Raw genomic sequence first — 60948 nt, forward strand, 5'->3', positions numbered from 1 at the left:
AAACCATGCAGGGGAATGATTTGAATATAGACCTGATTGCTGTGATGTCAGGGTAACAACAACAATCACCTCTGGGGTAGTGAACTGGCAACTGATTCAGTTGTGCAGACAGGTGAAATCGGCAAACTTGCTTGTTTCTGTTGAAATTTTCAGCCGTAACTGTAATGTGTAAAGATATTAATCTAATTAAATATGTTGGTCTGTGTGACAACTCTCCCACTGTCTTGGAGGATGTCCTGGCCAGCCTCATCAGGCAGCACACCTGAAACACATGGCTTTCATTACTGACTTTGCTAAGTGACACTTCATTGGTCATTTAAGTATCTCTCTTAATTATGATTGGTTTTTACAACATCTCTTGTGTGGAGTCCCTCTTTGTCACATTCACTGAGCCAGTTTGTGACAGTCACATCTGACATTCCTGTTCTGCTTATTCTTAGACTGTGTTGCTTTGCCAGTTTTGATAAACTAAATCTGTCACAGAAACTATGTAAAGTACTGCTGCTGATGGGGGCTGCCGCAAAACATGTTTTAGCCACTTAAAAAAATATATCAGTATGAGTGTAGACTATATTTGAAATATTTATCTGCACTGACTTACACACCATCCAGTCAAGGCAGCATTAACTCCCATGTTCTTTGAAGTAAAATTATCTAACAGCAAGGTAAAGTGGTGAAAATATGGTGAATAAAGCGAACAATTAAACTGAATGAATGTTTCTTTTGGTGTTTTTCTTTTTAGGTGGCTAAAAATGAACCACTTGAGGCAGTGTTTGCTCCAATCATTTGATTTTCTGTACGTGATGCAAGGGAAGTTACTGTAAACAAACACTGTGATTTGGTCTATATGGGTACATTTTCTGTTTCATAAAGTGAGAACTCTACAATAGAATAAAGCCGATTTGAGTATAGAACAGAAAACAAACATATTGTAGGTCCACAAAATCATTCTCCCTGTAATTGTCTATGAAGCCGCACTAGACTGTTTATTTGGTGAAATCGCAAGTATGAGACTTCTCTGGTTGTTGGCTTTGAGAGAGAGAGTAGCATGTGTTCACAAACACTGACTGAACTCAGCCATGTAAAAAACTCATTGGATTTCTTAATTCAGGCAATTTTCCCTGAAAAAAAGACCAGTGCCTTTAAGGCACTGGTCTTTTTTTCAGCTGTTCAGCTATCAAGACATGAAGTCTCCCATTTTTATCATCTAAAGTTGATTGACCAACAAGACAAGTTTGGGAAGTGCAAAACCAAGCCATACATGGGTATCGACCAAGCCCGGGCTGTCAAATACCATACCAATCCTAGTTCATCCATCATATGACCTTAAGTGTTACTGGGTGTGGGAGGTATCTGTATGAGTGCACACCAAAGCATAAATATCCTTTTAGGCTGTTTGTTTGTGTGTTTCTTCATTATTCTGGTGGAGAAAAAGCAATTTATCCCATGCCCATCCAGCCTTGTGGCAGCTGCCTAGGCCTGGGTTGCTAAGCCTACTGGGATAGAGCCTCACCAGGGGGGATGAAGAGCCTAAAGCCCCTCCAGCCTGCTGCCACAGACAGACCAGCTCTCTGACGAAGCAACCAGGAAACCAGCTCCTGTATAAATAGATCTTCCTCTTTAAACACAGTGAAAGGGGAAGGGGGCGGGGGGTCCTACACACTGACAGACCTGAAAATCTGTCAATGCTGACAGACAGATGTGCAGACATAGAGGTGCAAACCAGAACTAGATCAAATAACATTTGCAAATAATAAGAAAATAGCTTTTGTCAGTTTGTTTTTGTAATTATATCACAAACTTTAATTAGTCTATGTGACTGACATAGTCAAACGATATGCAGCCCAATATGACAGGTGGAACAGGTTAACAAGAAGAGAAAGGGTGTGTAAATATCTGTGATCTCATCTTGGTGATTAAGCTAATTGGAATGTGGATAGACTGAAGTGGCTTGATGATTTGGAAAGGTCATCTAGTCTGTGAATATCCACTGATGACAGAAACGGGTTGATGGTACTGTAATGGTTCAGCTTTGTTTTACCAAACTATATTACAGTAAAGTCATGGCAACCAACCCACTGCCACAACCACAGTCTCGGGCATCATGTAACCACCATGGAAAACCACACCCACACGTCATGGCAGGACAATCCACTTCCTGTCTTTGTGGGCTTCTGATTTGGGGGAAATGGCTCAACGTACAAACTGACTCATTGTATCCCAGATCTTCCTTGGAAACTACAGCTCATGAGACTAAGACTAAGCTCAGAAGACAAGTCCCAACTCCACTGATAAACAAAATATAAGGGCACATTTAATATGTCTTCAGACCAGATTGGAATTATTCTGAATGAAAAGGCTGTTAAAAGTCTTGTTAAAAGATCCGACATTTCATGTATTTATGAATTTTAGGTTTCCAACAAGTTTGGGTATAATAGAACTTTGTTTTTGATGAGTCGTGTTATGCGATTGAAATTGTTAAAATCAGGAAGTTAATGCAGGGTTAAATGGACACTGACCTCTTGTCCTGACCTCTCTGCTCGCACACACATGCACAGCTTGAATATCCCCAGTAACGTCATTTCGAAGGCAGGCAAAGGGACTTAAGTGCATTAGATTAGAGTAAAATAAACATGATCAGACCCTGCCATCTGCACTGGGATGGCATGGTTGCCTAGCACTGGGCAGTGTTTGGATTGTCTGACGTTGATGTGCTGACGTTGGAGTGTGTGTTTGTGCACATCCTTATGTGTGTATGCGACAATATGTGCAGATGGCATCATTCAAACGATGATGGATTCATTTTCTAAACAGGCTTCCAAATAAAGTCAGCCTTGTCTCAGTTTTGAATCATTGTGTCTGTGTACAATTATGTATGTGTGTTTGTGCATGAGTATCTAGGTTTAGCTTGGGCGAATATTTATTCTAATAAAATGATCAGTGCTAATTCCTGTAAAAAAAGGATGACTTGTTTTCACACCCTTCTTTCAGTAGGAGATTTTATCTTAATAATAATATATTTAATTGTGAGAAAAAAAACTACCTGGCAGGCTTTGTGTTGTTTATTCCTCTCAGAAAAAATAACATAACAGTTCACTCTCATGGTCAATTTTTAGACATCTGCTTAGTGAAACTGAACAAGATTTGGTTGTTTTTAATTCCAACCACTCTTTTTCTCACACATAAATACCCCTCTCATTGCCTCTAGTGTTTGGGTGAGAGAGTTATTGAGTCTCAAAATAGAGTCACAGCAATAATAACTGCAATATCCTGGCAACCCATATCATCGTGCTCTATCAGTGAGACTGCTAATAGGGTTAATATGAAAGAGATGAATGGGCGTCTTCAGGGCACAACCTGAATTTGAAGTACATAAACATTTCCATCAAACATAGGGTTATGTGTGTTCTTTGTTTCTCTGCATGGGCACATTGTGAGAGTGTGTGTGTGTGTGTGTGTCAGACAGAGGAAGAGAGAGAGAGAGAGAGAGAGAGAGAGAGAGAAATGCAGGCTTTATGAGTGGACCAACTTGGCATTCACCTCAGTGCGCACAACCATTCCTAATTGGCATCCATAGATAAAGCCCAGGGACACAAACACTGCAGTAACATCATACAGGGAATTATCTGGTGCACCAGTGAAAAACAGATATAGAGAAATAGTCATTATAAGTGTAAGTGTCAAGATGCACCATGTTCAGCAGCAAAGAAACAAAAAAGTGCATCTATCAGTAGTAAAAAGTGTGGTGAGAGAAAAATGTGTAGGGTCACTTAATAACTGCACTCTTTGTCTTTTTTTTTTAATGTAGAAAGCGCAAAATGAAACTGATTCTTACGTTACCCTTTAGCAGCACCACAAAGAGGGCAGCTTCATACAGCACCTGCTGTGTTTCAACAGAGGGTCTTAAGTTCAGCTCTAGTGTGCATGTGTCACGTGCATGTGTGTGCATGTGTGTGTTAGTGGTTGAATTGGAGTTCATTAATCAAAGCAGCATTTGTTTGAACAAGTTAAGCAAAGCCCAGTCTATGAAAGTTAAAGTACAAAGACGAGGGATTTGAATTAAACAAAAAGTATCAACTTAAAATGTCAAAGTACTTCTTCAGAGACAGTATAATTTTTATTCTAATTATCATTGTGGAAGCTCTATTTTAAGTGCATGCTTTTCATCCGTCTATGTTTGAGTAGCCTTTTTCATGCCAGGGGTTTGGTAACTCAGCAGCTCATTTAAGGTGCTGCCACACATTGACAGTCTTGGCTGTATCCCTGTATAAGCATGGTGTGGTCTATTACTGTTGGACACTGTGTCTACAATCTGTAGTGATCATATTGTTTAAAATTTAGAATTTTTAACCATAAATTGGTAGTAATTTCTTTTGACTCAAACATTTTTCTTTAAATTTTAAACACAAGTTTTCATATCAGAAAAGATGAGCTGGAGTTGTGCCCTATTGACCCCCTTTTACGCAACCCATTCCCCAGCTGTTCTGTCACTCAAAATTACCACATGCACACATATTAACTGTGTGCCCACAAAAACAAACCCATACTCATAACTTTACATGGACGACGACTCACAGAAGTAGTGTTCGAGAGATTTAAACTTTAACTGACTGGCTCCAACTTAATTATTGCTAGATAATTTGTTTTCTTGCTCAACTCTCTCTACACAAACAAGCCTTCAATGACTGAGATATAAATGACTCCTTTGAAAAGAGTGTTGTAGTATCATGTAACAGTTCTCTCACATGGTGTATAGAAAGTGAGGCTAAGAAAGAGACAAGTTGTGTGTACATTTTGCCTTTCTGTCTGACTGTTATATATATTTTCCCATTACAGTAAGTAGTTTTAATAGATGAACTCAACTCTTCTGCAGTTAATGCAGTTAAGAACAGTACTTGTTATGCCAAATCTAACGGTATGACAGGAGGTTTTGCTCAAAATGTAAATATTAAATGATGAAATCATTGAAATCATGATGACAATGCTTAGCAAGAACATGAAAAGCTGAAGGAAGAGAAGGAGGATTATCAATTTATTGATATAAACCAGTCAACCTTTTAAAGCAGAGATCTGTGTCACACACTCACGCTCTCAGGAGATTAAAAAAACCCCTTCAAAACCACTGTACTGCAGCTGCAAAGTAACTCCTGTCTTTGTTTTTGTTTTATTAACTTAGTACCTGCCCCCTCCACCCATCTGACCATCTGCCTGCCAGCCAGGACACAGTAAATGATATGAAGGTAAATGGAGCAGAAGTACAAACATTGCAATCTGCTCATTTGTCCCGAGAAAGCTGTCGGACCTCTGTGAAAAATGCACTGACCCCAAACACCCTTCCATTAAGGCCAGTCACTCCCACACAGCATGCCTGTGTGGATGGAGGGAGGAAAAGAGAGAGAAGTTTGGCTATGAGAGACAGTCAGAGGAGACGAGAGACGTGACAGACCTCATGTACTTGGAAGACTTTAAGGAGCTCCTGCTTTTGCCATTGACTCACCGGTGGGGAAATTATTGCAAGACATACACACATTTACTCAGTATCCAAATGAGACATGAAGGCCCAGACCTTGCATCAATACAATATGATCACTTCATGGGTGTGTTCCTGTATTTTTAATTAGAACAATGAGAAAATGACAAAGAGCTCATAAATATAAAGCCCTCCGGATAGAATTGCAAACCTCCTGTTCCCTCCTAAATGTCAAAAGTCATGTAAACAAGAGGAGGAGAAATAAAAAAACAAGCAAGAGAGAGCAAGAAAGGAAGAAATATGAAAGAGAAGGGAAAAGATGGGGGAGAGAAAGACAGGAAGAAACAGAGAGAGACAAAGAGATCAGAGTTTGTCTGGAAAACACAACCAGTGGATGTCAGGGCAGAGGTAGCTGTGCTCATCCCTGTTTCCATGGCGACCCGAATGTGCTGTCAGTGCAGTGACGCCAGTCAGGAGCATTGCGTTGTGGCCGTGCTGACATGAGCCACACGTGCCAATGCCCAGCTGACAGCACTGAGCATACGCCAGTGTCTATTCATAGCACCTAAGTGACACCCGGGAGGGATGCTGACAGCCTGGAGTGTGGGCCAAGGAGGCCAGGTGCCCATAACTGGGTGGATGCTGGCCCAGGACTGGATTGCACCCCTTCATGGAGGTGGATAGATGTATAAAGAGAATGAGGGATGAACTCATGGTAGGGGTTATGTCATCCTTTCTCTGATCTCTGTCCATGCTGACAAAGTGACATCTGGCCCCTCAGTCACCACAAAGAATTACACAAATCCCGGCTTTTTCAAGGTAAACATATGCACATGCACAAGCCGTGCATGGTACAAACCTGGTGAGGTCATGAGAGGTCATGCAGCATTTCTTTGAATCAAACTGGTTCAGGGTTCAAGTGCAGCTTTATTTGGGCACAATGGCCAGGTCCAATAACTAAATGTAACATATAAATGCACATCATACTGTAAACTACAGACCAAATAAAAACAAGGTGCAGAAAATAAATGGTAAAAGCATGGGCAAATTATGAAACAATGGGTCCCTGGGCACCACTATGCAAAAGGACCCACTATCTCCAATTAGACAGACTTTGTGGTAGTTTCGTGTGTCTTTGTGGTTGTTATGTGTCATTTTTGGTTGTTTTATCACTTTATGGTCATTTTGTGTCTCCTTGTGGTATTTTTTTTGTTTCTGTTGGGGTTTTGTGTGGTTTTTTTTTTTTTTTGCTTGTTTTACATGTTTCCATAGTTATTTTGTGTGTCTTTACAGTTCCTTTGAATCTCTCTGTGGTCTTTTTGTGCCCCTCTGAGGTAAATTGTGAGTTTATTATTGGTAATTTTTTTTTTTAATGTGTTTTTTTGTGTCTTTTGCAATTGTTTGTTCCTTTGAGTTAGTTTTGTGTCTTATTGAAGTGATTTTATGTTGCTGAGGTAATTTTGTGTCTTTTTTATTGTTTTGTTTCACTTTGGTTGGTTTGAGTCTCTTTATGGTGTTTTTTGTTTCTGTGTGGTTGTGTTGTGTGTTTGTCAGCGTTTTGTGTCTTTCAGGTAATTTTGCATCTCCTTATGGATGTTTTTTTGTCCCTTTGTATTCATCATGTGTGACTTTTTGGTTGTTTTGCCATTTTTTTTTTTTTACATAATTATTTTATGTGCCTTTACAGTTCCTTTGCATCAATTTGTGGACTTCTGTGTCTCTTTGTGGTCATTTTGAGTCTCTTCCTGGTTGATGCGTATTAATTTGAGTTACATTTTAAAAACGAATACCAGGGGGGTCTGTGACACTTTAGTTTCACATTTCCTGGCACTTCAGGTCATCAGTCCATCGACAGGCATAAGAGGTTATAGCAGAAAAACACCCCCAAAATGCACAACACCAAGATAGGAAGTACTGCAGCAGATAGGATGGTGTTATGGTGTTTTGAGGGAGTGTTTTGCTCCACTATGCCAGTTCCTGGAAGAGCAGATTAGGGACCTGTAGTTGATTAATATGTAGGACTCTGGAGACCCATCACTTTCTGGCTCATCATGGGGTGAGAGAAGCTTGTGCTTTCTCTGTGTCTGACGCACAGTCATTACTTTTTAATTTCAGTCATGTTTCCTGTTTTCTTTCTGAGATGTTTATTTGGAAAAACAATGACAAATAATATGTCTTTCTGCATTTTCTTCTCTTCTGTTCTCTTCTGTTTTTTTATTGAATTAAATACATTTAATTTTGTGCAAGCATAAAAAATATGCAGCTCAACTTACATTTTAATGCCCCTTCATATATTAAAGCAGACTGTCACTGTACAAATAAAAACAGGGCATCTAAGAACTGATCAAGATGAAGATGGTAAAAAAAAATAATGCTATAATCACTTAAAATTGCATGCTTGCTGAGATCCCCTAAAATATATGTCTCCTTACTTGCACAAGCATTCTAAATGATATTGCATGTATTTTGAAGAAATAAGATTGAAATATATCTTGAGACAGTTCATATTTATGGTATTTGATATTATAAATATAATCTCAGTGTGGTTTATTAATTGGAAAATCTCATGAAAAAAATGTTTACAAATCAATAACTGTGCTACAAAGTCAAGTTGTAATCATCTTTCTGAGCATGGCTACGTACGATTGCCAATTTACCTTCACACTACACCGCTCGGCATGTGGTGCAGTTGGCAAAGAGGGCTGGAAACACCAAGTCAGTGCCTCCTTTGTGAGCGATTGTTCAAGCTCAATTGGTACTTCTGTAACACGGCTTTGTCCGTGAGATCAGGCAGAAGAATAGCAGAGGCTCTGAGGCGAAGAGAGGCCCATTGTGGTCAGTCGGCGGCCAAAGTTAGATGTCATTGTGGCCATTCGATGGCTGGTGTCAAAGGCCATTGTGGCTCTCCTAACATGCCACAGTGGAGGTACAGAGTTGCTGAGTGAAATCGATCTGAGCTGGGACAAAGATCACCGTTCTGTGTGTATGTGAGTGTGTGAGCTTTGTATTTTTTGTTTATAGGTGTGCATGCGCTTTTATGTGTATTTGTGTATGTGTGTGTCATGTGTTCTGTGTTTGTTTGTAGAAATTTAGCCGACGCAGGCCTTTCACACCCGTGGGATCAGCAGTTTGCCCCCTCAGGAGAGCGATAGACCGAGAGAGGGGTGAACCATGTGGACGCCCCCATTATGCCCCTATTGTGCCCATGGCTGCATCAATAGTCCTATAGCAGAGGCGCCTGGCATTGGAAAAATGCTGTATAAGACACTTTGAGATAAAGGTTGGGTACACCTGTGTGCAGCATGAAGAAGAGAGGGGACAAAGGGGCTTATGAGAGCAGACAAGTGGATATGACCTTTACTGTACCGTGCTGAATGTCAGCAGAACTTAGAAACATTGTACATAGAAAAGAAATTAGTTTTTTTTTCTTTTTTACCATTCACAGTAGCAGTTCATCCCAGTTGTATCTATGTCACGGCTACAGCATGATGTTCCACCACCTGGCGTCTATATTGGAGTGTGTGTCTGATGACTCCCATGTTTTGCTGGCCACAGCCAGAGGATGGTTGCCTAGGACTTGCATGCATGCTGAGATAGGAGCAAGCCTGGGCAGGTCGCTCAGTTCCCTTCACAGGACAATGGCTGTTTCAGATGCTTGGCTGAGCAGGAGTCTTAGAGAATCTATGAGAGACAGGGGGCCTCTCACAGCCCCGCAGCCTGACATTTATGCTTTTGCCAAGTTCAGGACAGAGTACATAGACAGAGAATGGCATTCTTTTTTAGAAAAAATATATAAATGCTGATGAAGGCTAATGCTGAAATGCTTTTTTGACAGCTCTAATAAATAAGTAGACACTGAAGACTGAATTAGAGTGATTTTTTTCCTGTCTTGTGACATTTTGTACATTGCTGTCCTTTCCCTGCTTGTTTATGAGTGGAAGTTTAATATTTTGTAATTTGATTTAGATCTTTATAACTGAGTTCAGCAAAGCCTTGAAAACACAGAGAGCCTCTAAGCTTTACTCGAGCTGTCTGGCTTCTGTCAGCTGGTGACAACTAAAGGAGTCTCTCCAGAGAAAGGGACCCAAAGGGACCCATACAGAAGGAAGTTGTGTGCTGCTGTCATGATGCCGGCAAGTGCATCGTCAAAGAGGATGTGCTGTGGTTTTACTGGGCATCTCCTCGGTATCAGTGTCAGAAGAATTTGGCCAGTGAATAATGTTCTCAAAAAATTAATTTACCTTGATTTTTTTTTTAAATGGCTACAAATTAACAATGTTGACAAAAACATGGCAGATGACTGACTAGTGATTAATAGTTTCTACTGTACACAGTATCTGCAATAAACAATGGCTATGAGCAGCATCCTCCCTAAGGGTGGCTCCCTACTGTACAACACAATAGTGTTTTGCTAGACTTAAAACATCCACCCATATACTTTCAAATTATTTGGATGAGTTGTTGTAAGGACAAACACAAAGGTGTAAAAATGCTGTTATGCAACCTTGCACACACAGGCAGGTTCAGCAAATGGACATGATGAAGTCAGCAGTGTGACCAACTGAGCAAGGAGGACTGGCTTTTCGAAGCAGTAAACTCTTGAGCAAGATCACAGGAACATGTTCCTGTGATTTTTCACAATGTATTAGCCTATGCAAATGTATGTATTGCTATCACAGTATATGAAACATCACATTGTGTTGTGATAAGGCAGCAACTGGTTAATTTTAAGTCATTTTCTTGACTAATCAATTAAGGATGTGATCCATAAACGGTGGCCATCATAGATTTCCAAAGCCTAAGGGGGTGTCTTTTTGTCTTTAAATGTCTTGTTTTGTCAAACCAATAGTCCAAAACCAGAGGATATCTTGTTTACCATCATAATGAGCTAAAAAGACATCTTAAATTGATGAATTATTTGCCATCTCCTAATACATCAATAGTTTCAGCTCCAATTGTCCACATGTGAAACCTAAAAATGTTGCCCAATACAACGCAATTTATTTATAATGACAAATGGTGCATTACATGATTTTGTTTAGCCTCACTGTGAGTTTACATGTATACAGCCTATACCAAAGGGTATAGTTCTTAACCAGTTAGACCAGTGGTGAAGGAAGTATTCGGTTCCTTAAGAAGGTTAAAAGTAAAAGTTCTGCATTGAAAATGTTACTTAAGTAAAATTAAGTAAGTATTATGAGGAAAATGTATTGAAAATATCAAAAGTAAAAGATCCCAAAGCATAGAAAAATCTTTAAAAAAAACAAAAAAAAAACAAAACAAAAAGAAAACAAACTGAAAAATAAAATAAAAAACATAAATAAATAAAACTGAAAATGGCTTAAATGTTTATTGAAATAGTTGCCAATAAATTTTCAGACAATAAGCTAAATGTAGTTATTATGAGGTTCAGGAACAAGACCAGCTTCTCTCTCCCACTGATTCATATCACCTGCACCCCCTTAAGTTAACCACCTGTGCCTCATTAATTCAGTCACTTGCCGTGACTTATATAGATGTGTCTGATGCTGTGTTCCATTCAAAGTTGGAGGACAGAATTTCCCAGTTGAAATTTCCAATTTTCCAAGAGTTCCAGGTGCGCAACACCAAACGTAACGAAAAAACATGACAGGCAGGTACAAACTGGTGTTTGTGTGGCTACTCTGTGGACAATTGGACACATATGAGCGAAACAGAGGATTAACAACGCACAAGGTATAAGACGCCATTATACATTTTCTTTTATGACATTTTTACACTTGGAAACATATCAAAACATGTCATTCACTAGCCTGTGTGCTAATAGCTAGGCTAATGTATTTTATTTCAGTATAGTCTGATATATTATGACACCAATTTATATGCAGAACAGGTTTTCCTTTATGAGAGTAGATGTATTATTTTAATTAAATACATGAAAATATACTTTACATTGCCTTTTGTTTGATTTCTTACCATTTACAATGTGCGCCTCTATGAATGCCGCCATTGTTGTGTGACATCAGACCGCTGAAGTTGGGGTACATGGATTTGCCCCAAGTTCACAAGTAGGAATTCTGACTTTGAGTGGTGTTTCACTGTACTTTTTCTAGTAAGAAGTCGGAACATCTCGACTAACGAGTTGTCTGGAACTGAGCATACCCCCTTGTCCCGTTTGTCTCAATTCTCACAACCTTTTCGTTTTGAGCACTCGTTTCCAAGTTAAGTTTATCGCTGAACATACACTTACCATGGACCACAAGCTTGTCATCAGTTCCTCTGACAATGCATTGTTTGATCATCCACCTTTGGTCTCTGAGTCTCCCGTCTGTTGTCCGGCCAGGCTACTAGGCATCTCACCTGTGGTCTGTCGTTTGCGTCCCTTGGAGTTTACATCATCCACCATCAAACTTGACCCTCTCCCCATCATCACTGATCCTCCATTTATACAAAAAACTACTTTTCTACCGTGGTGTTGTTAGTGGATTTTAAGCTATCGGATAGCCTAAAAGTAGGCAAGTGAAGTAAAAATGACAAAATTACCTTCTGAAATTTAGTGGAGTAAAAGTTTAAAGTGGCATTAAAAGAAAATTCTCAAGTACAAGTAAACTATCTCACATTTGTTCTTACAGTACTTGAGTAAATGTTAGTCACATTCCACCACTAAGTAGGACTTGCACAAGTAGGTCATATCTGACAAAAATCAAGGTATTCATGCTTGTGGTTCAAAGCTTCTATGCCTGTTGAAAATGACTACTGATGTTTTCTGAGAGAGTAAAACAAATCAAACATGGCAGTAAACCTGTCAGAGTAGCCCACTAAAAACATAATGTAAATTCCTTATTTAGAATATGAGACGCACAATATGAGGCATGTACAGGCCCTAACAGAACATCGTAATGTGCCAGTCCCAATAGAAACATAATGCATATTTGACTATCTCCTCCCAGTGCGCACTGTCCGGCGCGGAGGCTGGCACTCTCGCGTCTTTATGAATGGATGGGTGTGGCACTGGTGACTAGCAATGAGGCTGTCGTCACTGCGCCTCGTTGATAGGCGCTGGCGTGCCGTGGGTGAAGGCTGGTCTAGAGTGAAACATAACTGGGCTCTGCCACCGCTTGGGAGAGACAACGAGAGAAGGAAAGGGGAGGAGAGGAGAGAGACAGCAGCGTCAGCTCCACTCCCCAGCGAGGACTAAACTTCAGGCGAGAAATTTGGTGAGATAAGAGACTAGAATAAAAAACATGGGCGCGGTAGAAGGAAACGGACTATTATCATCAAAGAAAAATCAAAGAAAAATAAATCATTAGAGAGGAGATCATACAGATGCGTCGAGGATGAAATGCATGCGAGCTGATAAGAATCGTTGAATGCATCTGTGATGTAAAGCCGAATCAATAATTAAGAAAAAAGACTGTTCAGCCATGACGAGCAACGCTGCTGTGTAAAAACAAACAGACAGACAAAAGAAAGTCGATGTAAGGGTCCCCTCCTCCATGTGCTCCCTCCTTGTAGGTGTGACAGAAACAACAAAGGGACGTGGAAAAAACTCGCATCAGGACCACAGGCGGACAACAGCCCAGACATATCGCAGAGCACAATAGCAGGGGGGCGCCTGCAAACAAGAGCATGTCTGCTACTTTTGCAATATGCAGCAGTCTTCATGTAATTACATTCCTCCTGGCGTCTCTCGGCTGCAACAGTCGGGAGTATTTTTCAGTTCTGGCAGATCTTCAGCCGACATTTAGAAACGAAGCCGATCATTTGAGGACGCTCAAGTCCAGGCTGAGACGGAGCAAGTGTTAAAACCTGTGAGTTGTGATTAGATGTTGTCATCCAGAGGAATGCTCTGAAGTGATCGCATGTGTTTGTGCCTTGCAGTTTGATGGGGAGAAGCGGGAGAGGCGCGCGCTGCCCAGAATAAACTGAGGGGAAAAGCGCAGCGGAGAGGTGTGAAGTGAAAGTGGACGTCAAGGGTGGAGAGACCTGAGCTGATTCCAGAGGTGAATGTCTTTCAAAGGTAGGAGCCACGAAGATCATTACACGTAGCTGTGTCCTAACTCTTAAAAGTGTGTATGCTCGCAAAACAACGCTCTACAATACAGACCACATGTGGACAGATTGGGCTGAGGGTTGCATAACGGTTCAGTTAGTTTGGTTTGCTCACAGTTTTGCACTTAAAACCTAAGACTGATCTTCCCTGGTTTTTAAATTATGCCTGTACATCTGCTTATGCTTTAAAAATAGAAATTAAAAATAGAAATTTGAGTCAACCCAAGAAAAAATTACAACACTAATAAAAGTCATGTGGTTTCAGCCCCCAAGGGGTAGTTTATTTTATGGCAACTCCACTTTTATTGTCTGTTTTGCTTTTGTTCTCCTTAAAGTACTGATATATTAAGTTAAAATACACACACAAGAATATTAAAATGATATTATACAATATTAAAATGACAAATGGTTGCAGTTACATTCAAGAAAAAAAAAAACAGTAAAAATGACTTTTTATCAATAAAAGTGATCATAATTCCAAATACTCATATAATATAGTTGCATTCCATATTATAGTAATTCAGTGCTGCCAGATACTTTAATTGCAACAATTTTAGACTCATCTCACCATAAGTATCTCAGTCTCACTGTATTTCACTGTGGGAATATTTAAAAACGGCGGAATTATGTAACTTTATTTGGCTAAACCCAGGTCTGCTTTACTATCAGGTTTTCTTTGGCGATACAGCGATCAATTAGTGAGTCAGTACATTCTTTCTAAAAGTCTTTGTCAAATACAGAATATGATATCTCCACATACTGCAGCCTGGATGAGTGAGTCCAGCTTGAAGCCATAGTTGAACAGTAGAGTCACTCACTGTCCACAAAACCAAACAGTGGCTGCTGTAGATACTGTATATGTTAGAGCACACAAAATGCAAAAGCATGGGAAGAAACTGTAGCAACAGCCAATCCAGCATCCAGATATCAGCTACACTAACAATGCCCACAAGAGTCAAATATTTCCTTTTTTTTTGTTCGTTCCTCTTTGTTTTTCCTCACTGTGAGCATAGAAGATGGTGTGTGTGTGTGTGTGTGTGTGTGTGTGTGTGTGTGTGTGTATGTGTGTGTGTTGGGGGTGGGGGTCTGATAGAGTTGACATCAGTTCCTCCGCTCCATCCCACTCCTCTGTGTTTTTCTATCAGCTGTGGAATTTGAACCATTCTTCCTTTGGGGTGAGGCCCGTCCCTCTGTCTGCCCCTGCTCAGAGGAGTGGGTTGTCTCCAGAGGAGGCTGAGTGTGTGTGAGTGTGTGTGTGTGTGTGTGTGTGGGGGGGGGATAACTGGGGCTTTCCAGTACAGTTGCGCACCAAACATTCCTGGCTGCTGGATAGCCGTCTAGTGGGCCAAGTCCACACAGCTGGGAGTCATATAAGAAGCTGTGTCTTTGTGTGAGTTAAGCAATACTGTGCGTACACACATATGGTCACATGCACACACATATTGACACAAGCAAACACACACACATATACAGTCTGTTCTGAGCCCACGTCTGTCCACAACTGGATCCAGAGTCACTTGAGGCTGTGAGATGTGTGCACATAGATTGCATTGTTTATATGTTTATGCATGCATGTATGCAGGGATAGAGAGTTGTCATGAACGCACACATCCTTGGCTTGCAACTCAGGAATTCACACAGAAAAGAAAAAACACTAACAGAGACTCAGTCAGCATACAACAGTGTCTTCGTCTCTTACCAGCACCACATGATGTTTGTCCTCTTAAGTAAGTTGTGGAGAGAGAGAAAACACGATGGGGGGGAGGGGAGGGAGAGAAGCAAGTGATTGTGCTGGTGATGGCAACTGTACAGTTTGTTTCTCTCTCATTGGCTGCCTCTTTGGTTGTTTTTTAAACAGGGTGTCAGTGAGCAAAGAATGTCAATGCAAGAGCAGAAAGCAGATTGAGGCAGCGAGGGGAACGTTAAGGAGCATAGGCCTTGTGTGCTTGGAGGAGAGAGGAGAAAAGAGGAGACGAAGATTGTTTGAAATTGAATAAGAGAGAAACTGAGCTGTGGAGAGTAAAGAGAATGAAGGAAAAAAGAGTGCAGATCCTGAGGAAGAGGGACGTGAAGGGGTTTTGGCTGAGGGGAAACTAGAGCAGAGCCGGGTGAGGGAGTGAGAGAGAGAGTTTGAGAAAGACAGTGAGTGAGGGAGAGGATGTCAGACTGCATATGACTGTAAACATGCTAAATCAGCCTTCCATATTTCCCACTTCCTCTTCTAAGTTTAAACTGGAAAACTGATAAAGAAATGATTTAAATAGAAAAAATTTAAATAGAAATAGCTAAGCTTCTTCCTTCTTGATGAAAGAGCTTTGTTAGCCTCTCAGAGCATAAAAAAACAGCCACAACTGATTTCACATGTAAGGCTGCTTTGAACATCTGTCTTAACTTCCTCTAATGTGGTAACCCACTGCACTGTGTCACTAGCACTCTCTCTGTTTTTACTGTATGTGTGTGAGAGTGAGTGTGATTAGCTCTCTGCAGCTGGTCTGAATTACAGTCAGCAAACAAATGTCATCATTAGTTTGGTCCATTAAACAATACAAAAATTATATTAATTCAAAATAAACACATAGTGTTTGTCTGCAACAGTTTTTTGTACACACTCCTAATTCCATGTATGCAGAAGGTACAACACCTTTACAAGACCATATTTAAAGGAACGAGCTGTTTATGTGTGGTGAGAGACTTGGATAAGAAGGTGTCAGTCATGACGCCAGCGAGGACAGGACAGCGCAGGGTCGGACCAAGAGGGCGAGAGGAGATAAGGGTTCATTTGAGGCGGGAAGTGTCTTCATCCAGTCGTGGCTGCTCAGACAGCTCTGAGCTGGGCTGAGGCCAGGGTTTGACAGGGGGTTGTGTTCAGAGATCCAGGACGGCTGCACTGATAGGGAGGCCTATTACACAATCTCACTGTTGACAGAATATGGGGAAAGAGTTCTGGGCCAGAGGTTTTTAGGCAGCAAGATCAGCTTCATTTTTGGTATGGACAGTGTTTTTAGATTGTAATTATTTAACAAAATCACTCAATTATGCTTCTTCATGGCAAAATAGTTTCTTATATGGGTTTTTTTGTCCCAAGACCAATACACCTCAATACATCAAACCACTTAGCCCTTACCCGTCTGTTTTGCACAGCTGTATTTTCTTTGTTAATAAGGATTTTAAAAATTATGATGACCATTGTCTTAGCTTATAATGTGTTGTGGGCATGACAGTCCTACATTTTGACATATTTCTATGCTGCATTCCCCCTCTTTGATGGCATACGATGCCCAAAATTTAACTTGAATCCAGCAGCCAACTTGCTGTACTTGTTACTGCATCTCTAATATCAGTGTAGACTAGCGGAGTAGGAACACAGGCTGCTAATGTTAGCCTACAGAGCACCTCAAGTAGTTTGGTTCTTTTTTAATTGATGACTTGTTTGATCGAATGATAGCATGAAACATAAGTTTTGAATGAAACACAAGCATACTAACAACTGCAAAAGGATGCCTACAGCCTACGTAAGAGAAATCGCAACAGCAGAAGACAGCATATCAGCAAAGTCCTGCAACACTTGCTTTCTCTGTTTACATAAACAGCAGCATTACCAGCTACCAGTGACGTATCAGGGTCTATACTTTTAGCAAGGTGGCAATCATTTTCTGTGTACCGGCACCTGTAAGAAACTCTCCCTGCTCACATGTTCAACATTTTGTGCCTTCAAAATGATTAATTACCACAGGCCTGAGATAGGACAGGATCAGGGTCACATAGCGTTCCAGCAGAGGAGGAACAAGACTGCATTTAAAGAAGATGGCTGGTGGGTTGACTGTAGCTCTGATGTTTATGGCAAGAAACTCAAATTGACCAACAGACAAACTTTCAATCATTAATGGCATATGGAGGTTGCTGCTTTTTCAGTATATAACAGACACACACACACACACACACACACACAAACAGTCATGATTACATTTAAATATGTATTCCTTCTGACTGATGTCTGATCCATTTCACCAAATCTATGTACCTTACTGGATTAATGTTGCATGCGTGTGGGTCTGCATATGTGTTTAGAAAGACACAGCATGTTATGCCACAGACACTAAGAGGCACAGCTTGGCTGCTTGGCTGTAGCTCAACTCTATTTATGTTCATGTTTGTGTTTGTGTGCTTTCTGCATATCATGGCGGTGTGGATGTATCACTGCAACAAATATATCTTCCTTTGCATCTGTGTGTCATTATGCATGCATATTTTTATATGTGTGCTTCTCTGTATGCAATTTGATCCCTGAGTGTCTCTTTCTTTAGCATCTGCTCCTCTCGTTTGTGGCGGAAAGCCGATCCCCTTGCGTGAATTGGCTCCAAAGTCATATGACTGAGGGTATGCCAACTAGGTATTTGAGTGTGTGTGTGTGTGTGTGTGTGTGTGTGTGTGTGTGTATGTGTGTGCTGCAATCGCAGATTGCATTTCACACCCAAGTTGTGTGTGTATTGTGAGCTACTAGCGGTTGGTTGGACGGGTGTGGTTGTCCTTGCATCTCCCACTGGACTAAGAAGGCTGACCCTTGCACTAACCACTTCCTATGTCTGTGTGGGACCAAACAGCCTGATATGTTTGGCTCTGTATTTATCACACGCAGTGGTAATCTCTAGCGTCTCTCATATTTAATGCCTGCAAGCGTTGGCTGTCTGTCTCTTTATCTTCCTGTTTGTTTTCACATCTTGTCTGTCTATCCACCTGCCTCCCTGTTATAACTCGTATCCCATTGCACACACTGTTCAGCGGCTGTGGCGTTCATTAATTGAGAATTAAGAAACCCCAATTAGCACCCTGAGCAACAGCAGTGATTGGCTGTTCTTGGGTGAGAGCGTTTGTTCACAGTTTCTCCTTTGTCCATGAGAGAGTGAGAGATTTGGGAGTTGCCACTGCATGTTTAACATCACATAGACATTTGCCTGCATGTTATTTTAACTCTGATTGCTTGTGTTAAAGGAACACATAAAAATGTGATGGAGAACAATGGTTAGGTGGTTTCTTTAGGATTTCCGTAATCTTGGCTGCTGCCGTGTTTTGGCAGTTATTTGCTTTCATTGTACCCAGAAAACTTCTAATTTCTCTGAATGTTCTCATACATTTTCCTTCTGCGCCACTCCCTACTCTGCCTTCCACACACCCAAAACCCAGCATCACAGGGAGGCATCCACACATCTTTACCCAAACTCATACATACAGACATAAACACACACAAACACAATGACTCACACAGAGAAGCAAGTGAACTCCCAAACCCTTATTCACAAATACTTTCATTTGAACATAAACACACTGACACATGCATGTGCTCTCCCTGTCAATGTGCCTCTGTCATTTCTCTAGTAAGAGCTAGAGGCTTTAAACTAATCTGTAGTGCGAGAGACGCCCAAGGGTGCCATTCCTGCTAATCAGGGTCAGACCAGTTTTAGTTGGCCAAGGCGCTCATGAAACCACAGGGTTGTGATCTGTAATTGTGTTAGTTTAGTGAGGTGTTTGTGATTGTGTGTCCATAGGTTAAGGTGTTTCCCTTCACGTCTATTTTTATACATACGCATTGTTGTCTTTGCACTCGTAATCGCCCACATGCCTTTCAACTGAGGGCTGCCTGATTTTTGCAGTTTCAGGAGGCTGATGCAACCTGACTGACACTCTCTGTCTCTCTCTCACATACACACACGCAACTATACACACACACACACACACACATACACACACACACACACACACACACACGAATGGATGAATCAGATTTGCTAACTGAGGGTAGCAGGATGCAGATGAGAGCTCTGTCATCATCCCAGACAGTGTTTGTCTGACTCCAGTCTCTGTGGTTTGCTCCCCGTGAAAATCTGAAATCGACTCACCCTGTATTATGTGGTTTGGTTAGCAAGTTTCAGCTTTGGTCTATTTTTAGTCATTATGTACTTCAGGAACCTCTCCCTTAATTTAAACAAATTGAACGAAAATGAAATTCAAGTTGGTTCTCTGCCCCCAATAAATCAGAGTACAATGGAATAAACTTCAGAGTAAGCCTCCTTATATGTAAATCTATCATATTTGTAACTGTAAATCAAAACCATTGTAGGGTAATAAACTGAAACATGGTTATTTTTTGTGAGTTGTAGCTTGTATATAGATAAAGTTTTGGTCATCTAAGGACAGATTATAACTAAACTGTCATATAGTCTGACAATAAAATCAGTTACCTCTTTGTTTCTCCCTCTGTCTCTTACTAAAATACATCACTCTCATTTCAACATGAATATTTAATCAATATCATCAATATCATTCCTATTTAATATCATGTGCTACTTAATACCGATGCATTTCTCAACAGAGGTAGTGCTTTGCAGGAATATTGACGTCCTGAGTGTTGTTGTGCTCCATTACGACTGTTATGGTTTTCTGTTAAATTGCTTTTTACTTCCCCCCTTGCCGCAGTGACCAATAATACAGTAGGGACATGCTGTTTATCCAAACTAAATAGTTAAAAAAACGCATAGAATTGTGCAGGACATTTTGATATATATTACATTTTGTGCACAAATTCTCATACTGAGTGTTTCATCTCAACATTTCTGTGGTCTGAATGACCTCTGTTCACAAGTGGTTTGGATTAGCTGGGATCAACAGTAATGCACCATCCAAAAGAGCTTCCACTCCGTTGCCCCCTGCCCTTATTCAAATGATTAAAGCCTGCATGGTGATGCTGCAGCTTGGCAAATGACTGACATGTGGTCACAATATGAGGTGACTATTGTATCCTTGTTGTATCACCAGGCCACGGCGCAGCAGCGCGGAAATAACTGGACACCAGTATAGATTTTTCCATCACACTATTTTAGGATGCTATAGTTGTGTGTGTGCATGCATGTACCATCTTCTTTAACAGTATTCCCGCAAATGGAGATGCATTTTGACTTTTGTCTGTCAGATTCAAGCAGTATATAGAGTATTACATTTCACTGCCATCAGGTGAAAATCTCTATATTTGCCGATTTTGTGGTCAGCCATAGGATTATATGGCTCCTCTGCTGCCTGAGAAAATGCTTTAACCATTCGAGGTTATAAAACCCACTCAATGCTCTATTGGATGAAATCAAAACTGCATTGCCATTGAGATAAATACATTGCTGTTTTGCTCCGTCTGTGAGATGCAAGGTTTTCACATCACAACAGGTTTGTTTTTGTTTGTGCAAGTGCGATACAATACGAGGAACTCTAACTAACAGAATGGATAAACAACATGCAAGCTATTTGAAGTAAACACAACAAAGGACCTTCCTGTTATGCCTCAGCTCTCTGTAATGTGGTTTATTTGTCTGTGTCTCAGTCTGTCTGTGATTTTTGCCTTTTGGACTCCTGCTCTTTCTCTCTCCTCCATTTACTCCTCTCTATTTCTGTATCTATGAGCAACAGCGTGTTTTAAATAGAGACGGACAGATACTGGTTTTCTTTGCCTTTTACCAGTATGGGTATTTCAGTTTAGTCGTGCTGAAAAATGATAACATATTAGATACAGAAATGTTGCATTAGCACAGAACCTTCTGATTTGAGCTTAGAGATTGTATAGTACAACCAAATATAAAAGTTTCACACTAGAGTTTGATTTTCCACATCTTGCAACATGTATGGCAATACTGATGTATTTGATTTTTGACAAGTACACAGTGTTGCGTTCAGGCTATAGTTTTTAAGACCTATAGAGCAGTGGTTCCCAAAGTTTGCAGGTCATATCAAAGGATTGTTATTGCCAAGATAGAACAACAGGAAAAAAATCTGCTACACAGAACTGTTAATTTTTTACAACTTTTCTCTAATTTCTGCTTTTTTTCTTATGAATTACTGGTTCCTTTTTTATCCCCTTAAGCCTTTCAAAGTTATTCAGATAAAACTAACTAATAAATTACTCTTAAGTTTAACTTGTCACTGCTGTTTGGCACATGCTTTGCCTCCTTTTAAGGGGTTACAGGCCAGAAAGGCTGGGGACCTCTGCTTTATGGTACGTTTCAGAGTGTGCTAGGTTGATGTACTGACTGTGTGCACTGTGATCTCTGCCTCTCTGTGCCAGACTGAAGTCCAGAGGTGTTTGGCTTGGCTTCACTCTCTGTTTGATCAGGCTGTTTCTGGAATACTGACTGACCTGTGCCGAGGCCAAATGCATCTCTTTCTGCCCAAGTTAGCATTTTGCTCCTGCCCCTCCTCCAGTTTACTGTCATATTGGTCAGAACTTTGCACAATTTGACTCAATTTTAAAGGAATACTAAATTACTAATTACTAAGAATACTAAATATGGCTGTCCCTGCATGTTAAGGTTTCACCAGACCACCTATATTTCAACTTAAACTGGCAAAGAAAATTGTTCTAGTTCTTCCAAAGGTTCAGAGAAATGAAGGCTCTATTTTTGCACTCCCTCACCTTTTCCTGTTTGTTATCTTTACTCAACCCCAGTCCAAAGTTTACTCTGGTACATCCTCACCAGAGTGTGAGAGTGTCTGCGGACCTGTCTGAGGTTCAGAGAGGTTACCTACACTCCCAACATCACCACAGGTAGCAGTGAGGTGTCAGCACTCAGCAATAGTTTGCACCTGTTTTTGGAAAAACCTCCTGGCAGATGACAAATTACAGTATTTTGTTGTTGACCACCCATTGATCTGCCATTAATGTGCTGGTCAGTAATGCTCTTAAAGGTACCTAACAGTTCGCAGTGCTCTGGAGCACGATGATAAGCATAATGGTAACTTATCTGCACTGAAACAGTATTAAGGCATCTGCTGCTTGGTGGGTCAGTTGAGTCTTAAAAAATAACAGTCTGGTCAGAGTGGTGATTAAGCCTATGGCCCACAGATGAAGTACTGCAAAATTTAAATATTTGCAGTATTATGAACTGGGTGTTGAAGGTGATATTCATGGAAAAAAATGTTGTATTATGTTACTGCCAAACATTTTTGTTGCAGCTACACAGTAAAAGCTTAACTGGTGAAACATGAACTGACTCTTATTTTTTAAGGAGTCAGTAGTCAATTAGTAGTTCTTTTGAATTGCAGTGTCTGTTTCAGTGAGCCTGGCACTTACTGTTTAACAGAGGATCAATTTGAGATATTGCGGGGAGCAATGGAACAAGAAGCAGCCACAGTGAGCTGTTGGATGAAGAGCTGCAGAAGAAAGGCTGCACACCTCTAACTTAATGAGGAAACCAACTCCTTTTACTGTGCTCTGTTGTAGTAGACAATAGACCGTGTAACTAATGGATGTAGCGAGTTACCATGAAGTCACCCAATGGTTTGTGGACTGCCGTTTTGAAGCCTTGAGATAGGCACCAAAAACAGTTTTTGTACCAGCCTGTAAACATGTTTATTTCTGGTCTAAATTTGGGCATTTTAACATGTTTATAGGGACTGACTCACTTCTGGTACCAGCCTCAAGTGGCCATTAAGTGAATTGCAGTTATTGGTATTTCCATGTTGGATAGAAAAAGGCCAATTATTGCCTGACTTCTTTAATAAAACAACAACATTTGGTTTCGCTGCCCCAGAGCGCTGTGTCATGTATTTTTAAACCACATTTGCTGTTACCACCAATAACTACAGGTGTCACCAAATCAATAATTTATTTAGGCAAAAGCAGACATATGCTATACAAAAGTAAAAGACGACAGTGTGCAAAAAATGTTTGACATCTTCACCACTTTGTTTATAGTTTAACATGTAGGGTTTCCTCATTTTGTAATACAATCCATTTACCTTCCTGTCGCTGTATTAACGGGCTCCAGGAACAAAACATCCCATTTAAGGCACTTAAACTCAGGTAGTCCACGATAAAATCCTCCTTTATCCCTACTGATGGATTTACTAAAGGACATATTAAAAAGTTACTGGAGAATATATCTGGCGGATTAAATCAATATCACCGGGGGTTCAACTGACATTGAACCCCCGGTGTATCTGGGGAGTAAGTGTTAGAAATCTAATCAGACGTGGCATAGTGAACATGTTCAATGGATTACACTTGTTAAACTTGTTAAAGGCGTGATGTAGCAGAGATGTTTGACATTGTTATGACCTTGGTGAGTCAGAATCCCACAGTCAAGTACCAATCCATGGTCTATTCTCTATTGTTCAGCTTTCATTGCTGTTTTTGGTGTTTCTGCCATTTAGGAAGTACCTAAACATCTTTAAAGGAAGTGTAGATGAATATTGACTGGATAACTTCAGTATACACAGCATTCCAGGTGCATTGTGACTATTGATTTTCAAAATTATAAATGTTGGACCAGACCGCAAGATCACATCAGACTTTTGCTATTTTCTTTTGATAGTTCTAGTCTTGAGCTGCCTCCATGTCTCTATGGACCAGTGACACTCAACTTAAGGCTGTAATTGGACCAAGTTTGGCATGATAGAGTGCTGGTTGTCCAGTTAACCATTTTCCACTTCACAAGGAAAATAAATTGATTCACACTGGGACATTTTAAGTACTTTGAATCGCTGCCAGAGGGCATAAAAAAGGATCGGAATACAGCTTGTTTATAAAAAGAAGTGCCAGTTAATGATCCCCTGGATACTCAAACAGTGTCCTAGGCCAATAAAATGTTAATGTTTGTTTATTATTATTGGTTTATAATGATAGACCAATAATAATTTGCAAAGGTGGCCCCTGTACAAATTAAGTTGAGTTTTCCTTGTTATAGACTACAACCTGCTTGTATTGGTTTCCTTGCTGACTTAGATTTTATCCTCAGCGTCCTAGCTTTACTCTAGCCCTGGTCCTATATCCACATCCTTCCTGATCTCCATCCAATTTCGATATGTCTCTGTCTAAATCCTCAACCTGATTCTCACATCTTACCTTGACATCATTTCCAGCCAGACTGTTGACCCTAGCTCATCTTCATCTATTTAATGGCCTTAGTCCCGCACAGCCAATGAATCCACCAAACCCCCTAACTGGCTCAGCCCTTACTTCCCAAGGTAATTAAAGCCATCATTCACTTTGCTGGAGTCAAAGGATCAACATTTGCCACCTTTTAAGTGAACCAGTGATATAGTGATCTATACAGAATCTATATGATCACTATATGGATATTTTAATTCTGACTCTCCACTTGTTTGCAATTTTTGAGAACCTATTCAAAGTAGCGTATACATTTAATACATAAAATACAGTATCCACTGTGCTTAAACAGGATACTACTTCCCTGAGCATAAAGGCAACACTTCTGGTTTTAAATACATGCTTAGATTCAAATGTGTTTCCCAGCAAAGTGAACTATCACTTTAAGAGTTTGGACCAGCAGCTGAAGAGAGCCTTAATAAGATTAGCCCTGCCACTTGACAGCCACAGCTTAAGAGGCACCTCCACTGACCTGTGTGTCTCTATCCAGCAGAGACAGTGCATGTGTATCTGTTTGTGCGTGTGTGTATTATAAAATTGTGTTTGTTAGTGGGAAAGCCTGTTTATTTGTGTCTGCATATCAACCTGTATGTTGGATTTGATGCAAAATCCAATTAGGTCAAGACTTTTGTGGTTTTGTCTGTATGTGTATGTACATGAACTAATGCATAGCAAGACATGCCTGTGCAACATTGGTCCCCTCAAGTCAGAATGCAGACCGTATATTATGACTGTGCTAGGTACACTTTGTCTTTATCACAGATGATTTGTGCCACTCAAGAATTTAAAGCATCCACTCAACCCTTACCTTCTTAAAACCTCCTGTCCACCTTGTCTATTACTCAGTATTATGTTGTCATAGGCTGTGATTTTGGGTGAAACAGGCTTAAAATTAGGACTTTCATAACTTTGAATAACTGGATTGCCTGCCTTTTACAAGCATTTGAACCTTTGACACTTGAGAAAACGGGTTTTATTTCTCTACAAAAACATAATAAGCAACTTGACAAGAAATGGCCTCGAAACTGCAAAAATCTGTAAAAGTTATTATTATTCTAGGTATTATCAAAATGAAGGGAACATGACCAGAAATCTGTTTATAATTCTTATTATTCAATATTTAAATTTATGTTACAGAACTATCTTTAGCTCATTTTCCTATTTGTTTTTTACTTTTCTTTTTGCCTATTTTCAGATAATTTTCTCAGAACTTTTTACTATTTTCCTGCTTTTTTGCTTATTTTTGGGTAATTTTCTCCTAACTTTTTGCTTATTTCGTCGTCAAAAATTATTTTTTTCTTCCATAAAACCTATTTACAGCTAATTTTTGTGATTTTTTTTTTTCCAAATTTCTTGCTTAAAAAGCAAGACTTAAACTTATTTTCACGTAATTAGCATTTAACGTTTTCTAAATCTATTGCTAATGTTTTTTCCATGCAACTTTGTTTTTACTAATTTCTTGCTAATTTTTGGGTCATTTCTTGTTGAGCTGTTCGCCTTCTTACCATGTTTTTTTTTAAAGAAAACCAGCCAACTTGAACCAACAAGAAAACAATCATCAAACAAAGAGCCACAGAATTTCTCACCATAGCTGCCCTGGTCACTGTATGGACTGATGGTGGCAGATGTACTGCTGGTGGTGTTGGCTGGGTGTGCCAGATGCCACATGACTCTAAATGGGCAGTCTGAGGGCAGTTAGTTATGAACAGTGACTAATATGAAGCACTGTGTTCTTGTCCACCCCATGCACCGCTTTGCAAAAGCCAGGCACCTCACTGGGAAACATTTAAGTTGGCATTAATATCATAATCAGAGGTCTGCTTATTCTCAGACAGACAGCAGGCAGTTAACCACAGAGAGCCCCCCGCCTACACCCCCCGTACACCGTCAGCTTTTCCGCCTTCTCATTCACTCATCCCACCCTCCATTCTCCCCTTCTGTTCGGCTGTTCCCACCTTTATCCAGCCTTTGCCCCAGGACCTCAAGCCACTTTACATTCCCAACATATTCCACCAGCATGGCCCATCAGCACCAGCACAGACTTGACCCGCTCATACATCAGTGTTGTTGTCAGTGAAGACTTATCTGCAGCCTGGGAGTTAGACTCTCAAACTCACATCATTCCACATTCAATAATACCTAATGACAAGTATGTCAGCACAAAGTGCTTTAACTTGGACACAGTGGAATAGCTCATAAATCTTACTCAGACCTTGTTCTGCTTCATGACTTTTTCTTATTTTATGATGGCAGCTTATCAATATGAATGGCACTAGATGACTGATGCTTTTAAAGTACACAATAAATGTCATATACGTTCAGAATCATGACTTTATGTAAGCCATTAGCATATTATTTAAACCTACAGGGGCACACCTCAAACACACCTCATTCACATTTTATCTCCTTTGAAAAGTATATATCTGTCCAGTTAAGTATTCCTTACCTAGAGCTAAGAATGGGTGTGCTTCATCACATTAAAATGACCCTTTAATATGTACATACCGTGTGGGTCCTCTTCCACAAAGTGCACCACATTGTCCTACAGTAGCCCAGAATGGACTAACCAAACTCTGGCTCTAGATAAGACCATTTGCGTTTTTGCATCAGCCACCTACATGCTTGGAAGTTTCAGTTTTGCAACCTCACCAGCTACTTAATCCTTCAAACTGGACCATTAATATGTCATTAGATAAAACATTTGTTAAGTGATTGGTTTTGAAATTTGACAGTTGAGTTTCAAGGTCTCACATTCTAAAAGAAAATGTAGAAATGAAAGCATACCAACAAAACATGGCAGTTAGTCACATGGCCTTGTTAAAAATGACCTGAAATAAATTAAGTGTACATAAAAGGACCTGTTTTTACAAGGCATAAAGGAAAAGAAAACACGTCTCCTTAAACCAGAATAGCATTTCAGAATTAATACATCCAAGAGCTTCTGACCAATGGGCTCAAGCCTTTTACCCCATAGTGTGTTTCTTTTTCTGTTGTGAGCACTGGAGTGATATGTCTTCATTACGATATAATGAGGCAACAACAGCTGGTCACTCACATGAAGTTCTCCAACTGACCGTAGATAAGACAATCTGCTGATAACTTTAGTAAGTAAACAATATCCTTGGCCTCTCGCTCTTTCTTGCACTTTGTCTGTCTCTACTTCTGTACTTTTTCTCAGGCCCTATCTAGTGTTGAATGTTTTTTACTTAAACTCACACTCTGTTAACATGCCCATCACCCATCTCCAAATAGGCCGGCTGTTACAAAACACTCTGTTTCATGCCAGGGTGCCGACTCTGGCAACACATCTCAGCCACCTCTCCATATCAAAGTGTGTGTGTTTGTGTGTGTGTGTGTGTGTGTGTGTGTGAGAGAGAGAGAGAGAGAGAGATTAAAAGTGGGAATGAAAAGGAGATTCAGAGTCAGAGATTGACATGGATGTGTGTGTGTGTGTGTGTGTGTTTGTTTGTTTCTGTGCATTTATCAGTTTTTCAAAGCTCTTCTACCTCTGATCCTTCAGGAATGCCACTTTTTCTCAGACTTATTTCACTTTAGCCTCCAGTCATTCCAATCTCAGCCCTTCACCTTCGACCTCTGAATTTTTTTTCCCCAGAGGAACAAATTGAAATTCTTGTGTTGGTTTTTCCTTGACCCTCTGCAAAACAAAAATGCATCATCTTGCCAGACAAACAAGCAAATGATCTCATACTGTAGATCTACATGTGTACATCTGCTATGTGATGTTTGCTCATGAGTGTCTGAAGGTAGAATTTAATCTTCGATACTGTTATCAGTTCCATGGTGCTGCAGGACTGTTTGGAAGACCCACTGCAGCTCTGACCTACTTGTGTCAGTGTACAGGGCTGCATGTCGACTTTTTTCATTGAGTGTGTGTCTTAAATCGTGCTCAGGACGGTGTGTGTTTGAGGCGAACTCTCTGTGGACGCAGGGAGTGTGAGAAGCTGGGTGTTTTGACAGCTTTAGAACAGTTCCAGTACAGTGCTGAGGCAGGGGGTGTGCAGGCCTGTTGGATATTTGGGCGAGCTGTAGGGGTGAGAATAGGGTCAGTGGAGGAATGGACAAGAGGGAATGAGATGAAGGGATGAGTTTCATTCCAAAATGCTCTATGGCCATTAAAATGATACATAATATCCATTGCTTAATATTGATGATCAACTATGGAGGATTTTCCTTAAAAACAATGCATAGACTTGTCGCAATTATTAGTTATGACCCATTAGAAGTGTGTGTATTTAACTGCAGAGACTCTGCCCTCTGTTGGTATCTTTTTTATTTTTTTTTCCTTATTTCTGTGCACAGGACTTTTATGGGTGTGTAATCCCACAGCACTAAGGTGAGGTTAGGGCTTTATAAAAAGGTATCGTTCAGATGCCATACCATAAACAGCATGCATCCAAGAGACAAAGTGCAGGAAAAAAAATCACACAAATATAGCAAGACATAAAACCACATGACAGTTAATCTGAGGTTGGGTTTTCCTTTCACTTTCACTGGTGAACATGTTTACAAAAATTTATCAAAAATCCTGCGTAATATACCTTTAAATAAAAACTCATGATGTCATCTGAATTCTATTAGTAATACTACTACTAATAATACCTTCTTTATATTGCACCTTTAACAACAGAGTTGCTTTTACAAACAAAGCAAAAGCAGAAATGAGATACATAGGAGATACAATAACAGAAATAAACAAGAGAACAAATAATGCAAAATGCAGAATGCAAAATTTCAATATAAAATAATAAAAACAAATATACATAAAAAACAACAAAGTCATAAAACCAAAAATCAAGGGAAATAAAATAAATAAAACATTAATTAAATAAGCAAAATAAATAAAAAGACGAGCCCAACAAGTACTCACTTCCACCATAATGGAAACATGTATGATTTTTAAATGAAACAACAGCACTTATTTTCTTATAACAGATGTCACATTTTCAAAATGGTGGATAGTTGATTGCAAAATGAAGCCCTTCAAGAACATTTGACGAAAGCATTGTATACGGGTAAAAAGGTATTCTAAGGACACCAAATTGTGATTTTTATTGATCTTGGATGAAATGTTTTCATCAATTGTTCAGTAAAACTTGAGGAAACTTGGATGGTGTTGAATATATGCTGCAGACTAAAGGTATTTGTCCAAGCAGCAGGACACTCCTTGCTGAGGTAGCTATGCCAAAGAATGATCTCAGCTCATTCTCCCAACTTTAATCTCACCAAAGTGTAAAAGCAATGGGAGTAGACTTCCCACACAGTTAATAAAAGAGCGATAAAGCTTGTAAACAAAGCCACACAGTCCTTTCTGTACTACTGTAGCTGAAAAGGCCAGACATAAGCTCAGCCTGTGCTGCTTGAGAGTTCTCTCACAAGTACACGTCTCCGACAAAGGGGCTGCCTCTCTACATTTCTGAGCCCTCTCAGTGCCAGTGCTGTTGAACCCCTGCTTTCTCCAGCAGCATTCCAGCCCATCTTTCATGCTGTTTCATTCTGGCCATGCCAGCCAGGTCAGGGGCCAGTGTTTTCTCAGGGCTTCAAGACAACACTGAACAAATAGATATAAAAAAGACATCTCCACTGGTTACACAGCGAACTCATGTAACTGTGATGTTGGTGCTGTGGTATTGCATGTGCGCTTTTTTGCATGTTATCACACATATCTATGGGTTTGTGGGGATGGACAGAAGCAGAAGGGTCAAGTCATAGATTTGTGCTTCATAAACACTTTCACTCCAGTCTTGCAGCCACTGCTGATTTACATGGTTACAGAGATGTTGGCACTCGGTGAAACAGAGAGCTTATGCCTCCTTTGTTTCAGAGTACCTCAGTACCAAATCCTACCAGTAGATGTCTGTCTTCAGTCTTCCACAGCCATGAAAGGAAGCTAGTAGATCAGACTGTCTAGGTCCCCACATGGCCAAATACTGCAAAATGTCCCAAAAGAATTGCAAGTTAAAATGTAACCTAATATAAATTCTACTCTCATGTCTTATCTGAAATTGCAGGTTATGAAAGCAGAGAGACTCAGGAGAAGCTCAAATACTGAAAGCATGTCTGGGCAAAGTCTTTAGCTGGATAACAACAGATTTACAAAGCAATTGAAGTTTAAAGTAAAAATAGTTATGCTGGCAGAATAGTGAGGTACTTTTACCTCCTGGCAACATGGCAGCATTTTTCTTCTCTGGTGCAGCTTCACATTCCTGGAATGAATTCCCAGACATCGAGATCTCAAAAAAATGTATAGAGTAAACAACTGAGTATTTTTCCACAGCAATCCATGATCTGCTGTCTTTTTTTCTTGGCTCCTGTATTGGCTTCTGTAGCAATACACAAGTGTTGCTATGTGGTAGCTAGTTGCTATGCCTGAACACCCAGAATAACCATAGAAGAAAATGTCTCTCCTTTGCCCATGAGTAATAACTACACCATTGCATCATTTAACCGGATATTATAGGAGAAAATTTGTATGTTAAAAAAGGACTGAATGAGAGATTGAGAAAATCAGACTTTTAAATTTGCATATTTAATAAACAATTAACAATAACAATTAATGTCTCGTTTTTGCGAGTAATAATGAAGGCTGAGCGTCACACAATGACAGAGAGTATAAAAGCAGCTCAGTGGTGGATGTTCAGCTCCCCCAACGAAAGGCAGCGTGCTTTGCGGCATGCATTGAGTTAACAGGATGGCAGGAGGACAGTTTCGGGGCGGGGATACTATCGGTTTTGCAGGATATGATTGGCTCTTGTGTCCTAATCTCATATGAGACCATTAAGTGTTCCTCTTCAGCTCCAACATCAGACTAATAAAGTCTTAAATGTATGATGTTTGGAGTGTTAATGCGCTTTTGCTGGCTGATATTTATGTTGAACAAAGCTTTTTTGATGACTGCTGTCTCGCGTCAATTCACACAGAAAAGCAGTAGTGAAAGTGAAAGAAAAATGCAAACGCCAGTGATTGAATTTGCTTTTTGAAATCATTTTGAAATCAACCGAATTGTTATACGTGATATACGTTATACGTATATCATGATTTTCTCACCATTTATTTATTCTATGCTTCCATTCTGGCCTCAAATTTGTAACAAGATTTGTATCGATTGTGGTGGAAGTGTCTTAGGGGCGCTACTACTCCCAAATGTCTTTTTTTCTGACGGCACCTGAACGCAGCACAAGATGAGTTTGGCAATTTGAGTCGTGACGCGCAGTCGTGGAGGCGTGTCTCTGATGAAATCAGCTGGGGAAACAACAACAGAAAAGGAGGTGGCTCAAAGCAGAAATATCTTTAGGCCAGTTATGTTTACGTTTTATTCTAAAAAGCGTCCGATAATCAAACCAGCATTAACATCAGGTCGGCAGCAGCGAGTCGATACTTGTTGAGGTCTGTGAGACGCTGGATTAAGAAGTCAGCGAGCGGGAAGTAAGAAGAAGAGGATGTGACAGGGCAGAGGTCCTGCAGTCATATGTGCTCTTTTACAAACAACGAGACCACCGCGACCACCTCTTCATTCTCCGCGCGTCTTTGTCCGGTTTGAGTGACCGGCTGAACCACCAGCAGAGTGGCATGTGGGTCAATTCCGGAACCGTCGGAAGGTAGGGACCCTCCAGCAGCAATACTAGGTCACATGCTCCCAATGCAATTCTTGTTGTGCACAAAGAAATCCACACACAGCTTGTAAAATCCTTAACTCAAAAGATTCACAAATCATCAGCAGCGTTTAATTCATGTCATGGTGACCTTATTGTGCGTAATGCGTAATGGGCTTTTAATCTCCCTCTTAAATCTCTATAATGTCCCTTAATGGTCTCAGAGTCTCTCATATTTAAGATTTACATTATTTTTGCATGGCATGTTAAAGTGGAAGATTATTGTTCTTAATCCCACGCGTGCTGCACAGACTGCTTTTCGATTCAGTGTTGTAGTGCAGTGGATGGGCTTGGCACATTACGCAAGACTTATCAGCGCATCATTTGGGATGTAGGCTGATATCCACCTGCCTTTTATCCTACAACATCAATATGTGAAAGACATCTTCTCACCACACTGAATGCGGTATCCAGCCTGCATTTTATTTCCCCACACAGGGATGCCAATAAAATAGATGGCAATGATTTGTTGAATCGGTTTCCCAAAAAAAAAAATATGAATGAGCCAGGTGGTTATGAATGGCTGCGGGGAGAGGGAGCGCACGAGGTGCTTTTCATTGATGAGCGTAGTGATGTTACAACACAGTATTTACTGACACAACATGCGGTTAAAACAGTGACAATAGATAAGGTGCAGAATCTCAGTTTGTAAGAATGCACACACACTGATGCATGCACGCCCATGGATGCACGCACACACACTGTAATGCTGATCCCATGGCTATGACGTCGTTCGAGGGATTGTGTTACGCAGGTAGCTGCATGGCTGCTGAGGAAGCTTCTCACTTGAATCTGCGAAAGAATAAATACAGACTATTACTCATGAGAACTTCTTATCTGACCATATTTCATTTCCACTCATCAGCAATTAATCATATCTGCAGGAAGTTGTTGCATAAACAATTTGGCACACTTCTCTTCCATATTGTGCAATCTTTGTCTTTTGGCCAATATAGTTTTCTCCTGAGAAGATGTCTATTAAGGGCCAGCCTGTGAGTGGCTTATCCTTTCGTGGAAACACCAACTGTTCTAAATTTTATCATTTATTTTATCATTACTTAATATTCTTTCCACATCCTGGGTATTTTTTATTTATTTATTTTGGTTTTAGACCTTCTGTCACTACTGCTGTTAATGAATCAGTGATCGGGCCTGTCATTATGTCTAGTGTTAGATGGATCTGGAACAGAGCTACTTATTGTTCTGGTCAGGCACAATGCCCAACGCTTTGACTGTGTCAACAGCTTTGAGATAACATAGTGCAGCACTGACAGACCCACATGGAAGAATCAGCCAGCATTATATGGCTGGCTTGAATGTTCTGACCCCTTTATCAGTCTGTGGTGGAAGGTAGACAGAGGTAACAGGCAATTTTGTGTATGTTTTATGCTTTATTTGTGTGTCTGAACCCAGTGTGTTACAACATGGACCGCAGAACTTTGGTGAGAAAGTATGTTGTACTTTCACTTATGCTCAGTTGTCTTGTAGGTATGTATGTATACTATTTATTGTATATTAGCTATATAATTAGTGTCTAGTCTATTTTTAAGATGAGAGGACCAGGGTTTTGTATTTTAGCCTATTTAAAGAAAAAAAAAGAAATGACATTATGTTTAAATCCCCTGTTACATTCCCAAAGGAGATAAGTGGCTTTGGATATATATCTTCCACACAAACTTAATCCACCTGCCCATTGTAAAAAAACACAAAACACATTATCAGGACATGATATATACTGTATGTTGAAAATGTCATCAGTGTTGTCTATAGATATTATATCAATATTGTGATATGAGACTACATATGATCTTGGATTTTAGATCATATCATAACATTGTAATTATTTTCTTTTCCTGCTTTTAAAAGCTGCATTACAGTCAAGTGATATAATTTTCTGAACTCAACAGACTTTTCTAGCTGTTCTATTATTTGATTTTCCTCACTTTGTCTTTATATTCACATTACTGATGAGTGTTTATCAGAAGAACAGGTGAGTTTTACACTCTGTATTTAAAGATGGCATTTTTTAAACTAAAGATAACAATTTGGCAATAACATTTTGATCTTGAATTAAGACTTGTTAGCTCTAAACAGTTACAAAGTGCTGTAAAGGTCAATGGCAAATGGCAAATTAAATGACAGACATACTGGGAGACACTGTACATTCTGCACTGGAGTGGAACGAACAAGGGCATGAAATAGAAACAAGATAAAGAAAAACAAGTTAAGACAGCAAGAGAGATGGAGAGTAGGTGGAAAATATGGACGAGGAGGAGGAGGAGAAAGATGGGGAGGGATAAAGGAAATTAGGGCATCATGCGGAGCCTTCCTGTGTTTACAAAGCATTATTGCAGCAGAGAGAAGAGAGCAGGGAGGCTTTCTCAAGCAGGCCAGCATGCTGCTCCCAAAGACCCTCTCATTCATTAGGATTGATTCGTACACATCGCCGTCTGCCAGGGGCTGCTCAGTAATACCAGTACGTACCATCTGCAGTGGGTGAGGCAAGTGCGTGCCAGCGTGCATGTGTATATGCATGTCTGTACTAGTGTGTATGAGTCTGAGGTCTACTGTCAGCCATCCAGGGAGCCAAGCAGAGGCTACAGACCAGGTTATGTAACCAGTCTGTGCCAGCTGTGCCTGTGGCAGTCACTGTCTCAAACACCCACATAACACCCCCCCCCCCCCCCCCCCCCCCCCCACACACACACACACACACACACACACACCTGAAAATCATCCACAATGAGTAAACACAATGAGCAGGCTTTTGACAAAAAATCAGTTTAAATTAAGTTGCATACATGATTGCGCACACAGCCATCATTTCATCATCATTTAGTGTAAATCCCATAGCTCTGTGATGTGTAGTGCGCAAGTGATGACCCATGTATAAAGTTGGCAGTTATTGGGGTCATTTTTTTCTTTTTTGCAGGGCTGGGTGGAGGGAGCGGAGAGGCAGGCGGCTCAGTCAGGGTGTCGAGGGTGAACTCTAGCCCCAAGGAGGAGGACAGAAAAAGAAGCGGATGGGGGCTGTGGAGGGTTTTGGGATGAGTGGTTGCTGCCAGTGGATTGCTAAAGGTGTTACATAACAGAGAGAGGGAGACAGAGGGGGAAGCAAAGCAAGTGTGGGAGGGCTGTCTGCTTAATGCTGCTCCTTGATTGCTATCCAGAAAAGTGTGAGGTCATAGATGGCCTCTAAAAAAAAAAAGGGGGGGGGGGGGGGGGCATGGTGCTGGATGAGAGAGAAAGTCTGGGAGAGGATGAGAAAGAAGGGTGGTGGGGAGAGAGGTTACTAAAAGAAGGATGGAATAACTGTGAGCTGGAGCATTACATTTGAATGAATACAGAATAGGAAGGAGAGCGGGGGGAGTCTGTGAGCAGTTCAGAAGGTGTGGTTGAGTGGGCAAAGCTGGGTATAAAAACCAGACATACAGAAGGATAAATGAATGGATTAGGGAAGTGTATAAAAAATCAATCCGGGCCCTTGCGGTGTTCCCCGGTTGCGACCTTGCTGCTGCTGCTCGCTCTGTAGCGCCCTCCGCTGCCCCCAGGGGCGGAGGCGGAAACGGCGCACGGGGAGACAATGCGCCGTACATGGGGGGGGCGGCAGGGCGCCAGGGGTGGCAGCGGCGGGGCCCGGCCAGGGGACGTCAGGGCGGTGCTTTGCCTGCCGCCGTGCACGTGGCGGGCGTGGTCTAGTCGGTCGGCCCTGTCTTTCCCCCCTTGCTGCATTCTCTGGTCTCTGCTTGTGTTGCTGGGTTCTTCTTGATTCTGGGCTGCTGCCACCCTTCGCTTGCCATTGGCTACGCGGCACCACCCGGTCTTGCCCTTCTGCCCTCTCTGCCTCCTTTCTGCTGCTTGATGCTGTGGGCCCTGCACTGCGACGGACGGGAGCCCGCCCTGCGGCCGCGCGGCCGGGGGGGGCCGGGCGGGCGGCCTAGGGCCGGGCCCCGCCCCCCGGCCGCCGGGGGGGGGGGCGGTCCCCGCCCAGGCTCCGCAAAAGCCGGCGCCCGCCGGCGCGGCGGAAAGAAGGGAACGCCGGGGGGGACAACCCCTGTGGCAACAGGGCCCCCGCCAACAAGATCCCCCCCTAAGGGGGGCGCGAGTCAGGTGCAAGGCCCGTGGCCAGGGTCGCCCTGAGGGAGGGCGCCGTGGTGGCGGGCCCGCCCCTGTGGGGGGGGGGCGCCCTGGCTGCCCGGCCAGGTGCCCGACGTGGTCTGGAGGGGCAACACGGGCAACCCCTCCTCCTAGTTGGGATAGCACAAATAAGACACACAAAGTTGGGCCGGACCTGGCCCCCTGGTTGAACCCCGCCCCCCCCCCCCGACCACCCCAACGGTCGGGTCCCGCTACGCAATGGCCCCCGGCCTTGGTCCCGAGTCAGCCCCCGGGATGAGCCCCCCCCCCCCGTCCCTTCCTGTCCTCCCTCGGCTAGCGACGGCAGCGGCTGGCCGGGTTGGGCGCCCGAGCAGGGGGGGGCTGGTTTATTAGGCTGAGCAGGGCCCGGGGGAAGGCCGCCCCAGTGTCGACGGCCCCGGGGACTCCTGGTTTCTGAAGCGGGGGGAGAGGAGTGTTAAAAGCGACGTGTGTGAATGGGTCGTTCAAATACCAGCTCCAACCAGGAGGGAGAGCTCTGAATATGGATATAAACACTCACACACACTTTGGTCCCCTCTTGGCAAAATCTGAAAAATTTCACCAGAGGCCATAACACATGATTTTATGATGATTTAGAGCATGTCCAAGTGGGGACTTAAAAAATGTCCCCTGTTAGTTTTGCCGTTCCCTGTTGGTGACTGTGTAACGATGAGTATGTTCCCTGTTATATATATGCGCGAGTGCACACACACACACACACACACACACACACACACCTGAAAATCATCCACAATGAGTAAACACAATGAGCAGGCTTTTGACAAAAAATCTGTTTAAATTAAGTTGCATACATGATTGCGCACACAGCCATCATTTCTTCCAACAATTACACAGGGACACTTTTACTATGCAGTCAAGCCTGTGATAGTGTAAATCCCATAGCTCTGTGTGAGTGCGCAAGTGATGACCCATGTATAAAGTTGGCAGTTATTGGGGTCATTTTTTTCTTTTTTGCAGGGCTGGGTGGAGGGAGCGGAGAGGCAGGCGGCTCAGTCAGGGTGTCGAGGGTGAACTCTAGCCCCAAGGAGGAGGACAGAAAAAGAAGCGGATGGGGGCTGTGGAGGGTTTTGGGATGAGTGGTTGCTGCCAGTGGATTGCTAAAGGTGTTACATAACAGAGAGAGGGAGACAGAGGGGGAAGCAAAGCAAGTGTGGGAGGGCTGTCTGCTTAATGCTGCTCCTTGATTGCTATCCAGAAAAGTGTGAGGTCATAGATGGCCTCTAAAAAAAAAAAGGGGGGGGGGGGGGGGGGATGGTGCTGGATGAGAGAGAAAGTCTGGGAGAGGATGAGAAAGAAGGGTGGTGGGGAGAGAGGTTACTAAAAGAAGGATGGAATAACTGTGAGCTGGAGCATTACATTTGAATGAATACAGAATAGGAAGGAGAGCGGGGGGAGTCTGTGAGCAGTTCAGAAGGTGTGGTTGAGTGGGCAAAGCTGGGTATAAAAACCAGACATACAGAAGGATAAATGAATGGATTAGGGAAGTGTATAAAAAATCAAGAGGTAAAGATGCCAGGAACTGTGCATGAGGTAGAGCTGTAAGCCATCTCCTTATGAAACCCCCACTGGTCTTAAAGCAAAGCCATACTGAGACACACACTATCCAAATTATGCATGAGCTTCTTTGTCTGTCTGGTCCTCCTGCACCACACACACACACACACACACACACACACACACACACACACACACACACACACACACACACTGAGTCAATCTGTGACATTCCAGAGTAAAACAGAAGGTCAGTGTTTGTGTGTGTTGAGTGGGCGTCTGAGTTCCTGTCACAGTGATCCTATCACTGTGGCTTTGCCTGCACCCGTCAATATGTCACTGTAAGAGTCAGAAATACATGCACAAAAAGTGGGTCAGTATCTTATTCTCTCTTTCATACACACATTTTATTGTGACATTCAGACACCTCTTTGCCCTTGTAGCCTCCTTCACTGCATGTTGGGGGGAGATGACACTGAAGTCTAGACGTCTGTGCACAGTTCACTATAGGTCGTTGGCTTAAAATGAAACCTGAGCTTTGCAGCTTTTCTTTCCGCTCCTCTGAGCTGCACTGTTCTGCTCTCACAGCCTCCAGCTTCTGCTCATCCTCCAGTCGTGCAATTAAAAATAATTGTTGAAGTTTGCGAAAGCTCGTACAGTTTAAATATAAACCTGAGAGCAGGTGCGTATTTGTGTAGTGCAGTAGTGTGCGTGTAAACAATTGTGTGTTGACCGACGCATGACCGTACTCTCGCTCGGAGCCGGATGCAGAGCCTCAGATGGAGGATGATATCCGGGGGCTGGGTACTCTTGATCCCCCTGAGAAACTCTCCACACCACCACCAACACCGCCTCCTGGTTACATCACTGCTCGCATCACTCCATGCCTCACAGACTGGCCCTAAGCTCATTACCACATGCACACGCATGCACGCACGCTCACATGCACATATGCACACTAACTTCCAGACTCCCACGGGTCAATAGTTAAGGACCTTCAACTGTACTCTCACTTGTACTTGCTCTTTTTCTCTACCTGTCTTTCTCCCAAAGACAGCCACACGTTTAAAGAGAAACATCGGCTGGAAAAGCTGTGATATGTTCCCCTGAGCGGTCTTAGTTATTGTCGGTCATGCCCTTTTGATCCCAGTGGCATGACTGACTGATTCCAATGCTGGCTTCACAGTCCCCCTCTCTCTCTCTCTAAGACTCTAATAATCCCCTCCTGCCTTGTCTCTCCGACAATCCCTTTTTCTTATCGACTGCTGCATTGGAAACGCTCAGGATTAACAATAGTACGCATCCTCTTTCCCTCTTAAACACATATTGTGGATGTTACAGAACCACTTGTGTAGTATGTCAGGCTTCATACTTGGCCCTTCATCCCCTTTTTTTCCTAAAAATTCACTGAGAGGACTACTGCTTTGGCAGCTGCTATAACCATTAGGGAGATAGTTTTATCTCCTCTACCTGTGGTACGTGTCTCTGCAGATGTTGCAGCCAGACAGGGCAAGGGAACAGGGTATTTATAACTCTGAAAGTCACAGCTCTATCTGTTCCATATGGACAATTCAGGACACACTTTTCCTGTGTTCAGATAGACAAAGGTAGGCCCTCTGTGCTGTACTTCCTGGCTGACGTAATTGGGACTCCTTCTGACAGGAAAAATGTTTTTGTTGTTGTTGACAAGTAGAATCAATGTCTGTGGTCTTTGGGGGAGAAATAAGTTCTGTATAGCTGCAGTGATATTATGATCAGACCGGTGGTGTGTGACGACATGGAGAGCGTGTCACAGCTTATTAGCAGGGTGCAGACATGGCTCATGTGTCCAATGAATAGATGCCATTTTTAGCTGCCGTTGTCTGATGGTGCTGGACTGAAGTGTTTCACCAGCATCAGCGTCAATGTAATAGCAAGTAAAGGCCTTTATGAATGTTTCAGATGCTCTATTTATGGGACCTTGGGGTGGGTCTTTGAACTAGTTGCAAGGACGGATGGACTGATTAGCTGACTAGAGGTCTAACTGTGTGTGTGTGTGTGTGTGTGGGCTGGTTATGCAATCCAGCAGATTCTTCCAGGAATGTTTTTTTTTTTTTTTTTAATGGGTATTAACATGTGTTTTGACATGTCAGAAATGTTTGTAAGCAGTTTATAGAAAGGGGATTTTGATAAGCTTTGCACAGTGATGTGTGGCTTTAAAAGAGGAAGTCCGCTGAGCTGTGTACATAACCACATAACCGCCTCTGTCTTGTGCTATAAGGTCAAGTCAGGAGTTGACTGGTGATCGAACATGCAACAGCGCTTTTTCTGCATTTTTCTTCCCTCTCTGTGTAAGCCTAGAATGAATATGTTTGACCACAGCTTCCCCAGGGCTCCCAAATGACCCCAAAAAGTTAATTACAAATGCCTTTATGAGGGATTTTAGTGCTGCTAGATGTTTCTTCACTTGCATTGTGTTTTCTCTGAAACTTGGTTGCATCTAAAGGGGGACAGATACGGGGAAAGACAAACAAGGAGAGAAAAGGACAGTGAGCTCAAGGGAAGTCTCTCTTTTTGTCTCTCTGTCTTTCTCTCTCTCTGTGCTGTTACAGAAATAGCTCTGCGGTCCCTCCATTCCTCAGCCTGCGAACCATGTGCTCAGTTGAGGAGTTTGGCAGAAGCCTCTGTACACTGGTCAGTACAGCTACGGAGGCTTAGAGCCTTAACAAAGCTTCCCTAGGCTGAACTGGGCGAGAGTTAGAAGCGAACTGCGCCTGGTGCCAGTTTGCTTCCATTGTCGAAATGCAGTGTCATTTCTCCTGGGATGCTTTATCAATGTGATTTTAATTTCCCATGAATATTAAATTAACCTCTTTTCTCTCTCTCGCTCTTTCTTCTACTCTCCAGGGCCCTCTCCATGGATATAGACACAGACTATGAGCGGCCCAATGTGGAAACCATTAAATGTGTGGTGGTAGGGGATAATGCAGTAGGCAAGACCAGGCTAATCTGTGCCCGGGCCTGCAATGCCACCCTCACACAGTATCAGCTGCTTGCCACCCACGTGCCAACCGTCTGGGCCATCGACCAGTACCGTGTATGCCAGGAGGTGGGCACACACATACACATAAACACACAGCCAAACACAGTGTGGAAAGAGCCACATATAGGCAAACTCTTGTACACTTTTGTAGATGTTACTGAGGCTAATTCTGTTTATTATGCATATGAATCACAGGTAAAAAACATATTTTTTCAGGCCTGTGAAATACAACTTCATTCTAAAAATGTTGACCGTGCAGTTTGACATTCCACTTAGTTTTTTTTCCCCCTAAGCCTAGTGATTACATAATCCTTCAATTCCTCTAAAAACATAAACGTCACAATGAAGTTAAGACCTTTCGGCCTGATTACAGGGATGTGTGTCTGTGTTGCAGGTGTTAGAGAGATCTCGCGATGTAGTGGATGAGGTCAGTGTGTCCCTGAGGCTGTGGGACACATTCGGGGATCATCACAAAGACAGACGATTTGCCTATGGCAGGTGAGCAGATACAGAAACAGGCACAAACGGTTTCAGACATTCCAGCAACCAGAAAATAGTTACTGACCCAATAACACAATTGCTGGCTGACCACAAGGTTAACTACCTTGCACCATGTTCCATTTTCACAATTGGTGCAGCCAAGAGACTGCTTTGTGACTGTAGAATTTCTTAAAACCTTGACACAATTTCCTAGGGCTAATATGTGACCAAATTCATTGTTGGCCGGTTCAGGAGAAAGTAATTTACAATGAGAGTATAACTAATCTGTCACCCCCACATGAACATGCCTACATAACATTTACTTACCCAAAAGTTTTTTGTGTGTGTGTGTAATCCAGCTGACACGCTTTTTAGTTGAACTCTACCCTCAAGCTGTTACATCCTTCCTCCACCAGACATGATTGGATCATCGCTCTATCCTCTTACTCCCCGTCCCTTTATCAAAGCTGCTTTATTGGCATGAAATGCAAAAGTACTTATTGCCAAAGCAAAATCAGCAAATACCAATTCCACCAAACCTGACCACGTAACAGTAACACAGAAAAGAGAAAATCCACATTTCGTACGTCATCAAATGACGTAAAGATGGTACATTTTTGTAACTGTAATTATGTTTCTCGTCACTCTTTCAGCATTTATTGTGTCTCTGACATAGCCCCAAGCCATAATAAGGCACTGAGGATGCTTTCACACCTGCAGTTTGGTTCATTTAGTCCACACCCCGAGAAAAAATGAAACATTGTTGCATTTTAGCGCAGGTTTGGTTCCTGTTTAAACTGACTTCTTTAAAATGAACCAAAACAAGAAAACAGGGGATTACACACTGAAAGGTAACTTTTTGATTCAACAGTTTTGGCAACTGTCATCCTGGATCATCAGGACCCACATGAGGGAATCAAATTTCAGTGACTGACAGAAGTTTATGCAGCACTTTATTGTAATAAAAACAAAATTGATTATAAGCATTATAAGTAGCTATTATTAGACTGCATGTCACGAATAATGATTAACAGGTAGACACAAGACGAAAAGGAGGTGTCTTGTACAGTAATGATTCAGGGCTTAGTACTGTCAGATTCCTTTCACACATTTTTAATATATTTAATGAACTGACGAAGCGTACAGAGTCTAATACAATCACAACAGTTTTAACAGCTTTTGTCTTATTAATGATGGAAAACACCTGCACTGACTTGCATATGTGCTACATTGTTATTATATTATTTGCATATTATAGGTTGTATACATGGCTATATACAGATCATAAGATCGTGGACAGATTTCACGAACAGCAGATGGATATATTAGTCGTTTAGCTTTTTAAATTACACTAAAATTATATATGTGCTATCATAAAATTTCTGTGGTTAGCTTGTTTTGCTTTGAAACAAACCACATCAGAGTCTGTTTTGAAGTGCCCTGATACCCACCTGTTCAAGCGGACTCAGTTTTGTTGTTTGATCCACAGTAGGGTTCATTTGACAGCTTTCACACCATCCTAAATGAACCGTAGTAACCAGGCAAACAGACCCGAGTTTCTTTTTAACTGAACCAAACAGGTTAGGTGTGAAGGCACCCTGAGTCTGCACAAACATCCACACATCCATGTACACAACACACTGCAATCTTTGAGTTCTCCTAAAGCTAAGTGAATACCCTTTGTGTAACATGTCACCCTGTCACCTTTTTGTAAGCGTATCTGCATGACAGATATGTATTTGTAGGTTGCGTGTAGTTCATTTTGTGGCTGAAATTCCCTTCTGTTTGTTGTGTCCTTCCACTCTTCATGCCTGTGCATTTTCACAGTGATCTGCCTCTGTTTGTGTGTGTTTTGGTGTGCGAGTGTGCATGTCTGTCTGTATGTCCTGTATGCTTTGTCAGCCTGCAGTCAGCTGATAAAGACACAGTGCCAGCTCAGCTGTTTTCTGCCTGCCTACCTCCCTGGCGTCTGCAGCTCCAGGCATCAACCTCCTCCTCTTCCTCCTCCACCACCTCCTCTTCCAGCACTGTTCATCCACACGTTCATCTGGGCTATGCCCTCTCCTACAACCTGCCCTCAGATGCCTCTCCACCTCTCCCCCATCTCTCTCATTACCCCGTAACTCAACTCCCATCATTAGCCTCCTCTGTTCCCCCTCTCTGCACCTTCCTCCACTCTGCAGCCTTTTGTTGATGTCAAAACCCAAAACATCACATTGTTAGACAATACCCAGACTGTCACATGCTTTGTCAGGAGAGGGACATTCTGGTTGGGAAAACAATCTCAGCCTGAAAATAGGCTAAGCCAAACTTAACCTGAGCCAACCTCAATTTAAGTTTTTTTTTTTTCAGTCAGCAGAAATTCATTTAGCAGAAATCTAATTTGGCATTTTGACTGAAAACGCAAAACACATCACATTGCTCTCGTAAGCATGGTTCTTGAAATTAGTTTCAGTAGCATGTTATTAACTTTTAGAATACTGTTGTGACAGACTTAATGGCTGATGAGGGGTGTCGTGGCAGGCTGTGTGATTGCAGAGTGATACATAAGTCTGCATGAGACCCATTAAGTTTTTTATTACAACATGATTATGTGGAACATCTCCGCTGTGTTTACGTGCGTGCCTGTGTCAATAAATGCACCTCTTCTTACATAATCTGGCAGCTGATGACCTTTGTATCCAACACACACACACACACAGACAGCAGTCACAAACTTGTGGAGTTATATATTATGCATTAGTGCTCGTGGTAATTTATTAGTGTTAAATCAGTGGACTTCTTTTGTTTGCCTTATCATTTGACGCAACCTGTATGCACATATACATACACTGGCTGACACACTAATCATCACATGACGTTAAGCAACTCACATGATGTTTTTAGTGTTTCAGTGCTTGCTAGTCAAAACACATTATCCTATAAAACAGAACAAAGGGATATACATGAAAACAAAATGTAGGTCATTTGGGTTGAACTGTGGGTTGAACCTTGAAATAGCTCAGCAGTGCAAAGCAGCAGTACTAAAGGATTATTCTGGTACAAATTTTTTATTGCCTCACCATCAAGACTGTCAAATAACTGCTTTTGAAAGATTAAGACTGGAAAGGTTCAAAACTTATGAGGCTCATACATCAGTACATTGTTATGCTAACATTAAGGTACAGACTCTAGCAGTAAAGCCTAGGTGGTAGAAAAAAAAATCCTTTACCCACTAGAACAAAGGCACGTACACATAACATGACCTCAAACAGACTAAGCCATGGTAATGATCCTTTGACAAAGTGTTAATGGGCATTCCTGTGTGTGTGAGAGAGCTGTGATGTAATGCTTAGTAGTGTATATTCTGTCCTTTGGAGCAGGAGCTTTTCAGAGATTACACTGGATAGACTAAAATTGGACTATGGAACCTGTGTCTACACTGTAAAAAAATGTCCTTTGTTGAGAGCGATTTGATTTTGTGCTGTCTACCATCATAAGTAAATCAATTTGTCACTCAGGTGCATGTTTGTAATGCAAATGAAGTTGTTTTATAAAATACCTTCAATGATGGTTCCCTTTTTTTTATGGTTTTCCAACATTTGAAGCTGCTGGCATTTCTTTAACAACAGGTGGAATTACCTGTCTTTGTCAGCTTTTTTATCAGATCTACTCAAAGTAAAGTGAAATAGATAAAACAAGTGATTTTCTTTTACAGTGTAGCCTTTGTCTGCTCACTAAATAGGCCATGTTCGTTGTAGTGCAGGTATTTTGCCCACCCAAGGGAAAAAAGAGAAATATTTCAGTGGTGTGAAATGCTGCTGTCAAGTTCAGGATGCGGTTTAGCACCCCACATCCTCTGACGTATACCACATGCCTGAGAGACATCCAAAACAGGAATATATATTTCATAATCTGCAGGCAATCAATGATAGTTAATGCACCACAACAGTTACATAAGTGATGCTAATGTAAAATCGACCCGGTCTTGTGCTGCTGGGGTCAAAAGCCCTCTGTGGTTGTGCTGTTTTAAGAAGTAGATCATTTAGGAATTACAGATTCTTGCACTGTCAGCATTGTCTTAGTACCAAATGAGCTGTCTCACTGACACAGATCTTGGTTTAATATTACCTAAAAACAGACACGCATGCACAAACATACTGCAGAAATATCACCAGAGTACAGCTCTAAGTACCTCTGTCTGCTTGTTAAAACACATGGGTTGAGGAAATGAATTAGTGTGTGTGTATCCTGAGCTATTCTTAGCTTTCTCTTTGTGGTCCATGTAGCCTTGGAGGGCTAAGGGATATTTACGTAAGAGAGAGAGAGAGAGAGATGGGCCACACAGATCACCAGCCCAGAGGCCCAGACACACACATACACACAGACAGACCTACAGACCCACCCACCCACACACACGCGTCTTGTGACCCTGGCTTTCTCGATGGCACTGTCCATGCTCCCACAATGCCTTGCAGAAGCCGAACAAGCTTCTTCCATACACATATCACACATGTTTTAACGTAAACTGACAAGATGTTCAGTGACTCAGTGCTGACCCCTTTTTTCTTCCTCTATTTTCGGTCCCCTTTACTCCATCAAAGACCACTTGTCTTCCCTCTGCCGACGTCTCTTGCTCATGACACAGCAGAACCCCCCCTTTTGCCATCTTCTTCCTATCTTATCTGTGATCTCTGGTTAGGTTGTAAGTACATGAAATGAAGACTTTTTTTTCCCTCCCTCTCATCTCCCTGTAGGTCTGACGTAGTGGTGCTTTGCTTCTCTCTGGCTAATCCCAATTCCCTGCGCCACGTACGCACCATGTGGTTCCCAGAGATCAAGCACTTTTGTCCCCGGACACCCATCATTCTAGTTGGCTGCCAGCTGGATCTGCGCTATGCCGACCTGGATGCAGTAAACCGAGCAAGACGACCCCTAGCCAAGTGAGTCGCCTTCCTCACAATTCATTAACAGACATATTCAGAAAAACATGTGACTTGGTGGCTTTCAGGGAGGGTTTGCTCGTTGGGTTGCTCCAGTTAATCCTTAGAAACCTGGAGCAGCATTACTTTTCTTTTGCTGTTTTGTGACGCCTTTTACAAGTATTTAAACCTTTGAATCCCAAAACACATTAGTGAAATTCCTTTTAAAAATGTGAAAAGGGCAACGAGCAAGTTGGCAATAAATGTTTCACACATTGTAAGAAATTAGTAGATTTATTTTAAATATCTAGGGAAAATGTCAAGGGAAAAAAGAAAACAATGAGGGAAAAAACTATATGTATAATAATCATAATTACACATTTAAAATTATGTTGCAAAAATTATAACTTTTAATGAACTTTTTGCAGGCTATGTCCTTGTTTTTTTAATTTATTTAAAAAAAAAAACTATTTTCAGGTAATTTTCTTGTACTTTTCATTAATTTTTTGCAAATCTTTGGGTAATTTCTTCTTGAGGGTAACATCATTATCTCTTCTTGTCCCACAGACCCATCAAACCTACTGATATCCTTCCACCTGAGAGAGGCCATGAGGTGGCCAAGGAACTTGGGATCCCCTACTATGAGACCAGCATTGTCGCCCAGTTTGGAGTCAAAGATGTTTTTGACAATGCCATCCGAGCCGCCCTCATCTCCCGCCGTCACCTCCAGTTCTGGAAGTCCCATTTGAAAAAGGTCCAAAGGCCCCTTCTCCAGGCACCTTTCCTGCCTCCTCGCCCACCTCGCCCCATAGTGGGCATCCCAGACCCCCCTCCAACAGACGGCGAGGGCCCTGATTCTCTTTTCTGCCATCCACTGTGCGCAGATGTTCTTTTCCTCCTTCAGGGTGGTGCCACTCGTGTCTTTGCACACAAAGTGTATCTGGCTACTTCCTGCTCCAAGTTCTATGATCTCTTTACCCTTGATATTGGTGGATCATGCATGGGGCCGAAAAAGGAGGAACAGGAGAGCAAGGAAAACTTGGAGAGTGCGGAGGAAGATGAGCAGAGCAGAAGAGGAGCAAAGGAGCAAGCTGGGCGCACTAAGAGCCTGGACATTGATAAAGACGGGGTTGAAGGAGGAGTGCGGGGCCTGAATCGACCCCAGCTGCTCCAGCAGGGCTCTTTGAGGACTTCCCAGAGTGATAATGCACTCCCCTCTCGAGCCCACTACTCCCTGGGAGTACTAGGGACTGGTCGAGCACTTTCAGGATGGGGAAGGGGGTTCCTGAGTGTGTGTCTGGAGCATGTTGATGATCCCATGACTGGACACCCACGACTCATGACTGTGGTAGTGATGGATGCACTTATACAGGAAGAACCATTTAAGGTGATAGACCTCAAAGCAACAAGATTAGCAAAAATGAATGCTGTCACACAATTTACTTTTTTAATCACCATAAGTCGCATAATTTTAACAGTTAATTGCAATTAATCACATTTTTTATTGCATGTTTTCAATTCCTTTATTTTGCATTTCAAAACAATTTCAAAGTCCATATTGACAAGGTATTTCTAACCAGATTGTCTTGTTTAGGAATCAAATGAAAATCTGCATGGGTCTAGCATGAAGTGGGCATGTTTGTAAAGGGGAGACTCATGAGTGCCCATAGAACTCATTTGCATTGAGATATCTTGAGGTCAGAGTTCAAGGGACCTAATTTTGGAGCATTATTTAGCCCCCTCTCTAAGAAGTTAGCAAGACATGGTTGGTACCACTGGATTCCTTAAGTCTCCCAGTTTCATATGATACCAGTATTATCACTCTAGCTTTAAAACTCAATCTGTCCTTTGAAGACAGGAATGTTGGCCAGTAATTAGCAGGGGTTTTAAAAAATTCTATGATATATATAGACTTAAATTGCATCATGATTAACACAGTAAATGCCAGCCCTAATGAACATATGTTCACACATTATTTGGTAAAATAATGAATAATTTTAATGTGAATAAAATGTTCTGCATCATTACTAGAGAGCTTTTGGGTGTTTTCATAGCAGCAGTATATTTGAGCTCTCAGTTTGTTTCGGTTTCAGGCGGTGCTTCAGTACCTGTACACAGGCAGTCTGGATGAGGGCAGAGGGGATCTGATGCAGGTGGCCACTATCGCAGAGCTGCTCGAGGTGTTTGACCTGCGGATGATGGTGGCCAACGTTCCCAACAGAGAGAGCTTCATGAACCAAGAGATCACCAAGGCTTTCCACGTCCGCAGAGCCAACCGCATCAAGGAGTGTCTCAATAAGGGGACCTTTGCTGGTAAACCACTGTGCCAACCATTCAGTGCCTCGACACTTTCAGTAGCCTTGGTGTCATCGTAGATGTTTTCCATTTATGCATCAGTAGGTGTTTGTCTGTAGGTGTGTGCATGCATGTGTGTGCGTATGTGAGAGTAATTGAGGGTGATGAAAAGCTGATGAGGAGAATGTGCGAGAAAGATTTAGCTAATTTCCAACATTGTCTTTTAGTCTCTGGAAATGTACACTTGGTGTACATTTGATCATATATTTTCCATTGAATATTTGCTATAAAATATGCATTTTTGTTGTTGTTGTGGGCTACCTGTTTTCTGATGTTCTTTTAGAGTCATCAAGTGATTTGATGACTGTCAAGTCAGTGTGCGTGGTTGTCCTGTGTTCGCCCTCGTGTGCTTCCTGTGTCTTGTGTTTGTGATGTTGTCTGTCCCCCAAAGCTGTTATGTATGCATGTTGTCACAGGATTTACAGCCAGTGCCAGACATCTGCCGTCTCTGAGCAAAGCCTATCTCACATTCGCTTCTTTCTATACTCTCTCTGTTGTCTTCATGATCACAACAATGAGAATATTCTTTTAAAATGCTGAAAAGAGATTCTGTTGATAAACAGAGCTTTTGGAACAATTGTATAAATAGATCTGCTGTATCCCAGGTATTATTTAAGGGCTGAATTAAAGATAGATTAAATCCTTTAGCCCATTACATTATCACTCTAACATAGCTGCTGTGTTCCCTTTTGGTACTTTGAGTCCACACAGGCTTTACTCCATGACCTACCACCCAGTGTCCGCTTTTCTTCCCTCACTCTGTGTCAAAACTTGTTCTGTCCTTCTGTCAATTTATCTTTCTGTGTGTCTACCTGTGTCTATGTCTTTGTGTGTGTCTGTCTGTCTGGCCTTCTGCCTACCTGTGTGTGTGTGTGTGTGTGTGTGTGTGTGTGTGTGTCTGGACGTCTGCCTTGTCTGTCTTTCCCCCTCTGTAGCTTGGGCTTCTGTGGCACTCCCCGAGATGAATGCTCTTTTCCCACCCCGGTTTTAGATGTGGTGTTCAGACTGGATGATGGCTGCCTCCCGGCCCATAAGCCCCTGCTCATCTCCAGCTGCAACTGGATGGCCGCCATGTTCCGTGGCTCTTTCATGGAAAGCTACATTGAGGAGGTGAGTTGAGATATACAGGGAAGAGCTTAAGGATGGAGTTACCTTTAAGGTTTGAGCAGGGATTAAGTTTCTGTGTCCTGAATCCTTGGAAGTTAACTCAGGTCAGCCTTTAGGGGCAACCTTATCACGCACCTGTACTCCAAATAACAGTGGCATCTAATAAAAGAAGAGATTAGGCAAAGGTGAATGAGGTTTATTACTTTGGAGATGTGTTACCTTGTTGTACATTGTACATTGTACAACCTGCACGTATGTGTCTTTCTGTGTGCTTCTAGTATGTGAAAGTTTGCAGCTCAGGATGCCTGCTGCCTGTCATCAGATTGACCTAGAAACCGTAGTTTCACCTCCAGTGGTTAAACCTCTGCAGCTACCAGACCCCTGGAGGCCTTGCTGTCATGATGAGCACATATAGATTTTACCTACATTTAAAATCTAAATGTGCAAATACACATACTTTCTTCACACATCATGTGAGGAGAGGGATGTTTCACTAACCTGTCTCGGTACTCAAAGTTAGCCTAGAATAGTTCTTTTTTCTGGGTCAGCATCCTGCAAGTGGCGTGTGTGGTTACTTTAGGTTGCGCTCTCACCTAAGGTTCAACTTCTGGTCGCTTGGTGCTCCTGCGGGGCCAGCGCCTGTGCACCACACCTGACCTACTAAGAGAGGAAGTTCACATCTCCGTCTGTCTTTAAGTAGCTGCTCCCCGGGCTGTGTTGCAGAACCAGATCCCCTGGGGTATGGTTACTTTCAAGGTCAGCAGGGTTAGGTTACGTAGATTCAGGCCCTCAGAAGGATTGGAAGTAATCAGAGATAGACCGACAAGGGATACATATGTTTCATATTCAGTTAAGGTGTAAGTTGTAAGCTATAGTAGGCATGTTAGAAGAAAACTAAACCATTTTATTTTTTAAGTCTACACATGGATGGCCTGAAATTTTATTCCAGAACACACCATGTGAGTGGATGCGAGAAAAAGCCATTGCAGCTATTGTGGCCGGTGGTGAAAGCAGGACATCAGCATCACTGAGGGGGCACAGTGTTTGCTGCTGGTGGGCTGCCGGTGTCTATGGTTACTCTAAATGGTTCATGTTAGTGACTATTGTTGCATTGTTTATGGCATGAAGCTGGCTCAGCATAGACAGCAGGTGCCCCGGAGACAAAGACTCAAAGACGGACCACACAATGAAGCTGTCAGCACTTGTGTTTGTGAGCAAGAGTGTATTCATATTCGCATGTAAATGTGTCTGCAATTTAGCTTGCTTGAAAAGCTTTGCCATCCCTATTAGTGAATGCGATTTTATATGTCAATGAAAACTGCAGCTTGTCTGCTGACTCTGAAAGTTACTTTATCCATGTTGATAATGTACACGTAGGATTTTCAGGATTTCCATGCTATTGGCTGTCTATGTCTCGTATTCACTTTGAGTCACTTATCTTCAAAGATAATTGCTAGTTTGAAAAGCAGTGTCAGAGCATAAATGCTACTAAAACACCGGCATTTTATAGAAGCAGAGCTTTTAGATGACATAACAGTTCTAACACAACAGATGGTCTAGTTATATTCAGTTACTCTAAAAGAAAATTAGTACTGAAGATATTATTAAGAGATGCTGATGTTAGAGATTTACAAAAAGAAGTATAAATCATTAATGCTAAAGCGAGTTTTTAAATGGAAACAAATGTAATTTGATTTATAAAGGGCAATAATTTTAGACATTTAAAAAAATTTTAACGAAAATTAAATGAGTCGGTTTTGGACATTTCAGGGCACAACATGTACAGTGGACAAAATGGTTAATGGGTCATATATCAGACTATCTCATCATACTACATTACAACAATTTTCTTAGATTTTTTAGGATTATTATTTAAATCTTCTATATGAAAATAAATAGAACCTGTAACTAAAATTGTGAGAGCAGCATGTGATCAGCCGTTCTATTTCCATGCTCATGTCACACTTCCTTCTCTGTATTTTTAGGCTCATACATTTCAGTGTTCATGCTGTTGTGCAATAACATGGCTATTCTTGTTTTGTGCAGAACAGAAAGGTGTCATTTCAAAGCCATATTATTTGTAGATTTATTGGTATTAGCAACATTAAAGACAGTGAATAAAATGAGCAATCATCAGTCATAGTTAAAAAGCTTTTATCCGTGGGGTTATGTGTCAGAAACCATGAGTCGAAGACATGTATTGAGATTTGTGGTCTGTGCAGGCCATTATGCAGACTTACCGCTGAGTCTGTCATGGTACACTCCTGGATTATTTTCGATGTGTGTTTTTGTGTTCACCGTGTGGGTGTGCATCCATTTAACAGGAACTATTGACAGAAGACAAACCTTTTTTCACCTTAGAGGAAGAATGATGTCAAGTGTATCACTCTTTCCCTTAAACATTGCATGCAGAAGATTAAAACCTCAAATGTCATTTACACCCTTGAATAATTGCAGCTCTTTTCCATTTAATCATTCAATTTGATAATTGTTTTCCACTCTGAGCTCAATATTTATAGTTTGCACTAAACTACTAATGGAGCTCTGGGACGGCAGACTGAGGGGGCAAAAGAACACCTGTCAACACAGCTGATGGGTCTCATCCATAAATGTCCTGTTACTGTCAATGTGTCCACTCATTAATGCTTCCTGGCCTCAGCTGGGGCTTCAAGCTCTAGAGACCACCCTTGTCTAAGTGTTGCGACTTTTTAGTCGTAACGAGAGGTCGCGCCAAGCTGACATTCTCCTAATTGGCTATGGTGGTGGTGGTTGAAGAGCGTCTCAGTGGGTACACTCAGAGAGCTCCCGGAGGGGTCAGGTCATCACTGTTATCATAATTTACCTTCCTTCCGTCCTTCCTGGGCGACGGCTGCGTTACCTGCCGCTGAATTGCTGTTTGTCCGATTATCAGTAATTAGACCATAAAAAGGTCGTGCTCATTGTGCATGTATATTGCATGTACAATGCAACTGCTCAAAGTGGAATTGTAGGTTTCACCGGAAAGAAGCGTGATCAGTGGCTGTAGTGGCTTTGGTCTAATTGATGGTATGGTGACATCTAGAGGTCAATACTGGTGATTGTTTCTTTATTTAATTAGTCTTTTGTCTTTTATTTTTGGACTATTTAAAAATACACAAAATGAGAAAAAATAAAGCATACAGTCTAGGAAGAGGCAAAAAAAAATCCACATAGGGTTATCTAAAGCCTCTACCCAAAAAAAGGTTAAAATTTCACAAATGAATATGAATCAAATTGATTTACTCTGCTGTGGTGGTTTTGCGCCACTATAAAATATTGCCAGTATGGTTCAAAAGTTGTTTACCCAATATGTTCAACATGTTTGACTGTGCATGGCTAGAGTTGTCCAGTCCTCACTTATAATCACCTATAATCACCTTTTTGACATCTATGAGTATGCCCTATTTTCCTAAATTAACACAATGTGCATGATGCGATGCACTGTTTTGGTAGAACTTTGATAGACTTGAGTCTTGAGTGTCTCATTTGTGAAAAGGGTCTGATTGCAGGGTTGCCTGTGTGTGCCTTGCAGTCTTTAGCATTAGCCACATTGCTCACATCACTAGCCCCCAGACAGTGCTTTCATCTGAGCCTAGATCAAAGAGAATGTAACCAGAAGAGCATGTCCTCTGCCCTTTACCTCCGAATACACTGCACAACTTTCACTGATATTATGTCTTTCTCCCATTTCTAGCCGTTACACTTGATATAACATGTGTGAATCTTTAGTATCTAAATTTCATGAAATGAATGCATATATTGTCTCTGCATTGACTTTTAGCCCTTTATTTCTCATGGTTTTTTTTGTTTCCTCTTGATCTGATCATTTTCCAGGTGTCCATTCCTAACACCAGCACAGCCTGTATGCGCGGGGTGTTGGAGTTCCTGTACTGTGGTCTGCTGACGCCTTGTCCTGGTCTGGAGCCCATGGAACTAATTGTTCTCGCCAACCGCCTGTGTTTGCCGCGCCTTGTCGCCCTCACAGGTAAAAACACTCTGCAGTGTGAGAAATGTTATGTTCAATGCAGACAGACTTAACAATTTATGACTGGCAGACAAAAATGTCAGTAGTCATGCAAACAGTAATATTGACACAATTTTGTTTGTTTTGTGCACCTTCAGAGCAGCATGCTGTGGATGAGCTTCTCCAGTTGGCAGTCAAAGGAGGTGACATTGATGGACAAGTGCTGGCTTACCTTGAGCTTGCACAGGTCTGTGCTCGACAAACTGACCTTTAAATAATCAATTCATAATTCATTAATTTCATTCATTCATTCCATTCATTCTTAGTAGTAGTTCAGAAAAAAAAGATGAATAGTAACTTAACATAGATTCATTTGATAGACGATCTTAATCTGACCACGTTTTGTCTCTGATCTCACCTTAAAACTTTCACCTCGCTTCCTTTTTCACAGCTGTAATAACTCATTTCTCCTGTTTTTCCTTTTGCAGTTCCACAATGCCAAGCAGCTATCAGCTTGGTGTCTCCATCACATCTGCACTAATTATAACAGCATCTGCCGCAAGTTTCCCAAAGACATGAAGGCCATGTCTCCAGGTAAAGACACATTTTCTCTCTTAGTCCAGATTATCTGTCTCTCCCAAATCCCTTTCACACATGCAGCCCTCCCCAAGTAAACCTTTAACAAAGGTTGCTATGCAGTGCTAGTTTGGACAAAAATTCACAGTTTTGGGCTAAGCTAAGGAATTACAGCATGCTGTGACTTGCTCATAGCAAGCACTTGGTTGGGAGTGATCTTTTTTTTTGTCCAGAAAAACACTGATGCAAGGAAGCAGGAAGTGAGAAACACATGAACTCCTCATGGGCTGTTTTTGTAATAGAAAGATTAAAAAACCTGTCTTGCATCGGGTGCATTCCATGCAACATTCATCCCCACATTTCATGAACTTGTCTTTATTGCTGTGGGTTGTTTCCTTGTGTCACCTTTTTAATGACATCATTATTTAACCATCTCTCGCTGGTCAACAGTTATTGTCTTTGTTTGTTCCTCTTTTTTAACGTGTATCTGAAATGACACCTGAAATCTTTCACCTCTGACATTTGAAATGTGTCATCTATTTAATTCCCCCTTTTCTGTGTGTATCTTTGTCTCTGTAGAGAACCAGAGGCACTTTGAGAAGCAGCGCTGGCCTCCTGTGTGGTTCTTGAAGGAGGAGGATCGCTATCTGCGATCTCAGAAGGAGCGTGAGCGTGAGGAGGAGATCTTGCGCAAGCAACACACCAAACGGGGCTGGTGTTTCTGGAGACACCCATCTTCCTCTCCGCACATCTCCTAAAGGGTTTCCTCTTCTGACTTCTTCATCCTGATCTGGGTCATCCCACCCAGGATAACTAACCCCCCTGTTACGCGTATAGAGGAGGTTGTCCTTGAACCCTCTATCAGAGGAGAAATGACTCAGTGCGATTACGCCTGAATGGCAGCATGTTTGGGGGAATGTATGTGCCTCTTTATAATTGTGGGTGACTTCATGAGTGCATTTTGGTATGCTCGTGTGAAAAGTGTGGACTTAATTGAAGGGTATGTGCGTGGATGTGTGAGCGTATGTTTGCGGTTGGTTGGCATGATTAAGTGATGCTTCCGAGTTGAGTGCTTCCCAGACGCCCTGATCTATGAGGGCCTGCAGCATTGCAGTGCGGTCCTGTGTCCCCTCCACACGAGCTCTGTCCCTCCACCAGCACTCACAGTGTCCCAGCCTTTGAGTGATTGGACTGGGAGCAAGGGCTCTCTATTTCTCTCAGTCTCCTTCCTTCACATTGACCTTAATGACTATTACACATTGACCACTGCAGCTCCCCTCAAGGAGCTTACCTCTGCCTTCACTTCTACACAGACTGTTAGCTTGCACATACAGACCCGTGCAAAAGATCCACACCTCTAAAACCAGCACTGGATTCCCAGGAACTGACAATTAACAATGTAATTATTATTTTTATATTATTGGACCTTTTTATTTAATTTTATTTTTTTTGCACCTTCTAGGACACTCTTATCAGGGGGAATGGCACACATGACTCCTAGGAAGTGTTGAGGATTTTGCTTGCCATTGCAACGATGGGACTGTTAGTGTAGAGTGCAAGTTTGGCTGTCAGGGCAACTTAAAAACCATTAGCAACTTGGGATGCTCCTGTCAAGAGGCTGTATAAAAACCAATAGCCTCCAGTCTGATGTGGTCCTTGGTGTCCATCCCCCCCCTTCACCTCCCACTCCGTCCTCCTGCACACCACACGTGTGATAAAAAGCAAAACATGAGCTCTCCTTCATGGATTCACCAATCTGCTCTTCAGAGACATTCAAAGTGACCACTCTATAGCAATGAAGGGGGTAAAGAGGGCTAGCCTTACTTCATACCTCTGCCATTGAGAAACTATGGATGCAGTATTAAAAAGAAATGCGCTTGTAACGTCCATGACCACTTGGTTGCATCGAAGCACCTCAGCCAGCCTGCCTTTACACCCCTACACCACAAAGGGGCAGCACTGCTCAGGACCCCGGCACTAACCTTCACACGAACTAACAGGAGTTTTTGTGCCTGTGATTGCTTCACTCTAGTTTCAATTATTAACATCAGTGTAACTTTATTCCTTGAAGAGTGTTAGGAAAAGCTAAAGCACAGTATTATTAGTGCATTTAAAACAAGGACTGTACCTAGGACTATGGATCAGCTGGGAATTCTGAATACCAAAGCTGTGATTCTTTTGATCTCTTTCTTCCTCGTTTTCTTCATTTTTGCATCCCTGCTTCCTGTATTGGAAAGAAGGGAAAGAGGAGAAAGAAAGAAAGTGGTTTGTGGGAGAAGGAGGCAGTTTGATGTAATATTTGAATCCCTCCCCTGTGGTGTTGTTTTTAGTCTGTGGTGTCGGGAGAACTACTGGACATTGCCTTCCATTCCTCTTGCTGGAATTGAAAATGGTGCTTAAGACACAATAAGACAGTGTCCACATGAACACACAGACACACATTGTGATTTTTATGTTTGCAGTTTTAGCGTTTGTCTAGTTGTTTAGTCTTTATCTGCAGAATATTAATGATGGTATTCAACTTAGACACATTTTTTGAACCTTAATTTTCCATATGCTAACAGTCTGTAAGAAGTTGTAATAGGTCACTGATTTTAGAATGTGTAGATTTCTAATTTTACATACAGTGGTCACAACTTTGTAATGTAAGTCAAAAACAGTATGATCTGTTATGCTTCCTTGACACCCAGGAAAATAGTATTGCATAAATTTAATTTGAGTGTTGTCTCAAAGGATTTGATGTATAACTGCGTATGAGGGCAAATCTGATATTCTCGTCAAGGGTGCTAATTTCTTTGGGCTTTAGCACCGAATGTGAAAATGAGACTTTGTGGTGATGAGTTTCTATTAGCACGTTTGTTCTATTTGTGGGTTTGCGCCCCTTAGCTTTACCCAGGCAACTGTAGGAGATAGATGGATTGTGTGAGACATGTGGTGCGTTCTGCCGTTCTCCATAGGAGGCGTGTTAAAGTCATTGTCAGCTACCGAAATAGACATCAGATAGGATCTCACGAGACCCAAGTGAGAATTGAGCCGATTCCTCTCTGAGAAGAGTAAAAGTGGAGTAAAAGTGAACTCAGCATTACATGCAACCTACATATTTTGGAATTACTCCATGGATGTTTCAAAGTCATCCCAGTGCGGGGCTTTGGGAATTAAGAAATGAGACCTAAAGAGGAGAAAGTTGGGGGACAGTTTTTGATGGACTTCCATGGCCTCCTTTTTGTTCCCCATTGAAGGGATGGCTGATAAGATTTGTCTTATTGATGGTTGGTGTGACCCATTAAGCCTCTTCTTTTGGTCCATGTGCCTTATAGTTGGACAAAACTAAAAACTAGGGATTTTAGCAAACCTTCAGACATGTTCTACAGTGTTTGACATGATGGATACAGCAAATAATGGCCATGACAGTGATAGAACTGTAAAATAGATTATGGTGTTGCTTTATGCACTCTCGACCATTTTGAGTCAATCAGGGCCATGCGTGTGGAGAAGTTTTAGGCCTGCTGTTTGTTTTTATGCAAACAGCCTTGAATAAAACCCTTCATAGAGTATAGTGCAGTAGGTCGATCTAATCACATGATCTTGGGTTAGTGTTTTCTAGATTGGATATTATTTGGATATAATAGGACTCACACCATGGTTGGAAATCTCCACTGACCAGGTGACTTAGAAGTAGCGTTAAAAATGACTAAAAGGTTGATTCCTGTACTGCAACTTCAAAACCACTGATTTTTGGAAAGCAAAGCTTTTTAATAAGCACTGGCTGGCCTGTGTGCTGGGAGAGTGCAGACACTTTTGGAATGTGGTTTATTTGCATGGTGGCCTAACTTCGTCATTATAATGACACTTGATGTTGGAATGCACTTTCTTCTTTTTTTGTCTATGTTTTTACCTTTCCGTGCTTAGCATGAATTGTTCCTCTGTGAGATTGTTTTTAAACCTGATGATTGTAGCACATATTTCCACATAAGTCTTTTAAAAATGTCATACAACTTGCTCATTGAGGAGCTGAATAACATGACTTATCCAGCTTGTTTAAGGTCGAGTTGACACTGAACCCCACAGTAGCTCTCTTCTTGCTATAAGGCTTTATGCACAACTCAGTTTTACTAAATAAACTCAGCACAGCTTAAGGTAGCATCACTAATTTTACAACTTTAAACAATATACTGGGACATTTGACAGACATTTACTTGGAAGACTCATGCAGATAACCTGTTGCTGTTGCAGCTGTCCTCCTTTGTGCTGTTACTGTAGTTACTATGAACAATCAAGCTTATTCTTGTGATTTTTAAGATATTGGTTACTGGCCATTAAAACTGAAAATCAAAAAAGGATACATTTCCATTGAAATCAAGTATGGCAATGCACATATTTTAAGAATGTCCTAAATGGCTGATAGCCAAGTATAATGTTTGGGTTCAGCCTGTATGTAATGAGAAACTGGGTAAAGCATGATGCATGTTTTTAGGGTTTGACAGAAGAGTCTGTATATACAGCAGTGTTTCTTAACGATGGGGTCGGTTTCCGACCTGATCTGGGGTCACTTGGTATTGGGTAGTGGGAAATTTCTAAAACTGACATAAAATGTTTAATAATAAATTAAATACTGTAGGTTTGAAATATGTCATAATTACTGTATTTCTTTGTATATTTGAACAAACAACTAGCTCTCTAAATTAAGTAATGGGAATGAATTTTGTGGAAAAAAGAAATGGAGTCATGGGCCAGATAAGGTTGAGAAACCCTGATATACAGAGAGGTAGAGATGGAGATGCAAAATATTAAACTTTAGCTTTATTCAGCCCTCAATATTCGCTCCACACTGACCCCTACAGGCCAAAGTCACATCCTGACGTAGGATGTACAGTAGGGTTGTGTTATTCACCTGGACTGTCTTGTTTCATCGTATCACATCCGTTTTAGTGTGACGCTCTTCTGGTTTATTTTACGGGGCGCTTTTCTTCCTTCTTAGCAGGCCTGACCTTCATTTTTAAATGTGAGGCCTAGCGACTGAGAGAACACCTTGTTTTTAGTCTTTGGTGTCTCCTTTCCTGTGCCTTCAGTGAAATGTCACTCTTCTGGCTCCATACAGGCTGGTGGCACTGCACCTGCAGCCTTGTGGGCTCAAAAAATAAAGTCGATTAAGCCAAGAAATACACACGTGAGCACAGAAATAAAAGTAGGCAGCTTTCTTTCTTGTACAATATCTTAGCATAGTTACTGGGTCATAGTGATAGCTTCCAATGATAACAGATATGGAGCTTTACAAGTTCAGTATGTAAAATATCATCTATGCTACTTAAATTATTTAATGACCAAGAAACCCAGCAAACCAGCAGTTTTTAAACAATGTTTTCGCACTCTTTCAGGTGCCTGCACTTTCTATTATGTAGCCTAATACAGCTGTTTTGATAAGTACACTAAGACTTTATATTTACCACTTTTCTTTATCAAAATTGAAATAACTTATTACTTTTCACTTTCTCTTTCTCTCTAAGCCAAATTCAATAGTGTACCCAATTGCTTCCACTATTTAGCTGCAATGTACTTTTGCAATCATGCATAAAGTCAGTGTATTCTCGGTTGGGGAACAGCATCTTTGGATTACTGGTTGGATTAAAGGCAGATATTAGCTGTGACAACTATATATTATGCTTTAATGAAGATAGTTGTTATCCAAAGTACAGTGCAGTGTTGTAAATTTGAGCCCCAGTTGGTTTTAACCTCTCACCTTATAACTGCTCACCTCGCTGTATTTACTGAGCTGGTGTATACATACTGTATGCACAGAGAGGTCCAGGACAAGAACAGTGTTTATATAGACACACATGGTGTGATTAACCCCTGGTCTATACTGTCATTTTTAAGTGGATCGTATATACTGCACTGTATAGTATTGTCATGCACTTTTGTTTCCATTGACTCGTAGGAGTTTTATTAACATTTACTGCTCGTGTTATCATGTGTATTACAATAAACAGCAAAAGAAAGAGCACACACACTCACAAAACTATTAAGGGCTTTCAAGAAAATAAACAACAATCAGAATGTTTTGCTGCTGTTGCAAAAAATGTTTTGAAACTAAAACTTTGTAATATTTTTGAACCACTGTGATTTGTACAAAATTTAAAAGAAAAAAAAAACAAAAGTAGAAAAAAAAGTTTTTTTCTCTTTTTGCCATTTCAGTATTTTGATGTTTGACATGGATTTTATTAAAACTGTTAATCTTTTGAACTCGTCTCACATGTTTGTTTGTGTGTTTTTCTGTGTAATCCACAGACTTTCCTGATTTGAGTATGTTCTTTGTTCCACTTAATGTTCCTCAGTTAATTCAAGATGCAGTTGAATTGCAAAGACATGTTCATCTAGGTTTAAATGTTTAAGGAGAAAATATAAAATACCCCTGACAGTTCTGCATGAAAAAACAGAAGAAAAAAGGAATCGATCAGATTTGAAAAAGGGTGGCATAATGGTGTATTTGTTATAGCTGTTGCCTCACAGCCAGGGAACCCACCTCTCAGCTCAGTTCTTCCTGTGTGGAGGAGGATGTGAATGTGCATGTTCTCCCCATGTCAGTGAGTTTTCTCTGGGTTCTCCGAAAAAATCTCTATATTCCATATGAATGTAAACTGAGACCAGTTACAGTGCATCAATACCCTCCATCCAATAGGTGATCCACTAAATTATAGAAAACGTGGCTTTTAACAAGTCACCATACTAAAGTCTAAAAGAGGGGGAGATTAAACTTGTACTTTGCTTAGTGAACAATAAG

General features: G+C 41.5%; 1 protein-coding gene across 5 annotated transcripts; it reads left to right on the forward strand.

Annotated features, from left to right (window-relative positions):
- The first annotated feature begins 12572 nt into the window (after window positions 1-12572).
- On the forward strand, window positions 12573-60223 carry LOC121943131 (rho-related BTB domain-containing protein 2-like). 5 transcript variants are annotated; one of them, XM_042486558.1, is made up of 13 exons: window positions 12573-12666; window positions 12965-13260; window positions 13331-13469; window positions 40634-40835; window positions 41164-41267; window positions 45986-46171; window positions 46718-47537; window positions 48244-48463; window positions 49497-49615; window positions 53465-53615; window positions 53753-53841; window positions 54083-54188; window positions 54750-60223. In XM_042486558.1, the coding sequence occupies exons 4-13, from the start codon at window positions 40644-40646 to the stop codon at window positions 54926-54928; spliced, it is 2166 nt and encodes a 721-aa protein (XP_042342492.1). In that variant the 5' UTR covers window positions 12573-12666; window positions 12965-13260; window positions 13331-13469; window positions 40634-40643; the 3' UTR covers window positions 54929-60223. The 5 variants fall into 5 exon arrangements, with proteins under 5 accessions (XP_042342492.1, XP_042342490.1, XP_042342493.1 ...); XM_042486556.1 differs by having other exon boundaries at window positions 12573-13260; XM_042486559.1 differs by having other exon boundaries at window positions 12573-13260; window positions 13331-13452.
- The last annotated feature ends 725 nt before the right edge of the window (window positions 60224-60948 follow it).

Source organism: Plectropomus leopardus, chromosome 5 (genome assembly GCF_008729295.1).
Source record: "Plectropomus leopardus isolate mb chromosome 5, YSFRI_Pleo_2.0, whole genome shotgun sequence".
NCBI classification, from domain to species: domain Eukaryota; kingdom Metazoa; phylum Chordata; class Actinopteri; order Perciformes; family Serranidae; genus Plectropomus; species Plectropomus leopardus.

What these genes read in the sequence shown, in the direction of transcription:
- LOC121943131 (XM_042486555.1), top strand. Translation starts at nt 32,013, where the DNA reads ATGTGGGTCAATTCCGGAACCGTCGGAAG. An exon ending in GCAAGACGACCCCTAGCCAA is followed by an intron (nt 46,172 to 46,717) that starts GTGAGTCGCCTT and finishes CTTGTCCCACAG; the next exon opens with ACCCATCAAACCTACTGATA. An exon ending in CTTACCTTGAGCTTGCACAG is followed by an intron (nt 53,842 to 54,082) that starts GTCTGTGCTCGA and finishes TTCCTTTTGCAG; the next exon opens with TTCCACAATGCCAAGCAGCT.